The sequence below is a fragment of the Parasteatoda tepidariorum genome, chromosome 1 (genome assembly GCF_043381705.1).
Source record: "Parasteatoda tepidariorum isolate YZ-2023 chromosome 1, CAS_Ptep_4.0, whole genome shotgun sequence".
Lineage (NCBI taxonomy): Eukaryota > Metazoa > Arthropoda > Arachnida > Araneae > Theridiidae > Parasteatoda > Parasteatoda tepidariorum.
Window position 1 is genome coordinate 48664413 of NC_092204.1, and position 72089 is coordinate 48736501.

Below are 72089 nucleotides of genomic sequence, written 5' to 3' on the forward strand. Positions count from 1 at the left end.
AAATATTCTATACGTATGAAATTGACAGTGGGCGGGGGTAACCGACTCTCCCCTATGTGCTTCTCTTTCAGATAGAGTTGCTTTCACCAGTAAAACGAAAAGTAGACTTACAGCGCCATCTATTAGCCTATCCTAAAACTTTACGAAAGTGTGCAAAATCTGTGGACCATATTGATCATAATTATAAGTGAATCGTTTTAAAAATTTGAATTTAAATTAAAGTGAAAAAAATGTTTGTGAAAAATTCAAATGCTTTATCGAGGGATTGTTTCAGAAAATTTAAATTTTACATGATTGAATAAAAATTATTAAAACTGGCAAAAATTAGATTCACGCGAAGACATTAATTTTGTTTGCAGTTTTTAAAAATTAAATCAATTTTTTTTCACTGTTAAACTATAAAGTAAGAAAATCAAGACTGTTATTACAACATTTGGGCCAATTTAAATATACCGACGCTAAGTAACACGCTTTATAATTTCGAAGAGTAGAGGACATCTAACCCTAAGAAAACTGTAAAAGTGATTTTTCCTTTTGAGCACATTCATGACTGGAAAACAACTCACAGGCGAGTTTTTTTGTAGAATTATCCCCGTATTCAGTTCGTTTATATTCCCTTAAGCTTATTCCCGTATTCACTAGTCTGAATTTTTTACTGATCTGAAAATATTGTATCCTTATGTATTTCGTTTAGAATATTTTAAAAATGAAATTGACGGAAAGAGCGATAAAACTTCAATATTTATATTTAACTTAGATTAAATTTTAAAAACGATTCTTATTTTTATCTAACAGTTTTTTTTTTTTTTTTTTTTTTTTTTTTTTTTTTTTTTTTTTTTTTTTTTAAATTTAGTGATATAAGTATGATTAATAAAGGGATATGCTTTTTATAATAAATAAAATGATTTTGTATTTATCCTTTATATTATATATGAAAAATTATTTTAATCACTCTAAATAGTACAAAATATATAGCAAAATACTTATTAACAGAATTAAGTACCATAAGTCACAACGTTCTTTCTAAAAATGAAATATTGTATCAATTATAAATAATATTTAAAAAAAATATTTTTAAAAAAAATGAAATATTCTATAACTTGATTTTAGTTTTATTTAATATCTAATTGCAAGAAAAGTATCATTCATAGCATTCTAGAAATTAAGCAGTATTTATTATAGGATTTCTCAATGTAAGCAGGAATTAATTTCTTTGGAGTAGATTATCGAGTCTTTTTTTGAAGCTTTGCTTTTACTTTTCAAACTCTCACAAAACGTATTGGTTTAATTGCACTTTAACCGCAAAAATACATCAAATATTATTTGAAACTAAATATGCAATTAATATCCTTATTAATATGTTTAACTAAAAAAAGCTGTTACTTATATAAATTCATATAAGCCCAATCTGTTTAATCTTTCTATATTCTTTGATCAATAAAATACTGACATTTATTACAAGTACTGATAGCATTATACTGTTAAGATGCCAATAAATTATAATTATTTTAATAATTAATGAATCAATTGTTCAATCAATCAAGAATTATTGTGTGTTTTTTTTTAAAAACAGTTTAGCAATATGGGCACAAACAAGAATTCATTACTTTTAAACATAATTTATTAACGTTTCGCTGTAATATATTTCAATATGTGGTAGGGGCCTTGTTGCCCGGATTAAGGTTGTCATTCGATTAAATTTATTTTTATTCTCAGTCTTTAATTCATATTTACAAAGCGAATTAATGTAATGAAAGCATTATTTCCTTTTTTTTCTAGTACAGAATTAAACTTAATTAACCTATTTCAGCACTATAACCAACAAATAGAGTTATAAAACTAAGTGATAAAGATATCCTTTAGACATCTACATGAACATTTTAAAAGTGCATCTTGATTTATTATAGAATTATTGCTAGCAACTGTCATTGTGAACTAGAAATTTTCAACCAAAAAAAAATTCTTATGGCAATTTCGACAGCACTGTATATTTCACAAATCATGTTGTTAAATTGTAATTTGAAAGCATATAACCATCACAAAAATTTAAGACACAGATATCACATAAGGTTTTACCATCACTTCGTTTCTATTATGCTGGTTACAGTTTACATATGGGCAAGAAACACGCTTAAATTTTAGTAAATAAGTTATTATATAATTAGTGATTTTATATTATGTTTGTTATCAATTATATATGCCAACCTGCAATAATGGAGGAGACGCTTTTAATTTTTCAAGAAATACTTAGAGAATAATTTTATAAATGTAGATGTGTTTTAGACATGTGATTTTTCATATGTAACAATAATATTTATCGCTTTTAGAGGTATGAGGATATCGTTATAAATTAAGAACTTAAACCAGATAACATTTCAATAAGTTTGCAACACATTCTATTTACTTTTGCTATTATGTGCATAAGCGGTACGTTCATGGGTATTATTCATGGATATATGGACATTTTTATAAAAAAAAACTGCTGTACTTTTTCTGACTGTAACTGTAAAAATACTCACAATTTTAAACATAATTTTTAAGTGAATTTTAATTAATTACAAAAGTATTATTTTGAAATTTGAAATTTGCGCAAGATATAAGCTGTTAAAATAATTCTTTCAAGCTGCGCATCAGCGGAAAACATTTATCTTTTTTTTCAGAACTTTGTTCCGAATCATGTTTGGTAATTTATGTAAAAATTTTGATTCGAAAATCTACAAAATTTCAGAAGGTTCTTGCAAGTTATCTAAGTAGTGTTTATAAATTTTGAAAGACAGCTCTGAATGGTAAGGGTTTCCTACAAATTTTATTTTGTACCTTAAACAAGATTTTTTTTAAATTTGCACTGGTATAATAGAGGACTATCCCTTATTAAAGTATGTTTTTTCTATTTTTTCTTCCCTTTTACTACCAAATTTAGTTTCCCGGACAATTATTGTAGGTATTATCATTTGTTCAAAAATTTGTCTTCTGTTATGAAATGAAATTTAAGGAAAACCCTTTCCCATTCAGAGCTTTCTTTAAAATTTATGAAAACTACTTCGAAAATTGCCAGTAACTTTTTAAATTTTCAACAAATTCAAATCGGCACTTTCTCATAAGTTACCAAATACGATTCAGAACAAAATTATGAACAAAAGTTAAATGCTTTCCAAGTAAGTGCGTATAAAATAAAAACTTTAAATTCGCACAGTTTTCAATGTATTTTTTAAATTTAAAATTATATATAATTTTTTCATTCATTAAAAATTACTACAGTTATTGTCAGAAAACGTAAGGATAAAAATGAGTTTATTGTAGTTTCAATGAATATTTAAGCTATTTTTGCGAAATTTTGTGCAGTTATTGTACTGCATATAATAACAAAAATAATTGATTCACATTACGAACTTATTGGTAGAATTTTTGGGACGAAGTTTTCAAACACAATCATTTCAGTTCGTTATTTATTGCTGGTCCCTAGAATATCTAAAAGTCTTAAACTTTATTGATATGTATGAGAAATTGCATGACCTAAACACCTCTAAAATTGAAAATAATTCCATAAGCTTTTGAGAAATTTGAAGAAAAAAAGTCTAAAGCTGAAAAATCTCTTCTACTATTGTATGGTAGTATGTAAATTTGACGGAAAGAGATTAGCGATTTTTACACTACTTTGAGAACAAAATAGCTTCAGATTTATTTTTGATTTTAATATATTAATAATTTTATTGATAATACAAACAATATATATTCTATTGAATTACACTGGTAAACACTATTTAGTCTAACTTATCCCTTAACTAACTTCCTTGATTTATATATGATATTAAACTCGTCCGAAATTCAAATCGTTATTTTTTATAAAATAAGTAATTTTTCATTTACTGTCAGTGATTTAATTTGCTGGAATTCTAATATTTCTGGAATTCTAACATATCTACACATATCTATCTATTTAAGGTTCAGTGCCACTGTCTGGTACACCCTACACTGATATTCTTTTTAAGGTCAAGTTCCATTGCCCGGTACATATTTACCCGATACTCCAAACACTGATGTCTAACTTCTAATCTACCGTCTCTAAGTATTAAAATATCGAATAAATGTAATTATATCCAGGAATAAATTAATATTAAATAGGATTTAATAAATATTTCGGACATTCACCAAAGCGACTGTAGACATTCACCGGTGAAAGTCGACATTCTCCAAATTTCGGTCATTCACAGTAACATGCATTTCTCAAAAATAAAAATGTTATTCTGAAAAAATACTGAGAGTGCCATTAAAAAACATTTATTCAAAATGTGTAAAGAAAAATAAAACTTTGTGCAAAACATAATTTATGCCTTTCTTATTAAGGGAAACAAAACTTTCATATAAAAAATAAGAAATTAACCTAGTTGTTGTAACATGACAGACTTGAATTACGTTTTGAATTTGTCATTTTTGAATGTCATTTTGATGAATTGGAGATGTATTTTATGCTTTGCCGGTTTCTCATTTGGCATTCTATAGAATGCCTAAGAAATGTGTGAAATATAAATCGTTTCATACATTGCCGGCTAGTTTTAGGCAATATATACAACGCCAATCATTCTATAGAATGCCGGATTCCAAACTTTGCCGGTAACATATATATATATATATATTTATCAGAGAACAAAGAGACGACGAATTTGTTACAGGGAACTGTTACTTTTGTGAGCACTCAAAAAACTTTTTAATAAAAAGAATATGCCTTGATGAAGAAATTATGCGTGTTTTAATTAAAATTAATTTTTGGTGATAAGTGAAAAAGATTACGACGTAATAAATTCGTACCTTTACAAAAAAACCGCCATAAATTATATAGTTCCTGTATTAAAATTCAATTTATATTAATTAGATTTCCAAACTCGATCACTTTTTATTTTTTTCCTTATATGCCTAATTTATCATTACAAAAAAGCTCTAACAATTACCGGTTAAATTTACTGAATAACTCGAATAGTATTTTTTGCGACACATAGAAAAGGAGAGAGTAATATTTCATCTTTTTAAAAATAATAATAAATTAGTTAATTATTGTAAATAAGAAAAAATTTAATTTTCAAAGAAGCAAAGACGAATCAATGCTTTTAGGTAGTCTTTTTTTTTAAAAATTAATGCTTGTACAAAGAATTTTAATCAACACTTGTTTTTTAACAAGCATAAAATGCTATTTACTATTTTGTTTTACTTGATAAGTTTTATTTTAAACAAATTCGAGAATATATTCGAATAAAAAAAAATTTCTCACATGATTATAAAATGTGCTAACAGTTATAAATCAATAGTATCTTAAGTTAAATATATAATAATTATATTTTTCAAAAAATAAAATTAATGCAAATTATAGTTTGGAGATTAGTTTTAATCGAGCTAACATTATTGATGCAAATATAACAATTTAACTAACAGTTTTCTACTAGCTGTTTAAAGTTCTTCAGAGAAAACATCTTTTCTTCTTCTTTTTTTAATTATATTTATAGTTTTAATATTTTACTTCCGAATTCTATCTGTACTTTCTTACTCCTTTTTTCTTGCTATTGGTTTTAAAAAATTATTTTAATAAATAAGTTGGTTTAGCAAACCTTCTTTTCCTTAATAATAGTAATATAAATTGTAGTACAAGTTTATAGTCAGAGGCAGAAAAGTAGTAACAAATTTAAGAGATGTATTCTGTATAAGATAAAAGATTATTATTGTTTTTTTGCATGACTAAATCAAACACACAACTGTAAATAAATTGTTTGCGAAAATTGGTTAACTGATATTCATCCTATATTAATAAGTGCAAAAATATTGTTATTTTGTTTTGATATCAAAATAATTGCTCGCAAAATTTTTCTTCTTTTACAATTTTCCTAAGTAAACAAAGTATTCCATACACCTCGGAATGGTTAAAACAAAAGATGAGCAAATATTTCGCTTCGTAAAAATGAAATAAACAGTTTTCGTTCTTTCATTATTCATTTCATAAAGTTTCTGAAAACATTTTTGTATTATATCCAACTTGTTGATGAGATGAAATATTATTTTATTTCCTTATCCCTTGATTAAATTATGATTGATTTATTTTTAACTACAAATTAATCTTTAGTTTTTATTTCTAGCTTAAATCAGGGATTGTAAAAATAGCTTTTAGTCTCATATTTAAATGCTCTTACTTAATTTATAAGGGAGATTTCGTAATAATAGCTTTTAATAAACAGTTTTGAATTTTAAAAATATAATTTCGTGTTAAAAATGAAGCAAAAAAAGCGCACAGTACGAAGCGAGAGCGGCGGAATGAAATTATCAAAACCTGTTTGTTCATGAAAGTCTCCATTTATTTTTTCTTAAAGAATGCAGAAAGAATTAAAGAAAATACAGAAAGAATTAAAGAGAGTACTGAAAGAATTAAAAAAAAAATACAGAATTAAGAGTAAAAATTATTATTTTGTTTCAAAAATACAACTGGAATAAGCATTATATAATAAAAAGAAGAAGAAAGTATTTCCAGTTACATGTGTAATAGCTTCTAGGCATGATATGCGTTCTGGAACTTCATGAGGATTCTGGGATTCCGTATGAGAACCTATTGTGATTTAACATTTTATGTTGACATCGACTTTGTAGCAAAAAATAACTTAACTGTTCTTTAACTTCAGCGATCACCATAAATGTATTCATCCCACCTCCCTCATTAGTTATTCAGTAGATATGATTGGATTTTTGTTTCCTTAAACTTTCTACGAGTAGTCCGAAAGAAAGGGGATCTAATCACATCGTATGCCTACTTCTGAGGATATTTTGCATCAGCATTGTGGTCGGAGCGAGTCGAGAGTAGAATGCTTATCGACATGTCATTTCTGGTATTTGAACCTAAGTAACCTCATTGGGATGTAAGCGCTCTATCCCCTGAGCCACAGCGGCTCTAGATATATATTTTTCATTTTATTTTATAACTGGCATTGGATAGCCGATCCGATTCTGAGTTTATGACTATCAATGTTAAATCCCTAAACCTTGTCATTTTGAACTCAACCCAGATGACAAAGGGATTCTTGGATCAAGTATTGAGAGAAACTGGCCTTCGTGGAGGACTATTTGATGAAACCTACCCGTATTTGCGTACTATGGAGACGAAAATCTCAAAAACTTCCCATAGGTAGCCCGACGGTAAGAGGATTCTAATCCATGTTTCGTTCATGGAATTAATCCGCAGACAACCAGAGTTTTTGGAATATTCGGAAGACAATCACTCAACCCAGAAGACAAGGGAACACTTAGATCAAGCATATGGACAAACAAGCCTTCGTGAAGGACAATATGCTAGATCTAACTCGCCTTTGCGTTAAGTGGAGAAGAAAACAATGAAAACCACCCATGGTTAGCTTGACGGCATGGGGATTCTGACCCATGATTTGTCCACCACTGTGCACCGAGCTGAATTCACATCAACCAGCCACCACTGAGATTCAAACCTGGGTCGCCTAATGTGAGGCGAACCTTCTATCCCCTGAGCCACCACGGTTCAAGATATTTATATTTGTAATATGATTACTAATGTAGAAATTTTTTTTTTTTTTAAATTTTTATCCAAATTCTGAAAAGGCGTTTTTCTGTTTGCTCTCCCGCTAACCCTATTTTCGATAACACTAACAAAATATAATACGAATTAAGAATGGAAATTATTGTATAATTATATATAAATCCATTATCAGAAAATGGTTTAAAATTATAGTTTTTCATTGCTCACAATTACCACAGGAACTTAAAACCGAAATGTGAGAAATAATAACTAAATTTTATCGCGTGTATTAACTTTTCCCCAAAAGCAATACACAATTCTTCAAGGTTATTACACACAGAGAGATGCACTATGCATATTGATGATGAGGATTATATAATAATCTCTATTCTGACATTATAAAGCCTTGTGAAGTGGGATAAATTATGAGACAGAGACTTGTATCAGACTGTGCGAATCCAATTTCATTCAAGTGGATAAAATTAAATGAAGCAAACTCTATATATAGACGAATATAAATGAATTTATATGGAAGATTGCGGGCTGTTAATTTGATTGTAGGATTTAACATTTAGATAGTAAATAATCTCTTAAATGAAAAGTGGAAAACATATTTTAGGAGAATAGTTTCGGAAGACTATCAATGGCATACACTTTACATTTAATTCTGGGAATTTGTATTGAATTTATTATTTATCGTTAATGTATATTCAAATCTAATTTTGTCTGCATAAAACAAACTGTATTAATACAGATATGCAGAGGGAAGGAATTGTATTGTGTTTCACAGAATACTAATTCTATCATAAATGATGATCAAAATGTTTAAATTATTTTATTGTTTTGAATTTTCTTAATATATTTTATTCCTTTGTACACTTTTTTTTTAAAAAATAAGATTATTTTTAGACAATGGGATGGTTGATGAATTGGCAGAAACAGTAAAATAATAAACAATAAAATAAAGGTTATTAACATTATTTCTTTATATTTTCAATACAAATGCAATGTTTTTTATTATTATAAATACTTACTGCTATTTTTTTACAATGTATGATCAGGAGTATGATTAGAATACTATTCAAGATGGTGGATTTTACATTCTGATTATGAGTTGACCTATGAATTCAAGCTTGCTAGAAAGTTAATATTCTGATAAACATAAAATCCTGTTTTCCAAAGATGTGAATAAAATGAAAAAATAAATTTAAATAGTAACCTAAACAAACAGAAAAGAATTTTTTTGGACAAACTGAGCGTAAGTCAGTGCTTCAAAAAAGTTCTTTTAGTTCATTTTCTGTTATTAGTTGTTCTGGTGCTCTGATTCTGATAAATTATAGGTGTTACATTTGTTTTAAAAATTTAAGCAAAGACCCTAAATAACAGCCCTATCATTAACTCGTATCTAGCAATTATTTTTATAACTCTTTTTTGATTTGCGTACAATAACCAATTTAATAATAAGTGATTTTGAAGGAAACCTCCATTTAAAGTAGCACGACACATAAGAGAACACATAAATAAAGAAACATATTGTTATAAATCCTTTTCCCCCTCATGTTGCTGTAGTCCTCAGCTATTAAGGCAAGGGGGTACGATTGTTCTTGTTTTTCCAGTGGTGCCATCTATGGCCAAGAATTCGACCTCTGCCACACCCGTATATCACACCCGTTTATAAGGTAGACCCATTCAAACATCCCTTCATTCATCCACAAATCGCAATTTTGATCTGAACCAGCAAACGATCAATGTCCAATTCAGTGCCCTCAGAGATATAATTTGTTCTGAGAACATGGAGGACTTTGAGACCCCGACAGATTTAACAGGCACCAGTCCCCATTTATTACACAGGGAGTCTTTGACAGACTGGATTTGAACTCCAGTTCTCACGAAGAAGAGTCCAGCGTCCTACTTAACAGGCCATCTCGGTCGCCTTTTTTTCCCTCTTAGATGATAATACGTTTGCTTTTCTTGTTTTTTCTTGTAAGTTTCTGCAATGAAAAACAATAGCAATTTTCAGCTAAGGAGCGCTCATAATTGATACATTATTTTTGCAGCAATATTTTTTTTTTATAGGATTCGGACTTTTGACCATCAAAATATGGAGGTTTGTTAATATTAATTTGGAAAATGTGTTAATATTAGTTCAGAAGAAAAATCAAAAATAAGGACTTATTATTGGAAATTTTACTTTTCGCATTTTTAGTCATACCTGTGAAATTACTTGCTCAGTTCAAGAGCTTTTTACAACTTCTTATGTAACTTGTTTACCATAAAAATTGCATTATGGAAAAAATAATTTTTAATAATTTTTTTTCAATTATTACCATTTTATTTTACACAAGTTCATATTTTTATAACATTTTAAACAATCTATCTAATTTTAAATGAAAAACTACAGAATTTGAATAAGCGATTGAATAGTTTCTGAGTTATAAAACTTGCAAAAAGCTTATTTTTAAGCTTTAATATTTCAAAAACTATTCGACTGATTTACAGGGGAGCGCACAGAGTAACTCTACATTATATAAAATGCGCTTTATAATATCTTGCGATAAATAAATTCATCAGGAAACATTTACACTGTTTATTTCATTATAAATAGGAGTGAAAATAACGTGTTGAATTCAATATAATTATATACTCCTTTGTAATGCTTAACTACTATAAAGATTTCAATTTATTGCAAGGTAATACTTTCAATGATAGTAATCTTTGAATTCTGTATGAAAGCAAGTTATTTTCGTTTCATTTCCTTTTGTAGTCTTTCGCAATTTTATTTTGTGCTCGTTGAAGAAAAGGGGCGATAGAATATTATAATATAGATTCCTGTGTTTGACAGGGATTTATATGCATCAGAAATGTTACTATCTAGGTATTCTTTTCTATCTTGAAACTCTGCTTTTGTCAGTGTTCTTCCTTTTGTCCCAGATCTTTCATATAAATTCCTTTTCTTAGTGGGTGTATTTTCTGTATACATAAGGATTTTCTTTACATCAAATTTCAACCCTGGTCATGAATTTAGACTGATGTGAAAGAAAAAAAGTTTTTTCGCCTATTTGGTAGATATATTCTTCAGGAACAAGTAGAAAATTGAAAATTTACGACATATTTGGGAAATAAATATTATTTTGTTTCGCGGATTTTATAAAAATGATTTTAGAAACTTATTAACAAAACGAGTGTTGCTTTCCCATTCTTAAATGTAAGGAAAATTATTTCATTTTTAGAAATACAAGATATGAGACGTTTTAAATGTGTTTCGTAGAAAAGATAGGAATTAAAAACTAATGTTATCAAAATCAGCTATAATTCTATTTTTGTATTAATAATAAATTTGATCAATATTATCAAAATCCGTTATAATTGTGTCTTTCTCTTACCGATAAATTCATCTTATTTGAAAATATGTCTTTAATTGTAGAATATATTTGAGTGTATATCAAAATTCTTTATCTTGATTATTAGTTATGATAGTGCTTTTGCATCATTGATAAATTTCTCTTATATGAAAATGCAGAATATGTTTAAGTGTATATCAAAAATCATTATTATGATAGTCAGACAAGATCGCATTTTTGTATTACTGATAAATTCATCTTATATGAGAATGTTATAGATTATATTTGAGTGTATATCAAAAATCATTATCATGATAATCAGCTACAATTGTTCTTTTATATTGCTTATAAATTCCTCTAATATGACAGTATAGAATATGTTTAAGTTGTACCGTTACCCCTTTGGCTGTGATCTCAAAATTTAAATTTAGTAACGGTTACCCAGGTTATTTAGTAGACAAATATCTAATGAATTACAGAAAACTTTCAACATTTAAAACTCATTTTTATTGCACCTCTAAATCTTCAAAAACATAATTTCACACATTTCCAAATGCCAACATGGGAATAAACATTTATACATTAATTAAAACAAAAATGCAACCTTAAAACACTCAAGCATAACCTTCAACTTCTACAGTTCAAAAAAAGACATTTATAAAATAAAAACTTCATTTAACATTTCTAAAAACCCAGACTTGGTTTATGATATCTATAAATTACACTTAAATGCTGATTGTTCTCCTACACAAAAAAAACACAACATAACAGTTCAGAATTTTCGGTAAATGATTCCTCTAAAATGTTAACGAAATAAAATTTAAAGTTTTATAAGTACCCTACGGAATTTACTGCTTTCACTCTGGAACCGCCCACCGGAAAGGTAGATGAACTCATGGACAAACTCCTCGGCTAGGATCTCGAAATTTCTCCAGCTATTCTAATTTCAAGCGACTTAGGCATGTAGAAGGGGGACACCGGACGTCCAGCATAGATTCCTTCGGACTTGGCCCATCGTCTCAAAGATATCGGCTTTTGGCTAATCCCGGTAGTCCTTCCCGCTAGAGACTTCAGTTTAGCTTTCCCTAAGGTTACGATCCACCATCTCCGAGATACTGTCACGAACCACTCCTTCAGCGGACAAACTCCGTATCCCCAGGATACTGCTCTGATTAACTGCTTACTACTGGTACTGCAACTGCTACTAGCCACATTCATCGCTTCTCTTTTATTCCTCTTATATGAGAATGTTATAGATTATATATGAGAATGTTATAGATTCTTATATGAGAATGTTATAGATTATATTTGAGTGTATATCAAAAATCATTATCATGATAATCAGCTACAATTGTTCTTTTATATTGCTTATAAATTCCTCTAATATGACAGTATAGAATATGTTTAAGTATATATCAAAAACCATTATTATGATAATCTGTCAAATTTGCATTTTTGTATTACTAATAAATTAATCTTATATGAGAATGTTATAGACTATATTTGAGTGTATATCAAAAATCATTATCATGATAATTAGTTATAATTGTTCTTTTATATTGTCTATAAATTCCTCTTATATGAGAATGATGTAGAATATGTTTGAGTGTATAGCAAAAATCATTATCGTGATGTTCAGTTATAATTGGGATTTTGTATTATTGGTAAATTCCTCTTATATGAGAATGTTATAAAACATCTTTGAGCGTTTGTCAAAAATCATTATAATAATCAGTAATAATTGCATTTTTGTATTACTGAACTGATAAATTCGTTTTGTATAAGAATGTAGAATATGTTTGAGTGTATGTCAAAAATCATTATCATGATAATCGGTAAAGTTTTCGTATTGCTGGCAAGTTTTCTAATATAAGAATATGTTTTTTTCTTTTTTGCACATTTTCGTAGTAGTTTTTCGCAATTTTATATAATTTTAAGTTAAGCTTTAGAAACGTAGTTGAATTATGAATTTAAATATAAATCTAGGGAACTAATTTTTTTTAAAGATGTGAGTATTATTTGATCGGGAAAACTGCTTAATTGCTACAAATTGGTTACAATAGGTTTTTTTTTGCGCCAAATAAATATTTTTCTTAACCTTTTGACTTTTTTTGTGATCCGAAAACTTAAAACTTGTTATGATAAATATAAAAATGTTTTATTCTCCGCTAAGCATAATAAATAGTGAAATAGTGGAAATTATAAGTAGTAATAAGTATCAATTCTACAAGGCAATTAATAGGGCTTAAAAAAGATAGTTGTAAGTATTGCAATATTTAAATAACCCCGAAAATTGCTACAAATTAGAATTGTTTAACCACGCGCAATTTTTTAATCATAACACTTCTAAAATGTGATCCCATGAAGTCACCCGAGCGGCAAAAGTGATGTTGGAAAGAATTTATATCAGAGTTAGAATTAAGAGGTATCTGTAGTACCTTACTCTTGGTTCTTAGAAATAATTATAAAATAATAACAGTAACACTATAAATATGCATTTTTTAAAGTTGCATACTGCTTATATAGGAGGGTAACAGTTATTCTAAATTATTCAGAATAACTACGTCTTTATCAGATTGTAAAATACATTATATGGGTTCGATATTAAATTATCTCATCATTTACCGTACAATACGAAGAAATAACGTGGTGTCTCAAAAAAAAAATAATGGCCTAAACCATATACTCCAGATCTATATTTTAAACTATGTTAAACAATCAAGAAATTTCAAATTAATTTAACGAATAAATTTTAAAGCATTTTTAATCCATTAAAATCATGAATTTATTGATTTAAAATTCAATGGAGCATCTCGTTCTTTTATTTTGCAATTTTATTATTTTTCTTAGTAGTTTTCTGTTTTAAATTTACAACTTTATGAAACTCGTTACAGATCATAACCAGATTTTTTAGTATAGTACTTACTAAATGTTATCGTGTTAATCCAAAGTTTTTTTCCTTTTTTTTTTTAGAAATGAGGTACTAAATGTTTCTTTATGTTTCTTTGTTAATCTCAAAAATTTAAACCGTTAAGGAAAATTTCCAACCTCTAAATTGTTTAAAAAGGGAAACACATTTCGATACACTTTTATTTATTTATTACTTTCTTAATCACTTAAATAAAACGAAAAGAAAACTTTCCCTTAATTTCGTTTGTCTGAAAAAGATACTATTGTTTTGTCGATAAACATGACTATACGAATACCTAGTATACATATCTAATGAGTCAATTGTTCCATATTTTTAGCTGATAAATTCATGATGATGAATAAATAGGTTTTGCTGTAGAATATTTTCCAGAATATGCAAAAATCAAGTACAGCAAAATTAGTGAGTATGTAACATCACAAATAAATATTAGTTTATAAGTGAATATCTTTCGTTTAAGAATATCCAAATGTTTATCAAAATTTGATATTATAAAATTCATTTGTAATTGTTTCATCATATTAGATCACAAATTTCTGCATACAAGAAAATATTTTTCATTGTAGAACATCTTGAAATGTGTGTCAAAAATTTATATCACTAAAATCATTTATAATTGCTTCCTCGTTTAAGATTGGAAATTTCTATTTTCATGCTATATGTTTTGTTATAAAATACTTTAAATTTGCTTCAAACGTTAATGCGCATCATCAATATTACATATATTTATATAATTGTTACATCGCATTAGATCTTAAATGTTTTTTATACATATGAAGGTGTTTTGTTACAGAATATCGGGAAATGTATGCCAAAAATCAATATCATTTAAATAATTCATGATTTTTCATCGAATTAAGTCATATATTTCTGCTAACATGGGAATATGTTTCGTTATAGAAATGCAGAAATGACTATCAAAAACTTATATAATTAGAATCATATAGAATTGTTTAGTCGTACTACATGAAAAACTTCCTAACTTTTATAATATTTACTTCTTTTTTCCTTACTTTTTAAATATTTTTAATTGCTACCTTTTTGCCTATTTTCTTCAAAATTAGGCTATTTTAAATTCATTAAACTCAATTATAAATAGAGGTTTCTTTTAAAATTAAATTGCAGTAACTATTTCAAGGCATTTAGTTTTTCAAATACATTATAATACTTACATCTTTTTTTTCCTTAATCTTTTCATTATTTTTTAATTGCTACACTTTTCGACAATTTTTTTTTCAAATTAAATTATTTTAAATATGCAAAAACCATTAACTTAAGGCGGATTTTAAAAGTAAACTTTTAAACTAATTTATAGAATTTTTAATTGTTAATTCTTCTGAAAACATTTTAACATAAAAAATTCTCTGTTAAAGTTTAATTAATTTACTATCTGCTAGAGTTAATTTAAAATGAGTTTTTAAAATAAATTTCAATAAGTTTTAACAAGCTCTTCTTTTAATCGTTTCTTTTTACAAATTGTTAGATACTTCATTTTAATTGTACGTTTAGTAGTATTAAAAAGGTCTAACCTATTGTTGAAATAATCGCGGAAAAAATGGCGAATCTTTCAACTGCATTTAAAGCATTTTTTAATTAATGAAAGCAAACTTTAGTTCAATGTCAGCAAATTTTAATGGTAGACTTATAATAAAAGCTGATTTCTTTCTCTCTCTCTCTCTCTCTCTCTCTCTCTCTTATGTATTACATCGGTAAACTAGGAAAAGGAAAAATAGTTACGTAAAAATAATAATGTTGCAAATGAATTAATTCTCTTTTATTTCTCCAAGGATTTAACTTTCCGAACACAATGGAAGCCTTCCTAATTGACGAATTCTCATTAAACAAGAAAATGTATCTCAAGCATCTAAAGCGGTATTAAATCTGCCTCGATGGCAAAGCAAAGAAAGAATCACAAAATAAAAATAAACTTTTCCCTAAATAAAAATGGCAACACCGGAAAAAGAGTGTACGAAACGGAAGAAGGAGCACGTCTGCGGGATTAACAATATGGCGGCGCCTGTAGAAAAGAACAAACTTTTCTGCTAGCTTCTTTGCTTGGTAATTGAGTTTAGCATTCGTCCCTGCTTTTGGAATGAAAAAAAGATTAAATCCACATAAGACCACAAACAGAAAAATAAAAGAAAATTTTAGAGAAATTCGATTTAATCTTGTTGCATCGTACAAACGTAGAAGCATAATTACACGGTTCGAAGTCCACACCACACCATTTCGTTTTTCGCTTAAGTAAGCATAGAACTAATAGATTTCGCAATTCAAAGTCATTTTGTAGCTGAAATCCTTTCTCTTTAATTGTAATTTACTTCATCTAGAGCATGTTTGATGAGATGTGCTTGGTAAACAAGCACTCCAATTAGAACACTTCGTTGTTTACAAGAACTCAACTTCTTAGCACCGTTCGCAGAATCAACAGCGTCAGATCGATTTAGCTTAGCAAAGATTCAAACAGCGCAAATTGTGATATGCATGTTTTTACACGACTCGCTAATAATGTAAAAGGAGTTGCAATTTAACGTCTTAACTGTTAAAAGACTTGTGTTCTTTTTCGCATTTTATTCAATCAGAAGAGCTTCTAACAACTTGAAGTAATTACCCCCACTTGAAAAGTGTTTTTATGCTTCACTTAAGCTTGTTCAATAAATTCTGGACTCTATTATGTCTAGTTTGCACAACTTGACTGCAATTTTTACAAAAACAAGTATCAGTTTCAGGTTTGCTTGAACTTTTAAGATTCGTACATTTAACGGTTTGTACATCGGAAAAGACTTGTATGTAATGAATAGAAGTTTAATTTATTTCCAAAAAACTCGTGGAATTAAGTTACGACGCTACAAAAGTTGGCTTTCATTTACCAAACAAAATTTGCTTAGCTATTTTGAAACTTATGTGCAAGGTTAAGATATTAAACGAAGCATAATAAATCATTTTAAATTCCTTTGATTTTGATTTTCCTTTGATTCCAATGCTTATTTTATAAATTCCAAGTATGCTCAGTTTGATCAAAAAATTAAATTTTCAATGTAACTAATCGAATTTGAGTTTAATTAATTGTAACAAAACGTAATTGGTTCGATCGGTTTAGTAATTGGTAAACGATCGGTTTAGAATACGTTTAATGCGTGAAAGTATGTATAAGATGAAACTCAAAGACTTAAAGATAAATACAGGTTTGCAAAATTAATTAAACAACTTTTTGATCTACATTACGATAAGCGGAACGCCGTCTTCTCGTGTGTTCCATTTAATTTAAAAGTTTGTGACATGAATTTTGTTTTTGTTTGCGTATAAAGTACTAGTATGCCATGGAAGTTTAATAAAAATCTCAATTTAGTTGAGGAAAAATTTTTCAAATTAATGTTTATAAAATAGTTATAAAATAGCATCGACCAACAATTAAACATCAGTTTATACTTTATTCGTAAATTATATTTACAAATTAGGAATGTTCTTTTAAAAAAAAATTAACTAAAAAATAGTCCTTTAATGTTTTTTTAACGATTGTAAGTTTGTAAAATATATTTATGAAAGTTTGATTAAGTTTTATTAATCTTATCTCTACAAAATTCTGGTAAAATTACCGTACTTAACGGTAATGGTAATTCTGGTAAAAAAAAGTACCATAATTCTGGTTTTAATGCCGAAATATATGGTATTTATAAACCATTCATTTGGTAATTTTTCCCTTCATATATTAACTATTTATTTAAATTTAACTCAATAAATGTTTTTTATGCCATGCTCATGTATCATGATAAAATTAGCAAATTTTTGCCACGTTTACCAAATTTTATGAAATATTCTAATGCTATTTGTCATGATTATTAAACAAATTCATTACCAAAGTGCCTCGGTAAAAATTATTGAGTTTTTTGGTGTTCCCATAGAACCAGAAACACAATAAATATTTTAGTAATTTTGGCCATACTTTTGTTAGCTTTCTACGTTATTTATGGAAATAGTAAAATAGTGCAAAGCAGCTACATAAAAAAAAAAACACCAAAATCTTTTATTTCTGGGAAAAGTATTTATGATCTATTTTTTTATAATTTAAAACTAATTCCCAACACTGCCTTGTTTGGGTTGATAAATACTTACACAGATTAAGAAATATTCAGTGATATTAATTTTTCTTCCTCAATGTGGAAAAGTCTCAATGTCGCCTAATCGGTGATTTTTTGTTTAAAAAATTAAACATTTTTTTAATAAAATATGTTAGCGTTTTTTATATTCTAGAAAATTTTTCTCCCAGCTAGAAAATATTTATAGTTTAAAATAAAGACTTTGCTTTTATTATAAAACTTATTTTTCTTTACAAAGTGCGTTAGAGAAACCCTTAAAAAAGTAGGATCAAGATGTATTTTTACTTTATTTTAACATGCATTCGAAGCATATATATTTAGAGTTGTCATTACAGAACACCCTGTGCAATAGGTTGATAATATTTTAGAGCTGTCATTACGGAACACCCTGTATAATCGGCTTTATACTTAATGTGACAATAGGCAATAAAAACAGATTATTTATAAATTTAATAATAAAATTGCATAGCAATTCTTTTCAGTTTGTATTTTTGTTTATTGTGATAGAGAATAGTTGAAATTTTATTAATTCTCGTACGAGAAAACCTCAAAAAAATAATTTAGAAATGTTTGTTTCCTGTCGTATAATTTCAAGTTAGAGTTATTTCAAAATTAGAACATTTTAAAAAAGAGCTTTTCAAAATTTTTTTTTCTTTCCCCCATCATCTGCTGATTCTCAATATTTCTGAAACAAACCAGACGTCCTTGTATAAACTATTAAAACCATTACTTCTATTCACCATGATTTATAAATTTTAAAAAAAAAGTCTCATACATGTCCTGTTTTCAATTCAAAGCGTGAAAAACGGAAGTAGTTTAGGTGGTGCTTAAATTAAAACATAAATTTCAAGTTTCGGGATTTAATCCAGATGCCATAACATTTTTCACTTAACACCTGTGCTGGTAAACAAGAAAAGAAAGCAACAAAAAGAAAAACACTCCCCTGTAGTCTGAAAATATCTTCTCTTTGAAAGAGTTAAAAGTCTCAATTTCAAAAGTTGGCAACGTTGCTGACTTTTGAACAAGGTCGCTGGCAATCACTCTAAATTCAAGTAAAAATGAAAAAGTGAGTTTCACATTCTGCGGCAATTATATTACTGTTAAGAAGAAAAAAAGAACTATGTAAGAAGATTATACAGGCATAAAAGGAATCTTATGTAAACAATCGTGTTACTTGTTTCTTTCGTTTTTTGTTCTTTTTTTTATTATTTATTAACTCGAAATAGAAAAAAAAATAAACAATAGCATCCTAAAAAGAAAGTATTATCTCAATTCTTTTGATTTTGTAAATAAATAGGATGATAAAAAAATTAGGTGAAATTTAGATTTTTACTTTCCAATTTAAGCATTTGCTTTTCAATTTATGTATTAATTCATTTAAATATTAATTCATCTATGCTTAACACATAACTTGTTTAAACAATCTTGTTACTTGTTTTTTATTTGCTCTAAACAGAACAAATAAATAAAGTATGCTTAAAAAGAATATATTATCCATATTCTTTTCAATAGCATATTTAAAAAGAATGTACTGCCTTTGCTCCTTTCATTTAGCAAATAAGTAGGTCAATTAGTAAATTAGATAAAAATTAGGTATTTAATTTTAAATTTAAAAATTAATTTGTGCAGGGTATGATTATAAATTATTTAGCTCTATTATAATTCGAATCTTCATGAACATGCAAATTACTATGCATTTGTCTACCTATATTAAGTTTTATCTGATAAATTATGATATATCTAGTTTTTGCAGACACTTTTATGTTTAAAAGCATTCTGATACTTTTTTTTAAAACAAAACATTCTCATTTAATCTTCTGCAATAAAACAAAATAATAAAATTGGGGATTATCTTTAACGTCAGAAAAAGAGGAAAAGGAAACAAAATTAATTAACCAATTAATAAATTTCTAATACAATTTGGGGAACGAAAATTCTCTCTTATAACATATCCTATTTTTTTAAACAAGAAAGCCTTTTATAAAAAAAAAGACAGATTATCTCTCATTTTCCTTAAGAGCAAACGCAATAAATCAGAAGAAAAAAGTTTTAGTTAAAGCAGTTTTTTTTAATTCTGATATTCAACAGTTCAGAAACCAAATTTATTTTTTATAAAAATATTACGAAGTACTCATTTATAATTTTATAAAAATATCATGAATTGAGAGTTATGAATAGAATTCATTTATGCCTTAGGGTCATTTTTCTGATTTATTGTTTTAAAGGAAAAATAAAATGACCCATTATAAGGCAAATTAGGGTTCCTATAATTAATGTACTATTACGTTTTACTTGTTTGAAGAATTTATCATTATTTTAAATTATAATTTATAAGTATATTATATTTCTTTATCATATTTATAATTTATATTAATAGATATGATTTTATTGTTTTAGTTTCGAATTAAATAATTAAATTTTGAGAGTAAAATAAAATCAAATATTTAGTTGCCTGTAGACACATTTTATTTATATCATTAATATATATATATATANATATATATAGATAGATAGATATATATATAAAAGTTCGAAATGAAGAATAAAACAAATGTGAAAAAAAAGGGGGGGGGAATAATAAGAAAAAAAATAACAAACAACAGTTTTAAAAAAAAAAGGATGACATTTTATTTAAAAAACCGGACAAAAAAAAAAGATATAATCTCTTCATCAGCCCACACGATTATATCCGCAAAACAGAGTGCTTTCTGATATTGTATCAATAAAGCCAAAGCAAAATATATTAATACAATAGTGTGATACAATCTTTCTGCGAAAACATTTTTAAATCATTCTTGAAAAATATCCCGTCCATGTAAGTTGATCTGATTTCGCTACTCGCTTTATAGTCCATTTTTACTGTTTTTTCTTTTTATTTTATTTTATTTTCTGTTTTTACATGTTATTTTTACTTGTTTTTTCTTTTTGTGTTCTATTTTATTTGTTGTAATTTTTATAAAAAAAATTTCTGAGTGCTCCTCACACTATTGTATTAATAATTTTGCTTTGGCTTTATTGATACAATATCAGAAAGCACTCTGTTTTGCGGATATAGTCGTGTGGGCTGAGGAAAAGATTATATCCTTTTTTTGTCCGGTTTTTTAAGTAAAATTTCATAGTTCATAGTTCATAGTTTCATAGTTTAATAAAATTTCATACAGTTTAATACATAATGAAACAAGATTGAAAGTTGAGAAATTAAAAAAGTAAAACATATTCATTTACAGGTCACAACAGCACCAAGATGCTAATTTTCTCAGTATATAATCTTCACCTAACTTGATTTTGGTTTCTAACTTGATTTTGGTTTCTATCTTATCTTTTTTGGGTCAGTCGGAGATATGGTTGCTTGCGGTATCTTACCACCAACGCCAACCACAGAAACTGCTCCTGTACTGACTACATGATATGTCCCCCTGATGACGATGCCATGATGATGCCTGTTAGTACCTTCACTTCAATATCCATTTTCGTGTTATTTCTTTTGTAAATTCATGTCAGGTAATAAATTATTATTTATATTTTCTTTAAATGCAAGAAGATTATCCTCAAATCCTGTATGCCAGAAAAAGCAATATTTTATAATTTTAGCAGAAAACATAAGGAAAGATATATTTTTCTAATACTGTAATAGAAAAAGAAAGAAATATTTTGTAACTACAAGAAATAATTTATAACATTCCAGGAATCGTTATTACTGTTTATAAGAGTACACTATTACAAAAAAGTTGCAAAAAATATTAAGTTGGAGACATTTTCAGTTATGGGGTTTCTAACACCTGATCTCCAAAATAAATTTCAAATAGATTTTCTTGGCACTTTAAATGAAGAGATCATTCTGGCACTTTAATTAAAAACAAAATCAACTATGTTTTAAAAATTATGGGTTTTCGTTATAAAATTAGAAATTGAATTTTAAGTATCTGACTTTTTTGAAATTTAATATCTCAGGTACTATTCGACCAATTTGACTCAAATTTTGTATTTTGCCATTTAAAATTGCAATCTTTAAAATGATGTAAAAAATTGTATACCTTACAGTTCAAATTTTTTTTGAGCATTATTTTATAAATAATAAATATCTACTAAAAGTTGTTTTTTGCACGGAATCTTTGGATAAATGAACTTTACAATTGTGTGCAAAAATTTTTCAATTCGCTAAAGAAGTTCTCGAGATACAGCAAAATACGCAAAAATTTAATTAACACTAAAATTATTACTATTATTATTATTATTTTGAAATTTAATAATTAAAAAATAATACGAATAAAAAGTAATCTACAGATGGCATGATAATGATCAATGGCATAGGCTGGTACCAGGTTTGAGTCTAAACAGTATTTTTCTAAATTATTATTATTAGCAATAGTAGTAGTTATAATAATAATAATTTAATACAATAATAATGTAATATAATAATAATTAAATATATCATTATTAATACAGAAATTTTTAAATATGTTGTTTGAGCTGGTTTTTCGCTCGGTTTCAAACGATTTTTGATTTGCGTTCTTATTGTCGGATTCTTGAATAATAATGTACTGTTAGGACCATTCTTTCTTTATAAAGTATCCCAACACGGAGAAATAAAAGTATGGTTGAAACTGCCAGAATATAATAAAATTTACCATGTTACTGCGTCTATGGGAACGCCCAAAAGCCTGGTAATTTTTGCCGAAACCCTTAGGTAAAATTAACAATAAAATAGGATTTAATAATATGTGATAAAATTTGATAATTTTATCATGATACCCTTAGAGCATAGCATATAAACTATTTATTCTGTTAAATTTAATTTCCAGCTTTATATATTTTATTAAATGTGAACTATAATTTTGAAAATAAGAACAATAATTTTGAAAATCGAAATTTTCGGAAAACAGTTACCATATGAACGGGAGAATTACTAAAATAATTTGTTTAAATACTATATATTTTGATTTTTTTAATGTTAAATTATGTTGTTGTTGTTGTTTTACCAGTAATGCCAATACTCTACGGTAATTTCAACAGATTTTTTCCCCGTGCGATGCATCAAACTGATTAAGGAAATAAGAAAGCACGATACTCAAATCTTAAGCTGCGATTGAAAGCAACAGTCAAATATTATAAATGCGATTTTAAGTTACATTTCAACAGTGACTCAGGAGGCCATGGTAGTTAAGGTTCCATAATTTCATGTTCCAACAGTACGATTGTGGTAATGTCGTCAACATCATGTACAATGCTGCCATTATTTCACAGACAAGCTCTGGTACGTATCGTTTTAAAGTTGGGTGGTTTTTACGCCACTACTGAGGTTCAAGCCCTTGTTCTTCGCAAAAACAGCTCCACGCCTTCATCACGGCTCAAAAACAAAAGTACATTTCTGTAATATTTTTAAGAGCGGATTTTGTTCCTCTTGAATGTTTTTTTTAAAAAAAACGCAATTGTTAAACTTTTTAGTAAAACTCAATATAAAAATATATTAATTACAAATGTCAAATGTCTTATCTTTAACTTTCTCTTTTGCAGGTCTCAAAACTTAAAATTTTTATGCCAATCACAATAAGTTTTTCTTTAATCCAAATTTAAAATTATGATAAAAATCATATTTTATATTGACTATTCTTTGTGCACTGTAAAAAGTTCCGGCGCAAACTACGGTAAAAACCACCGGCACCCTCATTGTTGATACTTTATGATTCTTACGGTAAAAATATACAGGCACTCAGATACTTTTTGCCTTAAAATTCATCATTTTTACTGGAATATGTTAGAGAACAAAAAATCTGATATATCATAATTTTTGCATAATAATTACCATAAATTCACTTAAATAAATATAACTGTATAATACACGGTAAAAATGGATTTTACGGATGTTCATCAAAGTGCCCGTACATTATACCATAATTTTTTTACAGTGTGGGTCATTTATAATAGCAATTTATGCCAAAAAGGGACTTATAAGCACGAATTTGGTTTGAACTTATTCTTTTTCAAGTTAAATATTTTTTTATTTAGCTAATTACATCGAGTGTTTCTCTTTTATTATTTTTCCTTCATAGAAATGGAAGTCATAAACTCTTTAGCTTATTCTTTTAACTACAATTCTTTAACTTATTTTGTAAAACTCTTTAGCTTATTCTTTTAACTACAATTCTTTAACTTATTTTGTAAAACTCTTTAGCTAATTTTGCTCCCAATCTGAGTTGTTTTTTTAATTTTGCTTTCTCTGTATTTATTTCTTAAAAAATTAGTGTTTGTTTAGCGTCATTTTTTCTTTTATACTCAAGTATAGATAAAAACCATATTTTCTATCAGTCATGTAGAACCATTGTTTGATGAGGCCTCTCATTTGACATTAAAAAGTCGCATATAAACTTCAGTTGATTTTGATCATATACTTCTTTTTACACGAAAATAAATGTATTTTTCGATTTAATAAGACTAGTCTTTTCACCTTCTCGATTTAAATTTCTTTCAAAACGAAAGCAATTATCGAACTTTTTCGGCTAAGAGATTACGCCAAACAAGTCAAACTCTACGTAAAACTCTCAGCTTAATTCTGCTCTAAAACTAAACAAATCGTTTTTTTTTTCGTTTTTTTTCTATCCCCTTATCTCTTAACAAAATGCAAGTTTCTATGCCGATTCCAGTAAACTTTTCTTTCTCTTCAAATTCAAAATTACGATCGAAAATAAAAGAAAAATAACTTCCATTTTGTCTCTAACTGCAACTTCAGTGACTATGTCTTAGAAAACTTCATTTCGTTGACGTTTTCGCTCCACTGAACACAACCTTCTTATCTTTTCACTCCAACTTCGCGTACAACTTTTTTACCTTTTTTTTCTTCTCTACTTCTTTTTCCCCCACATTCTTTATTTTCCATCCAATTTTCTTTACTTTTACCCCTTGCGTAAAGCACTTGTTTTTCCATTTTTTATTATATTTCTTCAATTTCAAGTTTTCTACTTCTTCTGATATATTTTAGTTATTGTTTTTTGTTCAAAAATTCATACATTTATTTTCGACAAATAGATCTACATAAGCTGGTTGACGATAGAAAATGTCTTAGTACTCAATCTTTTGGAGAACTCGGAAGTTTTTCTTCGTAATTCACTTCTCTAATGTGTCTCTTAACATTTATATCGATTCAGTTTTTTTGTAATTCAAAATATATGTAATATTAGCAATATCAAGTACAAAGCTGTAATATTTAGTATTTTTAAATTCAAAAGTTAATAAAATATATCTAATATTATTATTTTATATATATGTATCATTTTATATTATCATATATATCATTTTGAGGATTCCACGCGAAAATTTCAAGCTATGAATTTTTCGAATTCTATGCAATATTACATCAGTTATAAGAGAATATTAAATTCCTCAACTCCTTTGCTGTTTTTTACTTCAAAATGTATTGTTTCAAGTGAGTAAAAAAATAATTGCTAGTTGTGCAAATGTATTATTTACTTTTATCCAATAAAAATGTAAAGTGACGAATAATAAATAAATCAAAACAAAGAGTGTTTGTAAGTATTGTATCATAGCTTATGATTGTAACTATACAACATTTTCAAATTATATACGCTGTGTGTGGATGTGTACATATTTTTAAAAATTGCAATATGTTTCGCGAATTTAAATATGACCTAAATGTTTTCAACAACTTCATGGAAACGATTTGAAAAACGAAATTTGGATATGAGAACAAGGCATTTCTTGCCTTTAAGGTGAATGCAAGGCAAACGGGCTTAGTCATAGATGTAGAGAAAACGAAATATATGTTATTCGCAAGAAACAGAGTCCCAGACCCCTATCTAGAAATAAATTCTTATAGATTTGAAACAGTCAGGAGATTTACTTGCTTAGGATTAATTACCATTGACAACAGAATGACTCCTGTAATAAAAAACCGACTCTATCTGGCGAATAGGGCTGTCTATGGGCTGAGAAGATTTATTAAATCTAGGTTTCTTTCTAGAAAAACAAAGTTCTTAATCTACAAAACTCTTGTCCGGCCAGTGTTTATATACGCGTCTGAAGCCTGGACAATGACAAAGCTGGAGGAAAATTGTATCGCAATATATGAGAGAAAGATTTTGCGGAGTATACTTGGTGGTATAAATAAAAACAATAACGGGAGAAAGAGATTTGACTTTAAACTGTACAAGATTTGTAAGCAACCTGATATTATTAAATACATAAAAATAAATAGAATGAATTGGATCGCCCACGTGATTCGAATGAGAGATGACAATACAATAAAAAAGATACTGCTTTTTAGACCCACTGGAACAAGAAAACGGGTAAGGCCNATACGCTGTGTGTGGATGTGTACATATTTTTAAAAATTGCAATATGTTTCGCGAATTTAAATATGACCTAAATGTTTTCAACAACTTCATGGAAACGATTTGAAAAACGAAATTTGGATATGAGAACAAGGCATTTCTTGCCTTTAAGGTGAATGCAAGGCAAACGGGCTTAGTCATAGATGTAGAGAAAACGAAATATATGTTATTCGCAAGAAACAGAGTCCCAGACCCCTATCTAGAAATAAATTCTTATAGATTTGAAGCAGTCAGGAGATTTACTTGCTTAGGTTTAATTACCATTGTCAACAGAATGACTCCTGAAATAAAAAACCGACTCTATCTGGCGAATAGGGCTGTCTATGGGCTGAGAAGATTTATTAAATCTAGGTTTCTTTCTAGAAAAACAAAGTTCTTAATCTACAAAACTCTTGTCCGGCCAGTCTTTATATACGCTTCTGAAGCTTGGACAATGACAAAGCTGGAGGAAAATTGTATCGCAATATATGAGAGAAAGATTTTGCGGAGTATACTTGGTGCTATAAATGAAAACAATAACCGGAGAAAGAGATTTGACTTTGAACTGTACAAGATTTGTAAGCAACCTGATATTATTAAATACACAAAAATAAATAGAATGAATTGGTTCGCCCACGTGATTCGAATGAGGGATGACAATACAATAAAAAAGATACTGCTTTTTAGACCCACTGGAACAAAAAAAACGTGGAAGGCCGCGGTTGAGATGGGCTGACTCAGTGGAGTCTGATTTTCTTACAATTAATGAAAAGAATATTGGAGATCATAGATAAATCGGAAGTCGTCATGGAGAAATATTCAGATTAAGGCATTGGCTCACATTGGGCTGTCTGGCCAACTATGATGATGAAATGTTTTCAACTTCCAGAAATTCCCATGATTTTGGTGTCAAGTAAAACAAATGTATGCATAAAACAAATATAGGGTGTCCATTAAAAGCTGGAACTATTTTCTTATCTTTCAAATGGCTGCAGCAATAATTATAAAAGTTAAATCTATATGAAGTGGCTAAAATATGACTCTCTACAGCACCATCTAGTGAATTGCTTTTCAATCTTAAAAATGGTGCGAGATAAGAAGGAAAAAAAATTAAGAAATAACTTAGCTTCATCGATTTAGTAGGAATTGACATAATGGTAGCAATGTGGTCAGAATTGTGAACCGACCAACTCTACGTCCCAGTAAGCTGGTACGAATCGATTTGAAGCTATATTCGGTTGTAAGTTAAGAAAAGACCGTTGCGGTGCAGAATTTGAGCAATCATCCGTGGGTGCGTATAGTTACGTTTTATTTCGTTATCGAATTATACAAATATACTTCCAAAATAATATTAAAGCTTTTAAAAGTTAAACACATCAGACAAAAATTTATATCTTTCTGTCTTTCACGATACATGTCTTATAATTATTTAAAAAAAGATAGTAGCTTCGTAGTAAAACTTTAATCCTAGACTTGGAGACATATTTCGATAAATAAGGAAGCATTAGTTACTGAAAAAAGAAACAGCTATATGACGTTGCAGGAGCATTGGATTTGATTGGACCACTTAAAAATGGCACCGTCTTATACTGACTTACTCTTAACAAATCAAATGCGAGATAAAAATTGTAACTTTTATTTCGCTGTAGAAAAAAAGCGCTTTTAAGAAACAATATTTACTATTTTTTCACCAGTTTCTTTAAATGCGAACAGAAAGAATTATTTAAATATGATGTAACTCTCCAGTTTTATGAGAAACAAAAAACAATAGTTTCCATTCAATAAGTTTTGTATTCCTCATTTCGTACGATTTAAGAAATCAGGCAAAAAGAAGGCTTTGCAACGTCGTTTCAAGAGTTGGTGATGTTGATATGCATTTGCTCGGGAAGCTTGGCATCCATTTGGCGTGCACTTCGATGCAAAGAGGTTTTCATCAGAAGAATAGTGGTTTTTTATTACATTGCAACAAAGTGTATTTTATTTACTGGAAACAAAGCTGGACTTCAAGCCTCTATCAAGAATAGAACTGCAGTCATACAAATGACAGGTTAATGTCTTAACAATTGTCCCATTACAGTTCTTAATACTAAGAAAGGTTCACCTAAGAGCATATTTGTTTATAACCGCGTAAGTGTAAAATGATGAAGTTATCTTAGGAAAGTATAGAAAACAACTATCATAAGATGCCTTTATTTTCGATTTAAGAAGCAAAACAGGAATTTTAACACCAAAAATTTAGGTATCTTGTCATAATTAGTTGTTCTTTCCCCTATAAGATTGTTTCGTCACACTGTGTTTGAAATTGCGAGCAAACAAATGCCAGTTTTGATCATCCTAAACATTAATATTTCTAGGCATTAGTATTTATTTTCATTCTACTATAAAGACAAAACACACTCTACAAATTAAAAAAAATAATGAGATACAATAGAAGAAGAGAAATAAGAATGTCATTTCAAGAAAGCATTTAAACATAATTTATAAGGTTTCAAATTGTACTAAATTAGTGATGCTCTATACTTTCCAAATTCACTTTTACTGTAAAATTAACAAATACCATTAATAATACCATAATAAATACCGTAATAAATATCATAAATACCATTAATAATACCATAACAGCTAACTGTGCTGTGTCGGCTATATCTGTAGACTCGTCAAAAATTGTAGTGCGAACCTCTCACATATTTCCAAATCACACTTCAACTGCGTTTTCATATCTTTTAAACTGGCTCCTATTCTTGTAACAGTATTATCTGATAAGTGTAAGTCTTGTATTGCTGACATAATGTCACGTGTATTGAAAAATCCCTCGAATAAGCAATCAGCACCGGTAAGAAATGCTTCTTTTAAAAACTAACCATCCTGGAAGGGCTTTTTCTTCTTTGCGAGCATATGAGAAATTTTTAAAGAAGCAATAGCGGCATTTTTAGATTTTATCTTAGTACTTGAGAAAAGTGACTGTTGAACCAATTGATTTGATTTTAACTGCTCTATTTCCTTTGTTTGAATTGCAGATTTAAGTGGATAGCTCGCATTAAAAGTAGAATGAACTGTTTGGAAATGACGTTCAACATTACGTTTTTTCGGCATGGAAACACTATTTCCACATAACAAGCAAACACATTTATCTTTTGAATAAACGAAGCAATATGATTCCTCCCACTTGGAAGTAAAATTTTAGGTACGTTTTCCTTTGCTTGATCCACTCATTTTAGTGTAAACAAAGGAAGTATTTAAATATATATGTTACCGGCAAATTATGAAACGCCAGCATTCTATAGAATGCCTAGACATTGTATACTACGTCGGATGTCTTTAGGCAAAGTATGAAATATGAGAAGTATCACATACATTCCCTAGGCATTGTATATAATACCTAGGCATTCTATAGAATGACAAATGCCATTTAGGCAAAGTATAAAAAAACGTCCTGATGAGGTTGTTATATGCATTTCTGAAAATTAAAATGTTATTCCGAAAAAATAATGAGCGTGCCATTAAAAAAATTTATTCAAAATGCGCAAAGAGAAATGAAAGTTGTACAAAACATAATTTATGCCTTTCTTGTTAAGAGAAACAAAATTTTCATGTAAAAAAAATAAGAAATTGACCTACTTGTTGCAACATGGCAAGCTTGACCGACATTCTGAATTTGACATTTTAGAATGACGTTTTGACGAATCAGAAATGTATTTTATACTTTGCCGGTTTCTCATTTGGCATTCTATAGAATGCCTAATTTCAAACTTGGCCCCGGTAACATATATATATATATATATANTATATATATATAAATAATAGAGATTATTAACAATCCATACTATAAAAAATTCCGGACAAGATTACGATTTTAAGTATTAGCAATTTGAGTACATCCTCCATAAAATCCATTGAAGGGTTCACAGTACAAAAAGTAAAGCATACATCTAAGGTTGTATTGAGCAAACACAATATTAACTGTAACACACAAAATTGGGGAAATATTCAAGAGAAAATTTTAATTCTTTGTTTAATAGAATTGTGAAATAGAAAACGGTTTTCGTTATATACTGCAGAAAATTCCGAATCAAATTATGATATAAATCACGGGCACTTTGGATGCTTCATTCGTAAAATCCATTTTAAGGTAAAATTTATTTTTGCCGTGAAATATTATACCTTACAATTTACAGTAATATTTCTTTAATTAAAGTGATTCAATAATTTCACTGTAATATTAATTTAATTAGAGTTATTCAGTGATTTTACGTTAATATTTATTTAATTAGAATGAGTCAGTGATTTTACGTTAATTATTACTGTAAAATTTATGGAATACCAGGTATACCAGGCTTCGTAATATGTTTCGGTATAAATAGATTTCATCGGTAAAAAATATCGGCACTCAGGGTGCCGATACTTTTTACCGTAATTTGATCCGTAATTTTTTGCAGAGCAATGTCAAATTTCTCTTTCATGTTACTTTAAAAACGCTTTTTTAATAGCTGATATGACAAGTCAATAATTGAAGATTCACGTTTTTATATGCAATACTTTTTCGATTATATTAAATAACTGTTTTTACGTTTAAAAAGATGTTATGAAATTCAATTTAAAACTTAGATTTATCGGATTAAGTATAAATGTATAAAGCAAAAACAAATCGGAATATTTTATTAATATAATATTTTATTATATAATATTTTATTATAAGCAAAAACAAATCGGAATATATATTAAAAGCAAATAAATTTTGATTTTTGAAATTGGATTTAGTTTTACATGATTTAAATTCCCTTTAATGTTATTCGAAGCGCATCAAAACATAGATTTCATAAAATATTGAAACATTAGATAGATATAATGTAGATTTAATAAATAATCAATGAATAAAGCTTTAAAATTGAAAACTAATCATTTTTAATATTTTCTGAAAAATATATTTTTACGAAAGCATCTTTAAAATTAACTTTTAATATAAACACTGATGTTTATAGAAAATATTTTCAATAAAATATTTGATTATGTACTACTGCTAAATGTGCATAGCAAATTAACTTTTTGAAGATTTTTTGATATTTCGGTTAGAAATCATTATTAATCTTAAAAATATTTTTATAACTCACAAAATATTTATAGGAACTGTTCTTGAATTCCATGATAATCAACATGTTTTATTAATCTCAATGGGAAACAAAAATTAAAAATTTATTTTTCTGACAACAAAGCAATGCTATTTAGATATTTATCTGTTTTAATACTCAAGATTAATGAATTTTAGATTAAATTTATTTATAAAGGAGTAATCTATTCCCTAAAATGAACTATACTTTTCTTAAAAACATATCAAATTTGCAAGTAAGATAAATTATGTTTGCTAAATATTTTTTTAGGCAAAATATTTGGAAACTGAGGGAAAATAAACAATAACATGTGTTTGATTAAATGCTCTGAATTGTTTTTCTAGAATTCAAAATTTATAAAGCAATTAAATTTATGTTTGTGCAAAACACAAACAAATATATAAATATTAAAATCTATTATAATCAAAACCATTCCATTAATAATTTATAGAAGAATTATTTTCAAGAACTTTAATTTTTTTAAACAAAAATATATGACTGTAGTGATTTTGTATACTCTACTAAGCAATCATTATTTATCGTGAGTTAGTTTGAATGAAATTTTTCTAACAAAAACATAAACTTTTGAACAGCTATTTGATTGAAATATAAAGATGATTGTTTTTCCTTTTATCTTAAATGTATAAAGGGAGAAGTAAATTAAAAGATCTTTAAACATTGCCTCATAAATATTTCCAATTAAAAATATTGTTTATCTTTTTCTTAAATTTTGCTTATAGTGAATGAATAAGCGCTTATAAATATACTTCGAAAAAATATCCAGGTATGATTCCTTTCATTTATAATGAAATATAACAAATACGGAATTTCGTATAGTATAACATGAAACAAAGGATTTAAAATAATTCTATTTTTTTAAAACAATAATTATAAGTTGAAAGCAATTTTATTTGATCTGTATAATTAAAATTAAGCACGTAGCAACCGATTGAATGGCCTTAAATTGCTTTATTTTATTTTATTGTTTTCAACAATCAAATATATTATTGAATGGCTCATTAAAATATAGTTTAAACGAAAATGATATTCAGAAGTAATATGAATCCCTTTATCTTTCTCGATTATGAAAAAAATTCACTTAAAGTTGGTGAAAATTGTGATATTAAAGACTTAAAATAATAACAAAAAAAGTTCATTTTTCATTATTGTGAAGCAAGGAGGCTTACAGTTCATGAAAAATTATGATTCAATTAGCGAATGAAGTGCTATTAAAGAAACAAACGGAAAAAACAATTCTGGTAAAATTACAGTTCTGTATGCATACTGTAATGACATTTCTGGTAAATAAAACCATAATTCTGGTTAATAAAACGATTAAAAACTTTTCAAAACTTTATTAAAAACATTAATAGCGTTGCAGACATTTTTGCTTGACTTGTATAATTATAAGTGAGAGCGTAATAACTAAACAAAGGATTTTCAAATAATTTATTTCATTTAATTGCTTTAAATAGTGATATCTACTATTAAACAGTTTATTGAAATACTGTTTAATGGAAAATGATATTCAGAAGTGCTACGAACCATATTCATTCTTCTCGATTGTGAAAAAAAAATGCTCTTAAGGTTGGTGAAAAACCGTGATATTATATAAGGTATCTAAAATACAAATGAAATAAATTCATTTCCCTCTATTGTACGGCAAGAACACTAAAATTATGAAATGTTATAATATTATGAGGTACTTAATAATAACGAAAAAATTTTACTTTTCTCTGCTTATCTGTATGACAAGTGGGGACAAGAGGATTTACAGTTCATGAAATATGATGTTATGAGGTACTTAAAATAATAATGAAAAAACACGTTCATTCTTTATTGTGAAATTTATGTAATTTATATGTTAAGTTCTGGTGCAGACGGTAGGCTAACAAAATGCTTTGTATCTTGATGATTTTTTTTGTTGTTGAATAAATTGCATTGAAGATTGGAACTATATTGAGTTCCTTTTGTTACTTAGGCCTAGTTGTTTTACATGTTTGCTTGAAGTGGGCAATACTGAAGCTTGAGACCCGACAACGCAAGTTGCACTGATTAAGAGCTTGAGTTAAAGTAGACATCTCATGGTAATAGATATTTTACTAGTGATGGTAGATATAATAGATATTACGATACTGTTATATACATGCTGAAGAAGATTTGATTGAGTGCAGTGGATGCAACGGATGGGCACATAGTTTGTGCTCAGGTTTTAACAAAGATGATAGCGCACGGAGAAAAAAAATTATATTAAAATTACCATTATTGTAACGATACTTTTGGTAAAAAAAAACATCATTTTGATTAATAAATCAAAAATATACGGTTTTTAATCCATTCAGTTGGTAATTTTTTCATTCATATGTTAATGGTTTTCCGGAAATTCTGGTTTTCAAAATTCTAGTTCTTATTACCACACATTTAGTAAAGAAATTCAAAATTGAAAAGTCAATTTAACCTAATAAATGAATTTTATAAATGTGATTTTCTAAGGTATCATAATGTAATTACCTTATATTACCACATTTTTCCAAATTTTATCGCATATTATATTTTATGCAAAATTATATTTCATTGTTAATTTTACCAAAATCACAAAGTGCTTCGGTAAATTTTACTATATTTTGGTAGTTTTGCCCATAATTTCTTTTCAGTGTATGATTATATGTGTTCCAGTTGTATTACTGTATTCTGTTTTACACTACACCGCAGGTGAAAATGGGATGGTTTGAGGTTTTGACTACATTATTGTGCAAAAATGCAGCATAATGCTGTCAAAATTTCTGCAAAGAGTGTAAAAATGAAGCGAGCAATGCTTTTTGAATTTTTTACTATTTGTCATAGAACTATTTGGCAGAATAATATCAGGCATCCAATTTTTTCCACTTTCCTCACAGTGATACCAATCAAGCAACACTGTTAGAAATTTCTCACAAAAAATTATTAATTAGCACTTTATTTAATTGCTATTTTATCAAACTCATCCTAAATAGTTAAATAACCATAAAAAAGCTACTATTCAAACTGTAACTGAGCGAAAAATCATTTATTGATTGTTTTCAGTTAATGCGTTTAAGGAACCAGAATTTTTTCCTCAAACTCTGAACCTCTTATGAAGCCACTGAATTCCTTACAGCTGGTACATACGTATCAGAGAGGGCTAATTTGCTAATCTCATGACGAGCTGAATGGAGGTTCAGAACCCTGCTTTGACAACACAACATTAACTCCGTTCCTTCAAAACACGAAGAGTTACCAGTGTTAATCTTGACTCTGGACTACTGTAATACGAAACTCTCATAGATGACGGCACCACAGACTTTCTTAACACAAAAGGGTCTTGTATTTCTCCTCCCTCATGATAGATGGCACCACTGGATAAATTAACCAAGCACTTGACAAGACACAACTCAACCACACAACAACAACTTATCGCCAATGTACGTTGTCTAACGAAAAGCCTAACATAGCCTAATTTCAACGTCCAAGCAAATTCCATATTTAATCTTTTGAAACCATATGAATGGTTACAAACCTGCATAATTTTTTATTCATAGTATTTTAACCATATACGTTACCACCCTAACCATCCAATTATCTGTAAACTTTACGGTTAATTGGATGGACTAACTGTTGCAGGTAATTTTACCGTAATTTTATAATGAAAATTCTGACAATGTAAATTCTAACAATGTAAGACGGTTTATTCTTTGAAAAGTAATCACTCAACTTTAACATTTTTGTATTCTTCTGCTCATTTTCATCTTTCTAATTCTGCTCACTTAAAATTTCTGCTATATCCAAATGAAAAAAGATAAATCTATACGAATGTTTATCAAAAAGCATTCATATATAGTAATTCATTTACAGTAATTGTAATAAATAACACTTACCTAATGTCATACTTTTATTGCTTAAAAAGATTAACAGTGCATATCAAACACCTAAATAGTTATTATATTACTATTTAGTGCATATCAAACACCTAAATAGTTATTATATTACTATATTACTATTTATTATATATTTATATTATTACATCGAAATAATTTTTTGTAACTAGAAAAGTTGAAATAAGTTAAAATATTTACAATAAATTGAAATTTACTTTTGTTCCCAAAAACTGCTCATACTTTGTCTTCGTTAACTTTTAATCTCCTTCAAAGGAAGAACATTCAGGTAAAATGAAAACAAAACAAAAAATCAAATTTGAATATCCTAAATTTCATTAAAATTTTTTTAAAGGAAACTATAATAGTACACTTAGAAATAGAACGCATTAACGCTTCGGGGCGTTATGCACTTTTTGTCGAAAAGTTTTGACATTATGCTATTTTTTTAAAAAACGAAGTATCCTCTTTTTACTTTGTCTACTATTAAGAAGGGAACTCTTTATATTTTTAACTGTTCTATTATTACTAGTTATAGCAGTATGTTATTTACAAAATATACGAAACAACAAAGAATTTAAAAGTATAAAAATATTATTTATCCACAATCTAAAATACTACGTATACTAATATCTCAAACAGTAGAATTTCTTTTTCATACGTAATAACATTGTTTTCACCTCCTCTGCTTTTTTTCCAAGTTCTATTTACGTTTTAATCTTATCCCAGCGCAAAGAGGCTTGCAGGATATTAAAAACTTTAACTTCTACAAATACCCACTTTTTCCCCTGGAGAAAAGCGCTTAAGTTTTTTGTTTTTCTCCTTCTTACCTCAATCAAAACAATAGACATGAGAAAATAACCGTCATTCTTTGGAATTTAATAAAAAATGCAATATTTTTTCTTCGAGAAAGAATGATTGTTACATATTTTTATTTGCATTGTTCCACTTTAAAAATTTATTTCAGTTCACGGAAGAATTCTCTTTCCCGAATGAAAACTTTAAGACCTGTGTTCATATATTGAAAGTAGCAAACGATTCTTTTTAAGACTCGTAGCAAACGATTCTTCTAAACATCGTGTAAAATTTGAAACATAATAATGTACAGGAGAAGTGAAGGATACATTTCTCGTTTTCTTTTCATAATTCCAAGTTAGGGTTAGAAAAATCTTTGAAATTCATTCGACAATAAAAAGAAAAGTTTTTTTTTAATAGCACGAAAAAAAAAACTCTAGATTGTTCCACGAGAAAAGAAAAAAAGATGACTTCCAACCTTTATTTCAATTATGCATACACGACAAAATATCGTAGCGTTCTAAAATAAAAGTTTAAAAAAAAATCGTTTTCAACTTCATTTTGTTTACTTTTTCCTTGGATGCTTTGTGTATTTTGAAGATAATTATTTTTCATGTCGTTGTATCGAAACGTAAGGAAATACAATGAAGCGAAGTAAAGAATAAAAGAATATTTCTCTAAGTTTATGCTGGGAAACCTTCATGAAAGACTAGAATACGTTATATTTTTTGCGGTATTTATTTTTCTCTCTCTTCATCTAAAACGAGGAAATCTTTTCCTTTAACAGAATTCTTTTAAACACGCGGCAAAATCTTTTTCTTTTCTTTATTTCAGTTTTTTATTACTTATTATTTTTTTCATTATTGCATTTAATAAATAACGACGATAAAGTAAAGTTCATCAATAAGTTGAAATATATTTTTATGGAAGAAACAATTTTTCAATAATTCGCAATAATGTAATTTTAGAGTTGGAAATAGTATTTTATTTTTTCGTCGTTAGCGCACTACTTTATTCGCACAATATCGAATTTGTCCAATTACTTTACTTTTGTCCAAAACATACTTATGTTTCATATTATACTCATTAAAAATTATACTTTTTCTTCTTATAAGACATAGCTTACTTTTTTTTTTCTTAAAAAGAAATCTTTAAATTTGATACTGCCCTTCCAATTAGTATTTTTATACTGAAAAAAGTGCTTTCACCGTTTTTTATTTTGTTTTCAATGAAATTGTTATTTTAAAAATTTTAGAATAATTTCCAAATTTACTGTATTTTTCTAGAATATTTGTGAAAAATATCTATTTCAAAACATACTTGCATTTTAAATTTCATTTTTTTTGCCTTTTAAATTATACTGGTTTTATTCTGCTTCCTGATCAGAAATAGACTCAATTAATTTTAAAAAACTACTATTTGTAAAATTTTTTGTGTGATAAGTATAATGTTAAATTTATTGAATAGTTTTTTTTTCTGTGAGCAATGAATTATTCCTTAATTTTAGAATTCAATGTCTTAAATATTTCTCTAGAAATGTGTTTCATTACAAAAGCAAATAAAACCTTCATTTTAAATAATAGGTATAGTGATAAATTTCTATTTCAAAACATATTTGTATTTTAAATTGCATTTTAAAGTTAATTGGTTTTATCGGATTTCTTGATCAAAAATTAACTCAATTAATTTTTAAAACAATACGATTTGTAGAACTTTTTTACGTGTGATAAATAAAATATTACATTTAGGGAAAAGTTTTTCGTTCTGCCAGCAATGAATTGTTCCTTAATTTTAGAATTCAATGTTTTAAATATCTCGCTATAAATTTGTTTCATTACAAATGCAAGTAAATGCAATAATCGATTCTGATACTTTATTTTAAAATTCACCGCAGTGCTACATTTTCATAGTTTTTCCTTTTTAATACTTTTTTTTAATTACAGATAATACAAATCTTTGAATTTCATACATTTTACTTCAAATGTTCGTAATTTTTTTCAGGAAGTACAATCTAAGCATTTGAACCTCATGTATAATCTTGTTTTTTCTCCTAATTCACTGAAATTAAGTAACCAACTCACTGATTAAGTCAACTATTTTGACCGATTCCACTGAATTTATTTTACAAAATTATGTATGATCATAAAACTGTGTAAACATTTTTTTTTGCAAATTATTAAAATAAAAACTAGAAAACTATAAATATTTATTTTTAATTAACTGAGTTTTATAATTGTGTGCAGAAATTATTATTTGATTGTATTAATCAGTTCCTGAAATATTATTAAATTCCCGAAAATTTAAATTATCTTTAAATTAACTTTGAAATGAACAGACTTTTGCCCACCCCAGCCTTAACTTTGAGGACACCATATTTTCAAGATTGCAGCTACCCTTCCCCTACGTTTTTAAGGATCAAGAATCCAAATCTGGGGAAATTAAAATGCGTTTTGCGTGTCATTTCTCAACTTTAAATATCGTTTTCACAAATACTTTTGCATATTCAACGCTAGTCTCTTAAATCCCATCTTAGTACGTGAAAATCCGATTATTCGATTAAAAGTTATTAAGATGTTCCTTTTTATAATTATTTTGCCCACTATGTCTTATCTGATAGACTATTAAACAGGTCAACAAGTCTAACGAGCAACTTATACCCATTTAGATGCATTCTAACACTAAATAGTTACATCGATAGCTAAACTAGGGAAATATTTAAACGCTTTTGCAGGATGACTTATTAATGTAAAGTCAAACAAGACCCCAAGATTCGAGCAACTTATTGAGCACATCTTCAACAACAATAACAATCGATTCCCGTAGGCTATAACGTGAGAAGGCGCAACTGCTACACACGTGTTCCAAACGTTCTTAACGCTCTGGATAGCATCACCCAATGAGTACTCATTCGAGTACACAGTTTCGAAATGAGTTTCGGTCTCCCCTCATGCCATAACTACGAAGGAGAATACGTGAGATGCCTGGGGGCGTAGTGTCCTATTAAGAGAACTACGAATTTAGGACAGAAATGGTGTAATTGACCGGATATTCTGGATGGTGGTCGTCATCGGCCCTGTTATGGCCATCGGCTAAATATGTCCACTGCATCTGCTTGCGTTGCCCTCGGAACACATCATTCTTGATAGAATGAGAAAGTGAATAGTTTAAATAAGTTTATTGAGTGATGTCTTTGAGTGCATTTTATTTGGAGGCAATTTTTATTTTTTATTTATCTTGCTTTCCTCCCTTTTCTAGCTATTTAATGTAATAAATAGCCGGAAAAATTTTTTTAAGTAGAATACAGAATCTGCAAAATGTTTTACGAAATTTGGATATTGATCAATCAAATAGTTACTGAAAAATAAGATTTTAATTCTCCTTTAAATCTTAATGAGACTACCTATAACTTTTTATTAAAACTGTTCTGATCATTATTATATTTAATAATAAAGTATAATGAATATACAGAAGCTTTACTTGCCAAATTGATTGGCTCAAAAGTTTTACAAAGGCTATCGCGTAACAGTCCATAGTGGTCCAAAAAAGTCATAGAGGTTAAGGCTTCAAAATTTTCTAGACCCACAGAATATTGGTGAGAATGCAATGTAGTTAATACAGTGTACCGGCCACCTTTACTCCTCAGAGAAGCTGATTCCCAAGAAAATGAAGCTGGGATGGATACAAGCAGCCAGTGCTGATAGAAATTCAATGCTTCACAATGGCAGAAATAAAAAGTAAATATATCAATATCTGATTGAGATTGGCTTCTGATATAAATCATTTCTGATATAAATACTGATGACTAAAATAATTCTAATTTACTGGTATTATTGCTTATTGTTTTAGAAATATATTTTGCTTTGGTAAAATGGTCTACCAAATGCTTTGAAGTAATTTAAAAACTCCAAGATTGGAGATTTGGAAGAGAAGTAATTATATATTGAACATTTTATTTCTCATGCCATTGCTTTTAGATTAACTTTATTCGTTTCGTATTCACTTCTATTTGTTTCAGACTTGCGGATAAAAATAAGAAATCTAAAATTTTTTTGCAATCATGCAACCCGAACACATTAAATTGACACGTTTAAAGTTTGTTATCAATTACTTTTTTAGAAATGATTAAATCGTTTCTTGTTTAAATCTAACTGTTACAGAACAAAGTAGTTAGTATCCATTTTGATAAGAATATTTTAAGATTTGAATTAGTAACTATTTCCTTGATGGCAGGAGACCGCCTTTGCTTACAATGTTATGAGTGCCAATATATCGAAGACATAACAATTTTTTTATGGCTTAGTTTTAATTCATTTGGTTGTTAATGGTTAAAGATGATCTTTTAATGCTTAACCCTTTAGGCGCTGCTGTGTCAAATAGCGATATTCTTTTTTTGATTTTGATTTTTTTAAGAATTAAAGCAAAATAAAAAATGCTGAAAAATTAATTAGTTTTATTATACAGTTTGTTCCCATATAGGGCGCGATTAATATGGAGGTCGTTTTCAACTGCTTATAATACATTTTTTCACACAACTTTTGACAGGTACGGAAGATAATTTACTTCTAATGATTTTCTGGAATTATAATGAAAGTTATTTCTAATGATTGTGTTCCAAAAAGTGAATGGGAAAAAATGAATCATTATTTTCTCATTCCTCCTATTTTCTTTATAAAATTTGAATAAAAAAATATTTTTCATTCTCATAAAATTTTATATAAGATAAAACTCAAAAGAATTGAAACTATGTATGAAAGGGAAGAAGGAAAAAATTACAGAGTTGATCTCATAGAGGGAGCCTTGACGTCAAATGGAAGTGATTTTATAAAAAGTGTATTGAGCGCAGTGTGCCGACGCTAGCAGAAAGCATTATTGACATAATTTCTACAATTAGAAGGTATTCAAAAAATAATAATATTTCTTTATTCTTAATATAGGTTTATAATATAGGTTATATATAGGCTCTTATAGGTTTATAATATAATATATAGGTTTATAATATAGGCTCTTTATAATATAGGTTTAAAGCTATCATGGGAACTGAATTCAAAAGTATCATATAAAGGCTGAATGGAGACTACTTAAATAAGTACAAGGCCACCGTTATCAAGAGGGGAAATAGAGGAATAAAAACGGTAAGAATTCATTACAAAAATAAAGTGTTTTTTAATTATTTTTCTCTTTACAAATGAAAAAATTGTAAGAGCTGTCATCACCGCTGTTTTTGACACTCAACTTTACGCTACATTTTATTTTCTTGCACAAAAATTATAAGACTTTGAAAATTAAGATCCTGAATATGTATAAAAAATGCACAGGGAGTGCTATGAAATAAAAGAATTTAATATTCGATAGTTAGTTTTAGAATTATTAATTGTTAAACTTGTAAGCAACATGATGCGAATCGCTATGAAGCACACAGAAAGGCAACAAAGGAGTTAAAATTTGACTTGCTGAAAGGGTCATTTTAATCTATAAACTGAAATAGAGCTTTTTGCCAAAATTCATCATGTTCAAAAAGTACAAGAATTTTATTTCAATTTCATGAATTTTTCTCACGTTTTTGTTTTACATAATTTAATAATACTTTTTGTTTGCTGCGTAAAAACTATAAGACTTAGGTACTTGAAATTACGAATGGTTGCAGAAAAATATACAAAGAGTACGGTGGAATAGGAAAAATTTACCTTCCGTAATTTGTTCAAGACTTCGTAATTCGTTCAAATATTAATTCTTCACTGTTAAACATGTAATAAAAAAAGACACGCGGGCAACTCTGCAGCTCACAGTTGAAACTTAATGTGCTCAAAAGGCTATTTTTATTTATAGAACTTAAAAATAGTTTGTCTTTTCCATTTCAAAATTCTAATTTGTTTGAAAATTATTGCAATTTACAAGCTCTTTTTCGTGATTTTTTTTCTCATTTTTTTCTTTTTTGCTTTAAATAATGACTAATTATAACTTGCTGTAGAAAAGTTTGTTCTTTTCGCTCAAGATCTTTATTTTGCGTACTCAGTCTTAAGTCTATGTCATAAGTAACAAAAAGAGAGGGAGATTAGGTGTTATTGATAAAATATATAAATTTTGACATTTATATTGAAACTGTACGAAATGTTAAAAAGTCAATTAAAAAGAGATAAAAGCAGTTTTGGAATTGAACTATTTTTGATATACGTCTCATTAAAGAGTAAAATTACTTTTTATTAACTTTTTCTTTTGTCAATCCATCTCTATTCCCTAGTTTAAATTATTTACCTATAATATTTATATCATTTGTGTTTATATTATGTTATTTATAATATATTTGTATCATATTTATATGTAAATAAATTAAACTTAGATTAAATTGAAATGTTTCTCTAGCACAGCTAGATACTTTTCAAATCCCATCAGTCATTCATTTTGTCATGCCTTCAGTCATTCAAATGTTGCAGTTATATATAAACTTTATAGAATTCATAAATAAATTTGTAGAATTTATGGATAAAATTTATGGAATTTATGTATGAAAGAATGTACAATCTTCTTCTAAATGTTAAACTTCTTACAAAGATTCAATATAAATGTTACTTTATACCAAAAATACAAAAAATAAATAATAGTATAAACTAGTAAACTGTTAAGGTTCATCATAAATGTTACTTTATATAAAATATATGGAAAATAAGTAATAGTATATACATCTAGAAATAAATCAAACTGTTAAGGTTAAATAGTAAACTGTTAAGTTTCAATATAAATGTTACTTTATACAAAAAATATAGAAAATGAATAATAGCATAAACTAGTAAACTGTTAAAGTTCAATTTGAATGTTACTTTATACAAAAAATAAGGAAAATAAATAATGGTATAAACTAGTAAACTATTAAAGTTCAATTTAAATGTTATTTTATGCAAAAAATATAGAAAATAAGTAATAGTATAAACTAGTAAACTGTTAAAGTTCAATATAAATGTTACTTTATACAAAAAATATAGAAAATAAATAATAGTATAAACTAGTAAACTGTTAAAGTTCAATTTAAATGTTACTTTGTACAAAAAATATAGAAAATAAATAATAGTATAAACTAACAAACTGTTAGTCTTCATCGAAATTAAGTTCTTATACGAGAAGTGGAATTTACGCTTTTAATATGTTTATGAAAATATAAGTATTCTAGGCGTGAACTACAATTTGATAATATTTAATTTAATCATTGTTTCTTACGAGTGGAAATTTGTTTTGGACTCTAAAACAAGAGAAAATTATTTTAATGAATGTTATTTAGTTTTACTCACTATTTATTTACTCAAATCGCCATGAATTGGATAGCGTGAAATCGCCGTTCAATATAATATTGTGCATATTAACTTTTTCAATCATTGACTCACTCTGCCATCTATTGATAAACATATGAAGTAGAATCTGGAAAATTTGTATCAGAATCAATGAGGCAGAGTAGATAGATATGTTAATAACTTAAATTAGCTATTGAATACAAATGTACTCAAATTTATTTTATTTCCATTGAAAAAATAATTTTAGTAGAAGGAAGTTAATAAATACCGAGATTATAAAATTGAATTCGGAAATAAAATAAAAGTATAAATGATTTTTAAAAAATCCGGAAAAAATAGAATAAATTATGTTATTTTTAAAATCCAAGACAATTTAGAATTATTGTAAGGAAACAGTAAGACTGTATGAAGAAACTCTTATTTAACAGCTAAGAATTAGTTTAGTTTTTAAAACGGAGCACAATATTCATCTATAATAGAAGCATTAAGTTAAAACAAAACACTTTAATAACTTTTGATCAAGTGATTAAATTTTCATGTAAGATACAATCTTAATGATTAAAACAGAATACAAACATGTTTTTAATTACGAAATCAGATACAGAAGCGTATATTTTCTAATTAAACATGCCTCTTTTTCGACTGATTTGAGTTTTGGATCTACAATACAAAAAAATATGGCCACAATAGTTTAATTTAGAGAGTGGTTGAAATTTTAGAATTCAAAATGCTTATAGTTACACATTTTGAGTATTTCGTAATATTTTATAAACTAAAGTTAATTATCTAAAGTAAGCTTAACACAACTATTAAACTCGTTCCTTGAAAGGTATTTTCTTGTGAAGGTTTTTATATAATTAATAATATTTTTTAAAATAATTTAATAATCATTGAAAAAGTTTAAATATTATTCTATACTAATATAATTCTATACTATGCCTATAATTTTTAAATATAGAATTTAAACAAAATCGTCTAATTAGTTTTTAAAAAATTTTTCATTTTTAAAATTTCATATCTCATGTACTATTCGATCGATTTTACTCAAATACTTTATTTTCACATTCTGGTAGTTTATTATTTATAATCATACAATTTAACATAACATAAAAATTTTTGGAGATTACAATTCATCTCAAAAGTTTAAAACCATTAATAAATTAATTTATAAAATATAATAAGCAGTTCTAAAATTTATTGTTTCAGGAAATTTACTTTAGATGAACGAGCTTTATTAATACGTGCAAGAATGTTTTGATCCACCTAAATAGTTTCAGGAAACATGCAAAAATTAAATGGGGAAATATGCAAGACATTTAGTTAATCTTTAGGAATCCAAACTTATGACCGATTTTTGATTTTTTAAACAAAATGACAAAAAATAATAAACAATTATTTAAAAAATAAATTGCAAATAATCTTTGATCCAATATCCTCAAAGAATCTTAATATGTGATATCTTTGAATTTTATAATTTTGCGCAAAAACTTTTCTGATTCTCTTGAAAATTTAACGAGATTAGACAAAATACAAAAATAATGAAATTAAAATTAAAGATTCCTAGCTTTTTATGGCTCTTCTGCCGAAATTATTTGGACCAAATTTTACAAATTGCAACTATCCTCCATTTTTCGAGTGTTAAAAATTCAAATCTATCGAAAAAAAAAGCAATGTTTATTTAGAGAAAGTACGATGTTGTGTTCAGTTACTTACCTCAAATCAATCATTATGATTGCTTAAGATTATTATTATGATTGCATCTTAGTACAAAATAATCCGATCATTAGATTGAAATATAATTATGGTGTTCCATTTTTTATTTCGCACTGTACAAGCAATTTTTTTTAACTCAATATCTTATCATAGACTTGTGAATGATTACTTGAAAGCAGAGAACATAGATATTTTTTCATCTTATCACCGAACAAAAAATACAAGTTTGTATTCAAATTAGTTGTTGTTGTTGTCGTAAGCCATTAAGGCAAGAGATGTGTCTTGTTTTCCAGGGGCGTCCTCTATCGACAAGAATTAGACTTCTGCCACAACCAATAAGTCACACTCTTTTATAGATTGGGTCAATTCACACATTCATTTATTCATCGACAGATAGTAATTTTGACCTGAACCAGAGAACGATCAATCTCCAATTCAGTACCCCCAATTCCACATGGGAATATGTAGGACTTTGAGACTCGAGTGATTTAACGTGCACCCGTCGCCGTTTACTACACTGGGAGTCTTCGGCCGGCACAACCTATATACATAAATCACTCGAAAAATAAACGTATGATTTCATGTTGGGAGAAAACAAAAAGTCCTTATCTCTAAGCATCTTGCAAAAGATGTGCATATTATTTATAGAATTACTTATAGAAAGCAGGTAGGTAACATAGACACATTGATCCTTCTGCGATTAATTTTGAAAAAAGATAATTAATCCCTTTTCGTGATTTTCCTGGAAATGGATATATTCAAACAGTGAAAATAACATTAAGGAGTCCTTGCTGTCTAAGAAAGTAAAAAGGGAAGGGGATTTAATATTAAGAGAAACGAATGAGCATTTGAAATATTAAGTAACTACGAATCTCTTTACTTATGTTGGCTCGTCTGACTGATCAAAAAATTAAATTTCATTTTTTTTTACCTACATCTGACCATTGTTCCTCAGAATATTCCTACAAGCATTATTATTTTGACGCAATAATTTTAAATATTTAAATAGTTTATAATTTCTAAGAATTACAATCTAATTCATAAGTGTTTAGTGATATGATACAATTTAACACAAATCGATAGGTATAGTGCTAGAAGCTTTTGAATTAAATGTTTTTGAGCTTGAGAAATAATCATTTTATCTATTCGAGAAGTAGATTCTCACAAATTTTTCTGTTTAGTGATATCTTTAAGGTAAAAAAAAAGCAAAAGCAATTTAAAAAACAAACTCAATCTACACAAACTATGCTTTATCTCAATATGCAATACGGAATTTAATCTGATTTCAGGGAAGTTTTAAATTCCGAAGCGGAATCCAAAATTTAAAACCTTCATCTTTTATTTCTTTAAAAAACGGAGTAAAGATTTTTTTCCCAACAGAAATTCTTCATACCAGCTCGAGTTTAAAGCTTTTAAGTTAAGCCCAGAGTTTAATTACAGAGTTCAAGTGTTGTGATAACGTGCCCTTTTTATATTATAAACCAAATACTTTTTTCCCCTTTTTTTTTTTACAACTCGAGATCCTCATGAAAGTGACAAACAAAAATATTGTGATTCGTCACGTAGGGGTATTTCTTGGGGAATAAGCAGGAGGAAAAGGGAAAAGTATGAAAAAAAATAAATGTAAAAATTTAATTAATGGATCGATCTACCAAAACACTAAACCCTAATTAAATTAAAAGGAAATTTCGGATGGAAACACTTAGGTTTCTTGGAAAGTAATAACTGCCTTGAAAATTTAATCAAAGAACCAAGTGGGGGAAAAAATAAGAGATGAGAGGGATAAAAAAAAAAAACGGTGACTAAAGTAAACCTCGAACCCATTCGTAATAAGAGAACGGAACGTGTGGGTGACGTCTGAGTTACGCAGCTTGGGGATAAAAGCGTCTCAAATTAGGCGCCATCTAGCGTAAATCGGCGCTCACTATCGCTTCACTGATAGAATTTCGATAAGCGTTCTCAACCTCTTTTTTTTGTTATTATTTCTTCTTTGCATGTATTTTTAATACAGAAAGTAGAAAAAAAAGAAAGAGGTGTCATTTCGCATTCAGCGAGAGGGTCTTTTATTAAAAGATTTATTTTCTAAGGCAGGGGTGGGGGAGAAAACTTTTGACACTTTGCAAGCTTTTTCGAAGGAAATTCATCCAACTACATACTGCGTGTACTTCGTTTTGGTGCTCGTAAAAAGTTTCTAGTTTATTAAAACAGCTAGCTTAGACGTGCTGTACCAAAATTGAATGTTAAATTTAAATATCGGCAAACTCGAAGAAAAAAAATGAATCTAGCAACTAATGTAATTACGTGTAATTTCTTGACAGGAATTTTTTTTTTTTTACAGAAAATGTATTTTTATACATGACTAATTTTTCTTAAAGAGTCTTAAGTTCCGTTAATGACAAAGGTAAGATGTTTTTGGTTATTTTAATTTTTTTTAATGAATTTCAATTTTTAAGCAGATACTTGAAAGGAATTTAATATATTTAACAATTTACCAACTTTTCGAGAGGTAATGTGCAATTGCTTTTTTGACACGCGTATTTTTTAAGTTAAAGATGGAAAAAAAATTATTTTGGTTAGATGTCAACTGAGTTGAAAAGTTAACTTGATTTTTCCCCTAAAGTACTGTCATTATGGTTAATTTTTAACGACATATCAGTAAAAACTGATTTGAGAAATAATTTTTTTCTTGGAAACGTTTTCACAATTTATAGTGAAGTAGTGTTTTGAAACTTTTAACTATAAGAAATGTAATACTTTACTGTTATATTTAATTTAAATTTAATTTTTTGAAACTGTCTTTCTCTACTTCTAAAAAGATTTCGACTTTTTGCTTTTGTATTTGTTCAAACTAAACTAACTGTCACTTAAAATTAAAATTTTCGTATCTTTCATCACAATCATTTATAAATTGTTAAAAAATTAATAGCTAATTCTTTTAAATTGTGACATAGTTTTTATTTCCACAAAAAAATTATTTTTAAGTGCATCGAAATTATAAACATGGAACTATTCCGTAAATTTCCTGTAAAATCACACTTGAAGTTTTTTAAAGAAAACTTTTAGGATAAATGAAATTATAAGTCGAAAAAATTGCATTTGTTTTGGCCTAAGAGAATTACGGATTTATTTTCTTTTTTTATGCTATAATTTAGTCTTTTATGTTATAATCAATTCCAAAGAAATCTAATAATTTAGACACGCTACATCAACATCAATAGCAGGTTGGTTTGTTATCGTCGGACAACAAATCGTTTATTAGCCTTTTATTATCAAAATGCGTATACAAGTAAAATGGTCACAGCTCAAAATAGGTGTTTATCAAAATGGACACAACCTAAAGTACTTGCTTAAGAAAATGGACATAGCTTAAAATGCGTATGTAAAGAAATTGATATAACACAAAATACGTGTCTAAAAAACAGACGCAACTCAAAATGTCTATAAAAATGGACATGGAGCTATTTAAGGAGGTGAAAATAGTATATGATTCCGTTTTTCAAACTTGTCTATAAAATATAAAGAATAAACAAATGGACTCAAATAAATTCTTAATGTGATGTCCATTTGCCTAAATGACTTAGTTCATTCTTTAAAGAGTTATTTTTGTTAAATTGTGTTAAATTTTGTTAATTTGTTTTGCTAAATTATAGTTTTTTTTTTCAGTTGTTTTTTAAAAGATTGCCGGAACTTATAATAGTGGTTTTAAATCTACGTTATAAATTTATGAAATAACAGTGGTTATAAATTTAGATTTTTAAAAAGCACTTTCGTCCGTTTTTTTAACTTTTTTGTGATCTCTAACTCCGATTCGCGTTCGAGAAAACCTGTATTTTTCTAACGGACAACTGCCTTGCGGTTTCTTAGTCTCAACAGCAGTTTTCGGAACCACAGTACGAACTACGATTTTTGACTAGTTTCAGAAGTTCGAACGATCATCTGATTGGTCCTTCCGCAACACGTGACACTTACTTACGTTGTAAGCAGCTTAAGCACTTATTGTAATTTTTGTCTCGTTTTAAAATTGCATTCTTTCTTTTGATTTTGTGATCGATTTTATAATTATAGTAATCATTTTCATTTCCTTTTTATTTTTTTTTATCTTTATTTTATTTTATTTCATTTTAATTTATTTCATTTTCAATTATACTAAGAACCATATATGCATAAATAATTTTCGTTAACTGCAGTTTAAGATCTAGCAATTCATTGAAGGCATTCAAAAAGAAAAGTAATAAGATTTTATTTGATCTTGATCAGATTTTTTAACTGTGACAGGCTGTGTTATTTATCTTAAATGATTAAGACATACCTTATCACAATTTATGAAAAAATAATTACTCATTGAGTACAAAGTTTGTTTCGTTTCTATAGTGAGTGGTCAAATTTTTTAGCATGATAACAACATTTTTATTACAAAACAAAGACGAAATAATCAGCAAAATGTAGATCGTTTATATTTATCCATCTAAATTATTTTCGGAAAAATTTAACAACAGCATTATATGAGTTTGAATGAAAAATGGAACAAAAAGAAACTTCAGATAACAGTGCAAACAATTCATTTATTCAGGGCTTGATAAACACTTTACGTTTCATACATACCGAAGAATTCGACAAATTATTAAATTATCCTTTAATAAGAGCCATACCATTCAGAACTATCGATAATAAATGTCTTCCAATAATGAGAAAATACTTCTTTAAAAAATACTTTTTGAGAAAATACATTCTTTTCAAATTTTCTAGAGCTTTACTATGAAAAATATACTAATTTAAATCTTGATGATAGTAGTTAAAAAAAAGAGCTAGCATGTATAAGTAAAAAAAGTTTATAAATAAATAAAAGCTGAAAAAAAAGCTATATAGAAAATATTTAAGTTTATCGCGAGGGTTCCTATTTATATACATATTTTTTTTAAAAAAAATCACATAATAATTACTTTCTTTGAAATGTCACCAAAGCTGTTTTAATTTTATTTCCAAAAAGAAAAATTAAGTTGAAACCTACAGAATGAAGTGATTTTAAAATATAGATTTTAATAATCTATTTAATACTCATATTATTAAACATATCTATGTTAAAGTTGCTTTCAAATCTTTACTGATGTTGGTAGTTAAGTAATTAAAAATGGCATAAATTATTATTATTATATCATGTACAACAAATACGAAAGTGATATATAAAACATAACGATTTCTTTTAACTTTTCAGAACCCTTTGTTCCTCTTAATAGATTATGATCAATGTATTGATTTAAATTAAGTTCAACATACGATGTAGTAATATTACCAGATTTTAGTTCTTATGTATATTATACTTATTTAAACTATAGATTAAAAAAAGCATTTTCGGAAATATATATAAAAATATCGCAAAAAATTTTCTGATCAGTAAAAAAAAATCAGCATCGTATAAAATAAAAACATAACTAGAAAAAAGCATTTAAATAAGGTTTACTTTAATTAATGAGCTAGATTTTTGAAAAATTTTGGACCAACATTTTTTAAATGATATCGTAATTTATTAGCATATTTAATAATAAAAAAGGTTAAAATCAGTATTAAAGTTATTATTTTGGCTAAAAAAATTGTTTCTTTTATTTGTAATTTTTCAAGATTAATAAAAACAATTTGCACAAATTGATTCCTATGTTCTACCATTGTTCCTATGGTTGGTTAAACCTCGGAAATTGGTAGCTCGAAATTTGCGAGATTTCTCTACTGCATTTCATATTATAATCAAGGCTCGAAGAATTAAGAATACAAAATCTTGGTTTTATCCACAGTCAACTGATTTCGTTCGACCCCCTAATCTCGCGGTTCCAAAAATAATAATAATAAATAAATAAATACGATCAATAAACTATCGTATTTTTTCCCATTTATTCTGAATATGAAGAAATCACGCCAGAAAAATTACATCTGCAATATATCCGGCCACCTCAACTCCGGAGTTCGGGATTTTGCCTCGAAATGATTATACTTAGTGTTTAAATAGTGTAAAGATTTTGATGTGTTTATGCATAGAACGAATCATTGAAGATACCTTTTTTGTATCACAAGAAATTTAATGTAACAAAATAAAACACAAAAGTAAAAATCACGAGCACATAACCTATGCACTACCCATACCAATCTCTGAAAGAAAAAAAAAATCTTGTTCATTTTCAGTCTAGTACTCCCTGTGATGAGTTTCATTTTCCCCTTTTTATACCCCTGAATCTCACTAGTAGAAAAGTAAACATGAGCACAAAATTCCTATTTTTGTAATTAAATTTAGGTTGAACATTAAAAGAGCATATTTTCTTTTCTGTTCATTTTTGTTGTTCCGTTTTCTTAAACACTCATTTTAAGCTGCTCACATTTCTTTAAGCACGAATTCTATACTATGCCCATTTTCTTAAATACATGTTTTGCTCTGTCACCATTTTCTTAAACATGCCCTCGAACTGTGTATATTTTCTTCAACACGGACTTAAAGATGTGTCCAGAATAAAAATCTCACCCTTGATATGCATTTTTAAGATAGAAACCTATATTTTTAAATAGTGATAACATTTTGAAACAAACGTTTATTAAGTACCGTTTATTAAGTTAAGATGGTGAAGAGATAAAACATCAAAACATAAATTTTCATTTGAGCTTCATTCAACAAAAGTAACTGAAAAGTGGTCTATTAAGAAAATTTACAAATACAAACTTTTAAGTTAAGTTATATCAGAAGTTAAATTAAATTAAATAACGAATTAAATGAACTGACACTAAAAATGCATAACTTAAAGCGTAATTTATGGTAGTTATGGTAATTGAAAAAGGCATGTTTTAATGGAAATATTTTTGACGATGTTGTTTTCCTTAGTAGGTGCTATTATTCAGAAAATGTGTTTTTTATTAGATGTTGTTTTGTTTTTCGTGCTTACGATTGCTCACTCGCTTGATATAATTGAGTTTTCAGTTCTTTGTTGCCAACCTGAAAAGGAAATTTCATCGGTATTTTATTAATACACACACATACGCGCGTACGCATCACTGTTCACAAAATAAAGAGATCAGTGACACTCATTAGTGTTTGATACAATAAAAAGATTGTAACGAAAAATGACTTAAAAACGCAAGCATTCATATTATTCTGGAAATATCTATAATTTGTCTTAAAATAGTTTTATCGATTTAAGGTTACAGATAAACTAACAATGCTTTTAAGAGGTTTTTTGGTCTAGAGCAGAGGTCGCCAAAGTGGTCTATATAGACCCCCAGGGGTCTATTTAACAAAAGCGGGGGTCGAATGGGGGTCGATCCGAATCGGAAGCGACGATTAGGGGTCGAAGAAAAAAACAGTTCTTAATACGCGAATCACACACACCTAATTAAGTATGTAAAATTTGTGAATTTTTTTATAATTGACTTTATATCAGTTTCTTTATAAAACATAAATTAATAAACGTATATTTATTCGGGTGAAACAAGTATTTACGTACCAGCCCGCAGTGGCTCGAACTCTCCACTTCTGGTTTATAAGTCATATGCATATGTGCGCTTGTCCAAATGTCACGTGTGACGAGAGTTGACGTTACAAACGCAAATATCATACACAGTTTCAGCTATCTTTGCAAACTGTGAACAGTATTGAATATTTGCAGTGTCGCATTATTAAAACTTTTATAGTTTTGGATAATTAGTTATTGTTTCGATAAAACCATTCGTTTAGTTTAGATATCAATTTTAATTATCAATGCATGTAAAAAAAGAAGGTAAGCATTAATAATATGGCAGCAATATATAATTAATGTGCAGCCCGCCCCAAAGCTATGGCACTCTTTGTATTTTTTTACGAAAATTACAAAATCGCCCAATTTTGACGAAAATTAAAATTGACCAATTTTGAACCCAATATAGCGAACCTTGCAAAAAAAGACCAGGCGCACCCATCTCATTGATTAATAAGCAATAAATCTTTAGTTACTTTACTTATTATTTCTACTTATTCAAAATTACTTATTATTTAATAAATATTAAGGTATTTAAATTTCAACATTAATATATTTTTCATAAAACTATTGTTACACAATGTACCATTACTTTAATAAATGTTTAAAATCATAAAATAGATGTACGAACACGCATCTAATAAAGATTTATTTTAATTAACAGAAAATTACTTTTATGGGGGTCGATGGAGATTTCAAAAAATTATATAGGGGTCGATGATCAAAAAAGTTCGGCGACCCCTGGTCTAGAGACTCGATTTAAGCACTTATTTTTAGCATTTTTTCAGTTAAATGAAAGGTAAGGATTTAATGACTTTATTTCCTCACCTTTCAATTACATTTTAAATTTTTCCCAGCTCGATGTAAAATAAATGTAAATCAAGTTATAAAAATGGTGGACGAGCACTGAAGGGCGAATGTAGCTCTATCTCAATGTATAATCTGAAATGGAGGAGACAAAAACTTAACGATTATGTATGAGTGTTGCTATGGTTGGAATTAAAATAATCTGAAAAATGTCATTTTTTCACAAAATGTAGGCCATTTAAGAAAGAATAAAAGATAACAAAAATCTACTTTTTTAACATTTAAACGTGCATAAAAACAATCGAAATTTTGGAAAAGGTAGGCACATCAATTCTCTTCAAAATTCCAAAGAGACAAAAAATTGGAGTGAGTAATCTTTTTACAATCCAATTCAGAGTTACTACTCATCTTTATAAAGATTTTATTTCATTTTATAACCGGCGTTGAACTGCTGCCCCAATTCTGATTTTTACGACTATCAATGCTCATCAACTCCATGACCTTGTAATTTTGAGCTCAATCCAGAAGACAAGGAAACTCTTGGATCAATTATTGGGAGAAATGTGCCTTCGTGGCGAACTTTTTGATGGAACTAACCTGCATTTGTGTTTCATAAAGAGGAAAAGCACAAAAACCTCCCATGGTCAGCCAGACGCAAGGGAACTCTAACCTATGATCTGTCTACCACTGAGGATATTTTGAGGATGTCAGCACTGTGGTCGATGCAAGCCGGATCTGGAATTCGTATCAACAAGTTATCGCTGGGATTCGATTGTTTTGATTGTTTGACAGGCTGTTCGATTGTTTTGATTGTTTATATAGGTCTGAATGCTACCTGCTCCATGAGCCTTTGACCACGCGAAACAACCGTTCCGATGACAGTGCTTTTCAACTATCAAATAATTTCTGGTCAAAATGGCTTCGTTTTCACATACCCCATTCCATTTGGTATAGAAATATGCAATAGAAAAGTCGATTTTTTTTTCAAGTTTTAAGACCGGAAAACCCCTTAATACGTCAATTTTAACTCACATCTACGCAATAATAATGAAACAAATTATAGGCTTAAAGGAACAAGCATGAGCAGTATCCCTTTCAAATAAAGAATCTTTTTTTTCATGCAGTATCTGTAAGCTTATAGCATGATAAACATTTTACGTCCATTTCAGAAGTTTTCAAAATTCATTTAAACAAAAATTATCCGCCAAATATATTGTATTACATCGCCTCAATTACAGATATTACTTTCTCATGCATACATTTAAAATTTATTATAAATTAGTATTATTAAGCTTAATTAACAGAAGTTTAAAACAGAAACGCTCAAAAAGTTACAATATGCAAACATTTGACCAGCATTAAAGTATTTTAATCAATTTCTGCGTTTTTAATCATTATTTCAGAATAATTTAAAATATTTTCTTTTAAACTTTTTGGATATTTTTTAGATTTACATTTTACTTAAGTAAACTTTTTTTCTAATTATTTGATTTGAAAAATTATAGAAAATTTTATCAGAAAGTTTAAACTGAATTTAATTTTAAAATGAAATAGTTTATTTATTATTTCAGTAAACAGACTTAAGCCTTAGCATTTGCATTATTAAATTATAAGGAGTTGCAGTAGTTATTTTCTTTCATAGAAAAATCAATACGCAAGTAAAAAAATTAACTCTTTGAAAATAATTCGTCTTCCAAAGTACCAAAGTAACTTAATAATTTAGTTTTCAAAATACAAGTTAAACTTTAAATGTTTCATTTAAACAAAGTTTACTCTTAATTTTATGTATTAGGGCAACATATGACTTAATTTAATCGATGCTTTCCAATAAATTTCAAAAGTTTTGGGAAAAAAAACATTCTATTTAATTTTAGAGACAAAAATTGTTTCTTCAAACTTAATTTCCTTTTTATATTTCAAATTCATTTTTCAAGGAACAATCGCTTCTCCGTAGAATTTTCACGTGATTTTGTTCGTGTTGCCATTTTAAAAAAATAACTTGAAATTGAAGTAGAAAATTGCAAGAACATCATTTTTATTCAAAACACACACTGAAAAAAATCGTATGCCAACAGACAAAAAAAGTAATAATAATTTAAAACAGAACTTTCCAAAGTATATTCTTCATCTAGTAATTACTTTTTATTTCATAACAAAAAAAGTTTTTTTTATACTCTTTGTTGTTATTTTTTTCTTCTTTTCTGTATGAAAAATTAAACAGCCTTTTTCTTGAATTTGATTAAGGAATCTTATGTTGAATATTCTAGCGAAATTTCGGAACTGCGAGCTTATATAAACTAAAAGATTGTTTGAGAATGTTTGAAACTTTTTTTATTCAAATATTAAAAGAAATGTAAAATAGGTGGCGGTATTTCCACATTCTTATTATTTCATGTTAAAAGTCGCACGCAAAAAGGCCATTTTTCATCAAAAGACACACGCCATTTTTTTTCTCGTTATTCTTCCATCAAGCCATTTCTTTTTCTCTGAACGAAGAATATCTAATCGGCTAGTATGTTCTTCCAAAGTTCATACAAAATGTGCGCGATGAAGTTTTTAAATTAAATTTTTTAGAAAATACGGTCTGTAGCTTTCAAAATTCTTTCTTTGGAATAAGAAGCAAATCTCACCGGTTTCTTGGTACGAGTTTCAAATGGTATGGAAGGAATAGGGAATTATAAAAAAGATCCACGTCGTTTCTTCTATAAGAAATTGCTACGTAATTCGAATTCTTTAATTAAATTGAATAAGAGTGAAAGGTGTAATTTATTCTAGGCTCCGTTCCTATTTTATATCCATACATATAAAAAAAATCTGTAGAAAAGTTTCTATTAATTTTGGCTCATTTGAAAATTTTCTTTTCAATAAATCCTGCCCTCTACGTTTTTCTTTCACTTATTTAATTTTTAAAACTTGCAAAATAATTTTTTGAAAAAAAGGGAATAAATAAACTTTTGAATATAAATAAGGCGTAATCAGCAAGTGGATCTCAATTAATTAAGTAATATCATATGTAAGAAACGCGCAAATGCTCAGTGTTCAAGACACAGGACTGTTGCTGTAAAGAACTGGGGTTCGATCCCTGTTGGAATCTTTAAGAACGCACAGTTTCCTATATATGGGCATCGGCTTACCTGGGAAGTAAATGCAACCGGTGCGCAATGATAACCAGATTGTCATTATTATTGCCACTGGTCACAAAATTGCGGAACCTTAACTTCCCCGTTCTGACCCACAATGCAATGTGGTGTGAATGCTATATAAGAAATGATCAAAGTTTGTAACAGGATATAACATCCTAAAAATCAAAAAGAAAAAATCCTAAAACAAAATTAAAATGGAGAAACTGACATTCCAATTGTGACATTAGCAGCTCGGCTCTCTCGCAACTTGGAATTATGTATTTTACACATTTTCTCTTCAATTTTCAGTATTATTACATTCGTATAATACCAACATATTGTATAATATCACAACATGTATAATAACATATTGTATAATATAATAACATATTGTATAAAATAACATATTGTATAGAATAACATATTGTATATAATAACATATTGTATAATATCAACGTTTCCTCCATTATACATTCTAGGAAAAGGGTGTCTTACGCTGGAACTGTATCTCGTTATTTATTGAGCAACCCTTACATGTACATTTGATTATTAATCTTCCTACTTACTTTTTGAAAAAATAAGCAAAGTTTGTTTAAGAAAAATCAGGAAAAAGTAAGGAATTTGAGGTTAGTTTTTAGAGTATTCTGTGAAGTTGCAGAAGTTATGTTTACGTCGCATAATTTTTAAAGGATTATCACAATACAAACAAATTAAAACTTATTAACTGGAAAGGAACTATCATTGAAAATATGAAATTTTGAATAAATACTCAGAAACAATTTAAAGTATATGCAGCAGCATTTTTTTTCATTTCACGCACGTGGACTTTCTGTTGAATGTAAAACTGAGATTTAGAAAAGGGTAAACGTTAACAAAACTTTTATAAATATTGATTTTGCGTCAAAATAAAGAAATAAGTGCCATGTATAAAAGTGGTACTATACGTGCCAATTTCTATTGTCACACAGATAGTATTACTGTGAAAGATAGATTGGCGAATTTATAGAGTCGTGTAAATAGTAAGCGTAGTTATAAAGATTTTAAAGTTAGTCGATGTAGTTGAAAATATTAATGCTTAAATAAATAATTTTATTCTTATTTTTAACACGAACGAAACAAAACCTTTTAATCTTTTTTCCGATTTTCACGTTTGGAGTAATGTTTTGAGACAATTACACGTTTGCAGAACTATTCTTAAACTAATGTGGTTAACGTTTAAAACTTACAGCTAATTATTAATTTTTAGTGTCATGCGACTGTAAATTATGTTTATTTTTATAATTTATTTCTTGATTAAAAAAATTACTAGTACCGTGAAAGTGGCATGAAAGATTGAAAAAGTTAATCTTCTTATTATTGTCTCATCAATTTATCGTCTTATTTTTCTTTTACTGTTCTTGTATTTGAAACAAATGCTTTTATTTATAGTTAGTTTTTCCTGTGAGTTGAATAATATTTTTGAATGTCCTTTAAGAATATAAAACCTGGTGTTTGTTTTGAACCTTATTCATACGCAAAGAGATAATTTTTAAAAGTAAAATATTTAATTCTTAAAACTAATTGCCAGTCTTTACATTTTAATTATTTATTTATTCTAGTTATTAAAATTGGTTTATTGCTTAATATAAATGTATAAAAAACGTTAAAAATATGCTATAAAAGTGGTAAAAACCAAACAAATAGCTTACACTTACTTTAAAGTTAATCATCTATAAAGGCAGAATCAGGGCACTAATAATAATTTAAGTGGATCTAAAATATGCGAAATGTTTCCCAAAAAATTTTAAAAATCTTAGTCTATATAAAAACTCAAAATCATACTCGTGTCATAATTCTATATAGAAGTGAAATTTGATAGCAAGATATTATTACGCCTTTTTTAAGAAAAAAAGTTGATTAAGAAATTTAAATAAAAAAATATTTTTAAAAGAGGAAAAATTAGGTTTGATCATTATGTCCAGGCTTGAACGTTTGAGCCAAAAAATATCTAATAAGTAATGTTGTAAAAACCTTCCCCGTCCAGCTCATTCTTCAGATCTAACTCCTGCCTTTCAGATTGCTTTTTTTTCTTTTTTTTTAAATAACTGCTTGAGGGAGAAGTTTATTTTAAATTAGAAGGCTTTTTCTACAAAAGATGCATACTTTTCTACACTAGAAAAATCCTTATTTTTCGTAAAAGCATAAATAAATGTCTGACTGATTTTTCTGATTCAAGCTTATTAACTTAAAATGAGCAACAAATCAAACAAATTACAAATCAAATTGTTATTTTGACGAGCAAATCATACTTGGTGATTCTACGGATTATCCTAGTTTCGAAATAATAAATCAATTTTAAACAACTTAGAATTGTTTCGTTTTTGCACTATATGAAAACCTGTTTCTATATGGACTTTAAAAATAACACAGATATTTTTTTAAGGCATTTTTGTTTTTAAGTAATAAGAGTAGCATTTTTAAAATTTCACAGTGAAGGAGAAAAGGGCAAGAATAAAATTCCCTGCCCTTTTTTATTTTCCTAGAAATAAAAATGGGCAGGGTGCTTCCTCACAGAAAAATACACTTTCAGTTTTGAAAAGCACTGACTTACCTCCCTTGAAATTTATCAAAATATGTTAATAACTAAATCTGATCCTCAATTTTTAAATTACTTTCTTATACTATTTTGTGTGTATATTTTACAAAATAATTCTCATTCATTATCAAAATAACAGAAAAATTTGAAGCTTTAGAAATGTAATTAAAGGCAAGCAATAAAACAATGTCTGTGTATACATTTTCTTCAGAGATAATTTAACTAAAAAAAATAACTGATAAACAACTTGAAAGCTTTTTAAAACTGAAAATTATGAGAAAATAAACATTTAAGTGTGCATTTTTAATAAAAAAGAATTTATTTCAGAAAATACGGGTAAAATTTAAAATCGCGAAAAAACTCTTAAATATATCCCCCCCCCGAATAAAAAAAACGATGTGAATATCGAATATCATGTGAATTTTAACTATAAAACTGAACAACATTAGAAAGATTTTGCTAAAATGAAGGATAGAAATTAAAAATTAAAGTTAAATAATTATCAATACGTAAATAAATCATAAGTAGACTTTTTATTAAAGTAGGTGTTTAAGAAAACAATCTTTTCCTGAAAAAATAACATAAATAGGCAGTGTTTTTAAAAGATAGCAGAAAGGGAAAGCAGGGCACATTTATAGGTATCAAATAACAGACGGGTCGGGCAGGTCTTCAAAAAACGCTTAGGGAGAATTCTGCGTTTCATTCCATTACCGTTCATTTGAATATATATTAATATTTTTCTTATAACAAATATACAAAATTTTCAGTATTTCCCACACATTTGCCTTTGCTATCAATTAATTCCAGTTAACAATTAGAATACGTTGATATTTTTTAATGTTTCTGCTCCCATTACCTTAATTGCAAAATTGATTCAATTTAATATTTACAGTCATAAACATTTTAATGATGTAGTAATAAATAACTAGTTCTAGACGTAACACATAAACAAATTATAACCCACAGAATAAAAAACAATAGTGATAAATTATTTCTTTAATGAAGAAAATTTAAGATCAAGTAACTAATTTTCAAAGAAATTTAAAGTTAAATTAATTACTTTAGACTTTATGGGCACAAAAACATGGGATAATTATGTTTAATGATTTATAAATTAAGTTTGAAATCTTTTACAAAATTAAGATTTCTCGTTATCATTATCGAATAAATAATGGCGATTATGGATTTTAAAGTGCGCCAAATACAAAGAAACTCGATTAGCGAGAGGGCTCTTTTAATATAGCATTATGTTCATTGAATTTTCATATTTGCAAATTAACTAACGAATCTGAAAACGCAAAGTCATCAATCAAGTAACAACGAGTTAAATAACCTAGTAATTTATTTAAGAACTTTCTCTCTAGAATTACCGGTTTTCTCTAGGAAAAATTTTCTTCGCATAATTTTGATGAATCGAAAGACCCGCGAAGAAGAACAAAAACGTCATTATTAATGTATGGCCCGTGTAGGCATTAATTACCATATCAGGCGTCGTTGTTAATTAGAAAATTCTAAATTCATAGAACACGCTTCTAGAATCTTCCACTTCCGAAGAAAAGATGAAGCAAGGAGTAGTACTTCTCAACTCAGCAGCGGAACATGGTCCCTTTCTGAATGTCTGATATTTTCTTCTGAAATGCTGTCTTTATGTGAAAAATGGGCCTTTCGCGTGTGGATTCGAGCTCGCAATCAAATATTAAGGCACGCCAGAATTTTCTTCTGCTATTGACTCTAACTTCCACTTCAAGAGAACAAACAGCTTAAAGAATTGCCTTCAAACTTTGACGTCACGCAATAGCGTTTAGCAGGTGCAACGAGATTGGTTGAGAAAGTTTTTTAGATTGTCCAATAGGGATTTTCCTTAGACGAAATTGTTCTTCTGGTTGAGTATTTGAAAGATGGAACATAGATTCATTTACATTTGAACAAAAGAGAGCTTTTAGAAAACATATATGAGGATTGTTTGTTTCGATGTTAAAAGAAAATTACTTTTAAAATTGAAAAACTTTTTCATTTATCACATTTAATTGCATGGAAAACTTTTGTGATAAGAGTTTAAATTCTTGAAAATATTTTCAGTTTTTGGAATTTAACTTAGAAACATAACATAAATGCCAACAAAGTTTACAATGTTTAAAAATTACATAGATTACGAGATAGATTTATTGGAATGTATAGAAGATCTATAAATTAATTCAAGACAATAGGAACTTACAAACAAAACTCATGATTTTACTTACATTTGCTTCTTTTCCAGTTTTGAAATTTGCTGGTAAACTTTTATTCAAAAATCGTACAGGAAAAATTTTAAAATTATATTTCTGTTGAGTTTCATCATCTTAATTGGTAACAATGTTTCCCTTGTCGTTCATTATCTTTTCAAGGTAAAATCCTGTTTACTTACGGTAAAAGAAAACAGGAATTATCTCAAACTCATTTTATCTCCTCAATTATACACAACAATTTCTCACACTCTATAACGTATAACTCATATCCCTAAGATTACCAGAATTAGACTAAATTTATTTACTTTAAAATTAATTATTATTTAACTATTTCATATAAGGGAAAATAAATAGAGAAATTTCTCATCCCATTTTTTCGCATTTTGTAAAATAAGTAAATGTTATATTAAAAAGTTTAATGATACGAATTACATGAAATTGATTGTAACTACATATTTTTCCTTTTTTTCCTTCAAAAACATTTTTAATGTTCTAGAAAACACGTTTAATTACATAATCTTATTAAACCTGCGCTGTTTTTATTTTTATTTTTCTTTCAGAAAGAAAAGGAAAAAAGAAAACCTCCCAAAAAGCTCTTATTTGAAACTCTTCTTGTTTCAATTAATAAATATGTAATAATTATATATTTGTTACAATCAGTTTAACATTAACTTAATCGAATTTTAATTTAAATGCATTCCTTTAAAACACTTTTAACTCACATTTTATTGACATTTGATACTGTCGAAAATTACTCAGCAAATTACTTCATTTTTGCGCTTTTCTAAAAAATAATTGGGAAAAAATTGTTTCAATAAACATTTTTCAATTTTTCTATTTAAATTAGAAATGTTGTAGCTTAATGCTTAAATAAATTGGAAACAAAAACTGATGTTTTCTTTGAGTTAAGTTTTTTTACTTAATATGTTTCTAATAATGAGGCTCTAACATTCTTATGGACGATACGTTAAAAAATATTTTTATTTTTCCAGTTCTTAAAGCGCAAATCTTTTGTCGTATTTGATACTTCTTCATTATTTTGATCGTTCGTCGAATTTCCAATTAAATAACCCCCTTCCCAAAAGGAGAACTGTTTCCTTTTCTAAAACAGTTTTTTTTTCATTAAAAATTAATGATTATATCTTTAGAGAATCGTCAGGAAACTTGGAATAACTCTGAACACATTTTCTTAATTGTACTCTATTATCATTATTTCTAACTAACTACCAATTATTTCAGGGGGACGAAATTATTTTCCGCACAACTAAACATTTTCTATTCGCGAAACGTTCAAATCGATTCTTTCTGGAGGTCTTGTTGGAGCATAGAACAAGAGAAAGACGAACGGAAAACTGTAATAACTGTAGAGAATGATAATGACAACCGTTATGAAGAGAATGAAAATCGGATATCGTAATTAACTTGAATCGATTGTTTACTTTGGAACAATTATTTATTGGAAATGAATTAATCGTATTCAAATAGCATTACATGCTAATGATACGTTATGTTAGATAGAAATCATTTCGCGACAAATAATTTATCATAACTTGAAGCAACGAAATACTTAATTTGTTATTTAATTGCTCTCTAGAACCTTTGCCTTTGAATGCCTTCCTCAATATAAGTACTACAACTTAAATAGTGTGAAAAAAAAGTAAAAACAACTTTTTATTTTACAAGAACATGATTAATCAAATATATTCATAAAATGTCTTATAATGAATGAAGAATCATTAATGAGAAATTTTCATAATGTTTTCGCCCTATGTTGTTTAATTAGAGGTATCAAAGCCACTTTAATGCTATTACACATGTTAAGTTGCAGTTAGAAAATACAATTAACGGTTAGTGTAGTTGAAGGGATAATCAATTGTTAAAGTGGTAAATGTGATTGTGGTAAATTGTGGTAAATGTGAGTAATTAAAACACTTGTAAAGTGTTTAGTGAGTAAGACATGGTAATATTGTAAATATTGACATACTTTTTAGTGTATTCTTGGTAAGGCAATTGAATAATCCTGCTTTCTGCTTTTTGCAAATATCCGCAGACATTTTGCAATATCTTAGACTACTTGAAAAAATCTCCAGTATTTTCAAATCATTCTGACACCTTTCAGGCTTAGTCAACATACAACAACAACCAATCAACATATTTTAGGTTTTTTAGAAAATACATCATTTATTTCTCAGTAAGCCAGTTTTATTTCAAACAGTTTGTAGGCCTGGAGATGTGCAGGTTTATAGAAAATATCCTTATTAAAAGTAGATTCAGACTGATAGAGTTAAATGAAGGTAAATGCAAGCTGATTTATAAGTAATTTCAGGCTGATGGAAGAAAAAGTCTTCCAAAGTCGCCTTAAAGCGCATAGGCTAATTGTAATAAACCTCCCGAAAAATCGATAGATTAGATGACTTTTATAATTAACCTAATATCAAACATAACTTGGTAAAATCCCCATATGTAGCTTTCATAGCAGCTAAAAGCTAGTTATTTCAATAATATATGCATATTAAACACTCATTTTGCGCATAGTAGATATTTTGGATTACTAAAGTTAATTTTAAAAGCAATAAAAAATAAATCTCAATAATTTTGAGCTTCCGCCAAATTAATATACTTTGTCCTTATCATTGAACTGCATTAATGTATAGATAAGTCGTATTGCGCCTCAAGATAATTTTTGTCATCAGAATGAAACCATGTGACTAGAGGGCGTATCGAGGGAGAAATTTTCTACCTTCCGTTTCTCCTTGCTATTTCAAAGGAAAAAAAATCGATGCGGTTGTTAAAAATCTTAAAATATGTTGGTTTACTGTGTTAGTAATTTTAGTTCGTAAAATTTTTATCACAAAGCATTTGGACTGATGAAAGGAAAGTGAAGTGGTGATGATTCTGATTGTTATATTATTCTGAATTACTGAAGAAGAGCAAATACATTTTAAATATAAATTTTCGTGAGCAAAAATTTAATAGTTTATGGAGTTTTTAGAAACTTAAAGAGAATTTTCTTATTCGCTCCATTTTGATACTCTTAGAATACCTAAGAGAGTTCTTAAATTTCGATTCAGCAGGCCTTTTTTTAAAAGAAAAAAAAATCTTACATAAATAATGTACAAGAATTCATTGAAAATATCAACACCATAAATTGGTAAATGTACTCTAAAATATTAAATTATTCATTTTAAATAAATCAACTGTAAAGAAAGAGATATTAAATGTTTTGAATGTCTAAGTTCATCTATTTAATTGTAATAATCATCATTACAATTGCATTCAAGATACTGGGAATACCTTCACTAATTTGTTTAGCTACCTAGGTGCTCCGTTAACCAACCCCGCCCCCCTGCTTCTCATTCCTTTCATTAAAAAAATCATCTGAACTTTAAAAAAAAAATTGACCTTAGGAACGCAGATTGTTTGACTCAATAAGAGGAAATAAATTAGAAATAATTTTACACGTGGGAGAGACCTTCCCCAATTCAAATGGTAACGGTTTTTATCTCTCTTTAAGTATTTATTATATCAGGCAGCATGTAATCTCTCTCTCTCTGTCCCACAGTGGACTGATCGTTAAGACACGGTTGCCAGTAGATCACCGAAGTCAAGCATCACTAGCAGCGGTCAGTGTGCTGTGGATGACCACTTTGATCAGTCTGCTGAGGAACCGAGGATGGTCGGTATCGGTCCTCATTAAACTGTTCTACCGTAAAGCTCGATTTCACGCGCAAGTCATTGGGCTACTAAATCGGGGGAGTCATCCCCTTCACAGAGGATCAAAATTCTGAGGGCATGTCTTCCGATCATCGTCAGGGATGTTTCCCAGACAGTCGCCAACTGCCCATTGTGCAGCTCTAGTGCGACGTAAATAAAGTACAACTAATACTACTACTTTCTCTCTCTTTTGCTATTTTTGATTGGCATCTACTTGAGAGCGAACGTATAAAATAGGGATCTCGTGAGAAAAAAAATAAATGTTCTACAATAAATGAATTAATGGTCAATATTTAAAGCAAATTTGATAAGATAAAATCAATGTAAAAGCACTTAAAATCGGAATAACTTTTGAACATATAAGAATTTCGAAACAAAATTCACGAAACAAAGTTCACACATAAAAATGGCTCTTTTAGCAAGTAAAATCTTAACTTTGTAGTTTCATTTCAGCGGGCTACAGATCGACAAAGCATGGTATTTTTTCCTCCAAGTTTGAAAAAAATTTCTCTAACTGATTGCTAAATCTTTTTTTTTCTTTTTTTATTGCACCGTACTCCGTAAACTTTTTCTACATACATTCGTAATTTCAAGTGCCTTGGGTTATAGACTTCGTGCAGCAAAGCAAAATGTAACTTAAAGTCAGGGAGAGAGAAAGTCGCAAAAAAAAGCACTCAAAATTGCAATAACTTTGTAACAAATTTGAATTTAAAAAAATACTCTTTTAGGTTCATGAACAAATAGGACCCTTTTAGCATACCCATTTCATCTCTGGTGTGGCATTCCTACAGCCTGTAGATCATTCTGCATGGTATTTTTTCCTACTAATTTAACAGTTAATATTTTTTATTATTTTGTAATTTCTAATTTGCGCGAATATTATTTTTTTTATTTCATTGTACTGTATATTTTCAGAACACCATCGTAATTTCAAGTTCTGTAGTCTAATAGTTTTTGCGCAGCAAAACAAAATAAAGTTGAACACCCAAAACAGCGGTTGAGGATAACAATTTTTTTTCTAGGACGCCACTTTTTCTATGCCGACTTCGTCACTCAGTTCACCAACCTCCGTGGTGATCTCTCATTCATCTCCTTAAGATTCAACATTTTTAATTTAAACAAATATTATTTTGCTTACAAAATATATTATTATTTTGCAATTAATATTATTTATATATAAAATATATTATTATTTGTGTATAGAATATTTTGTTAACATGTTAATTGTAATAAAATGAACGATTACTGGGATTTTACGAATAACCAACTGTACTTGAAGCAAAAATATTTAAACATATAATGTGTGACACAATAAGAAGTAATAAATGAGAAATAATTTTACTTGTTAGCTTCTATACGATAACCTTATTTTGTATAACAGTTCAAATTGCTAACGGTTTTAATCTATTTCCAAAATATTTTATTCGATTTAGGCACGTCTAAAAATTTAATTGAGTAGGAAGAACAAAATAATTTTTGGANTATATTTACAGAAAGTCTACCTTTTAGGTAATCCAGTAAAGTTTTATTACATTCTCAGATTTTAATCAACTGGAGTTCATATTTGTATTGAATATAAACTCAAAACATAATATCCTTGAGTGTTCTTTCTCGGCATATAATAAATGAAAAACGAAAAAAAATATATATGCAGAAGAACTTTGGAAAAAAAATAAATTTATTTAAAAAGCTCATGAATTAAAAATGTAATCTGAGTTTGAATTCGTAGAGATATTTCTAGAATTCACTGATCTTCGGTTTGAGTGATGTCGAAATTAAATTTGCATTTATTAGGTATGTAATGTTGCTTTTCTGTAACTGTCGTTAAGTTTCTCTTAAATCTATTCTCTATATTATATGATGCACTGAAGAAAAAACTATGGCCGCAACTAACAGAATATTCAAAAATTTACGGTGTTTTTGGCTCAAAGGGAGCACAGAAAAGAACGTTAATTTTTACCGAAATGTTTTGGTAATGATTTTGGTAAAAATAAACAATAAATATAATATGTCATAAAATTTAGTAAATTTGAAAAAAATTTGTAATTTTATTGCGATACTTCAGAGCATGGCAAAACAAATCTATTCATTTGGTTGAATTTTGTTCTCAGTTTTATATTTTTACTAAATGTGTGGTAATAAGAACTACAATGCTCGAAACAATTAAACGATATTGAGGTTGTGGGTTGATCTTGCACGTGGAGAATTGTGTGAATTATTGATACATTATTGACAGACGTAGTAGGCTATATGAGATAAAAATGATAATTGTTTGGCAAAAAAAAAAAAAAAAAAAAAAAAAAAAAAAAAAAAAAAANAAAAAAAAAAAAAAAAAAAAAAAACGTTTTAGTCAGCATTTAGGTATAAAAAGAAGAAAAAAACACAATTTTGCATATGAGAAAAACAAATATAGAAAAAGATGTTTCCTTAAAAGAAAATCGTTTTCAGTAGAAGGTATTGTTTCCCCGGACGGCCAGCAACGTTCGACACCTTTGAGACATCGCGTCAATGAGGTTATTAATGAAGGACTGGAGTATTCTGTCTCACTCCTCCAGAAGAGCTCTTTCCAGTTCTTGGAGAGTTTGTGGGGGTGGTAGGCGTCCAGCAATTTGTCTGCTTAGACTGTCCCAAACATGCTCGATTGTGTTGGGTTCATATCCGGAGAATACGCTGGCCAATCCACTCGTGTGATTCCTTCTTCCAAAAGGAAATCATTCCCCACGTTAGCATGATGTGGCCTGCAATTGTCGTCCATTAATATGAGATCATCTCTAATTGCTGGCGCATAAAGGACTTCAATAGGTCTCAGAATCTTATCCTAACATTGGCGACCGGTCAGAGCTCCATTTCGAATGATATGGAGAACGGTGTGCACATCAATGGAGATGCCAGCATAGACCATCACTCCCCCACCTCCAAATCTCACACTATCGTCCATGAAGGCAGGATTGTTTCTAGTGCCACATTCCCTCCAGATGAAAATACGCCTATTATCACGATGAACAAAAAAACTGGTCAGAGAAAAGAATATAGCTCCATTCATTTCTAATCTAGTTCACGTGCACTGTTGCCCTCTCCCTGCGGGAGCGACGGTGCCCTGCTCTTAACGCGACACGTACCATTGGTCGGCGATCATACAGACCTACAGCGTGCAGTTGATTTCGGACAGTTTTTGTCGAAACTGTGGTGCCAGTAGCCGAGTGAAGGTGTTGTTGAAGAAGAGTGGTATTCACATTTCGGTGTCTCCGAACCGTTAGCATTAAATAATGGTCGTCATTTGGCGTTGCTGCACGTCTACGACCTTGCCCTAATCTTCGGCTTGCATTTCGGGTCTCCAAAGAACTGTTCCAGATACTGGAAATCACACTTTGTGAGACACGGCTTGTGTTTGGCCCCTTTCTAACAGGCCAACAACTTTCCAAGCTTCTGATTGGGTTAAATCAGTGGTTCCCAACCTGGGGGCGATCGCCCCAAAGGGGNCTTGCCCTAATCTTCGGCTTGCATTTCGGGTCTCCAAAGAACTGTTCCAGATACTGGAAATCACACTTTGTGAGACACGGCTTGTGTTTGGCCCCCTTCTAACAGGCCAACAACTCTCCAAGCTTCTGATTCGGTTAAATGATTTCGTTGAGACATCGCACTCATTGAAACAACGTGCTTACTGAATGTCGATCATTCTTTTCCGATTTGTCTTACATTTAGTTGAAACCGAAATTAAAATCGCTGACCTTAAAGCGTCGCCTTCGACGTCAAACTCAAAATTTGCTTACCACGAAGTTTGAAAATACGGAAAATTTGCATTTAGGACTCTCTTCTTCCATTTTATGCACAAAAAAAAACATTTGCTTATACTGTTATTTTATACAAGACTTGCAATATCCTTTAATTGCTTTGAGCAGTGATCCTTCCTTTAATTGCTTTGATTTTGAAAACCAAATTTCCGGTAAACCGTTAAAAATTAGCAATCGAGTAGTTTAAATGCCGTACTTTTTGGTTATTATCATCAGAATTATATTTTTTTACCACAAATGTCAGCATACCGGACGGTAATTCCAAAATTTTTATTTTTGCGTGATATTTTTCTCCCAATCTGAGAAAATATGTGATTGCTCTTAAATGTTTTAGAAAGACATTAAGTTTTTGCAATACGCAAATAAAATTTTATATTAACTCTTTCATCACGACCAACGAGATAGCTCGTCTTCAAAAAATATTCGCCGTAAGTAAAGGACGAGATAACTCGTCCTAAGCACAAAGTTTCTTCCATATTAGTACAGCTTGTCCAATGATTTATTTATCAACATTTTAGCACATAATAATATTTTGCCTTTTCAACATTTCTACAAGACGGTGCCAGCAGCACAATTTTTAGAGCCTTTGCTAAGTTTTCGAAGCAGTAAAATTTGCTTTGCACTTTTTTTACTTTTCGTGAACTTGTCGTTTACTTTATTTTTACGTTTACTTTCTTTTACTTCCTTTTTCTTTAACTTTTTTTTACTTTCTTTTTCTTTTACTTTTTTTTTACTTTCTTTCTTTTTTCGTTTACTTTCTTTTCACGTTTCGTTTTTATTCCGGTCCATAATATTTTGCCTTGACAACATTTCTGCAAGACGGTACAGCATTTCTGCAAGACGGTGTCAGCAGCACAATTTGTAGACCCTTTGTAAAGTTTTGCTTCACACTCTATTTACTTTGCGTGGACGTTGCACATAATTGTTACCCTTTTGAAAAAAATGGGTTTACGAAAATATTTTTCGATTGAGGCAATAAAGCTTATTTGTTTATCAGAAGAATAGCTTATTAAATACATCCTAGCGCACTCACAGCGCAGAGATTGTGACACAAAATCACGCATAGCTGTGATGCTAAATTTAAAATTTAATATTAAAAATTGCCAAATTTGAAATTTAATATTAAAAAGCAAATCTTTTCTAAAATTATAACGAAATTTTAAGAGAAACTTTTGGAAACTCTTATGTTCTGAAAAACATGCCCGAGTACCATAGCAACGCCTACTTTTACACTCAAACTCGTATATTTTCTCAGCACTTTATAAAAATATGACCGGACTTTAATTTAAATAGTTTTGAAAATATAAATTTTAAATAATTGCTCATTCACTGCCTTTGAATTGCCTTAATACTCAAAGTTTCAAATATCCTTTAAGAATTCAACTCTTTTAACTTCGGCAATTCAGCTAATCTAAGCAACTTTTATATAAAGTTTAAATCTAAGTCATTAATGGTAATTCTTTGCCCCAAACCAAAACGTATCCAGTCATTGAGAAATATTACTCTGTAATTCCAATAAGTATCGACTGCAAATCAGAAACCAAATTTAAACAAAATGAATAAGTGAGCGATAATAAAGTCACAAAGGGGGACCCCATGCCCGCAAAGTAATTTCTATCTTAATTGTACGATTTGGTATCTAATTACAGCGTAAATATTAGAATAATACATAGGGGGCAGTGATTTTGCATCTTATTCTTTTTACTGCATTTATCTCTGGGGCTTCTAAATTGTAACCTTCCGCAACGACATGGGGGAAGGTTAAGGAATGACTTTCAATTCTTTTAAGCAATTGCAAAATAAACCCGGACAGTTCCAATGCAGGAACTATTTATCTACGCGCCATCCTTTCGTGAGACCTATAGGAAGCCTTTGCGGAGGATGTAATTCGATTTCCTCGTCTCCCTTCCCAACACATTCTTCAAAGGGGGCTGCGCCCGTATTTGCGCCCCATGCTAATCAGCGTCAAGAGGATGCAGGGCAGAATCCTAAGTAAATAAAGCCGAATGGCTGTGCTCTAGTGTCAGTAATTTGTCGTCTAAACTCTCTTTGGTAAGGAATGTTGGGGGCTGAAGCATGAGGGGGGTGACCCTGCGGGGCGTCGAACTCTCGACGACACCTGATGTTTCGATCAAACGCCCCCCGCTTCTTACGACCCTCAATGCAGAGAAGTTGAATTGCCCCTCTCTCCCTAGTTGTTTGCTTGCCTCGCTGATGCAGAGATTTACATCGAGGAAATAGCTTCTGTACTTTGATACTGATTGGAAGTGATGGGGCTCTACACCTCCATTCCCCTTAGCTTTTTTTTCGATATTCTTTCTGCAAATGGATTTGATGAAAGTTCGAAGTAAAATAAATAGATCGAAAGAAGAATTATGCAGTTACGCCAAGGGTGTCGGTTTTATGAAAAGAAAATACATCTATGGGGATTGTAAAAAGGGAAAACTACATTGAAATTAGCAAACTGCTTATTTGTTGCAATGTATCTGTTTTTGTCTCTGCTAGTGGCCAAATGGTTAATTTCAATAACATTTTTTTTATATATAAAAAAGGTTTAATATTTTTTTAGAAAACATATTTAAGGATTTCACATTAAAAAAAGATACTTGATTTTAAAATTGAACAATAGTTTAGTGTCTTTAAAGCATCGTCGTTGCAGAAAACGAATTGTTTCACATAATTTTTTATGAAGGATCAACAGTGATGTAAAATCAATTAGGAATCCTTGTAAAACCTAATGGAACCACATCGCATTAACTACTCTCTCAGAAACTCTCACTTTTGACGATTCAGCAATCCTTAAGCAGTATTTCGTTAATATTGAGAATTATTTCGCCAGAATATCACGTGATTTGTGACGAAAAGAGAACTCTCAAATAAAAGGCGAAAATGTTTCATCAGCTCGAAACCTCATTGTAGTACATTGTTGGAGATTGTTAACTAGAATGATGAAACTATAATAAAGACAAGACAATTGAAAATAAATTGACAAATGCGGCCGGTCGACAGCATGATGGTCGGGGAGTTGGTCTCGTGCTAGGAAGATCTGAGGTTCGAAACCCGCTTCTTGCATGGGGGTAATTTAAATCCCTATTCTATGTGTCCTTCTTGTGTTGCACCACCTATATAACGCCCGTGAAAAAGTGATTATTTGAAAAGGTAAATACATTATGCACTTCGAAGTTGTTGTTGTTTTTTTTTTTTTTTGAAAAAAATACAAGGACAAAATAATTTTTTCATTTTAACGAAATTTGTTTCTTAGAAAAAGTAACGATAGTTATTTCGTCACTTTGACGAAATTTTCGCTCGGAGCATATACCAGGAAACGATTTGTCAAAAACGAAGTAAGTTTCGTGATATTTGAGTATCCATTTT